This window comes from Pinus tabuliformis, chromosome J, assembly GCF_031772625.1.
Source record: "Pinus tabuliformis cultivar Carrire ecotype Pingquan chromosome J, CPIR1, whole genome shotgun sequence".
NCBI lineage: Eukaryota > Viridiplantae > Streptophyta > Pinopsida > Pinales > Pinaceae > Pinus > Pinus tabuliformis.
Window position 1 is genome coordinate 1,595,984,802 of NC_142295.1, and position 72,089 is coordinate 1,596,056,890.

The following is a 72,089-nucleotide window of genomic DNA, read 5'->3' on the forward strand; positions in this document are numbered from 1 at the left end:
ATCTTTAATGGGTTCCCGAGCCTCAGCTTTAAGATTGGACAGATCATTGATCAGTGTCGCTGTCGATCTATCATCGCCGAATTTAGTGAGAAATTGATTTTGGAAAATATCCCAGCTGGTGATAGATCCGGAGGGTAACGAGAAGTACCATGACCCGGCCGTCCCTTGCATCGTATAGGGGAAGAGTCGGACCACGGCGTCTTCGTTGGTAACTCCGTTGAGATTAACAGAAAGCATGAAATTATTGATATGTTCTTCAGCTAGCATTCCAGTTTCTGGATTGAACTTTGGTAACCACTTCTCAGGATGGGCAGGTATTGGACTCAGGGGTGGAGGCATTAGAACCGCCCCAGGGTTGTTCCATGGAGATTGTGCCATCGCTGAGTAGCTGGTTAGTAAAAGTGTAGAAGATGATCTTTGAGGTTGAGAAGATAGAGATGTTATGATCTTTGACAATTGTGGAGGAAGAGTTGCGGAAGATGGATGAGTGATTTGAGGTGGAGATGTGGGTGGTCGACTTCGCGGAGAGGGAGTTGAAATGGATGAGGTGGATGAAAGAGTCTCTCTGTCAGACTCTTGAAATGTTTTCCTTGCTCTTTTCCTAGTGGGGAGAGGGATTTCAGTTGGCTGAATGCCCAACTTTTCACTCTTCAATCGGGTCAGGGGATGAGCAGGGTTGTATTGCGAAGTCAAGCTGCTTTTAGATTTATCAGATTTCTGATTAAAAATAGAGAATCCCTGGAGTTTACCGATCAAGGTTTGAACTTCAGGGGGATCGACAATAAGTTGTTCTGATGTATCGGGATGTATAGCAGCGGTGGATGTCCGAGCGACTTCCAGTTCCGAGTTTAGTCGTATTGGGGAAGTCGGGGAAGTTGGTGAGGGTGATTTGCTCTTAGAATGGTATCTGGGTTTTGAATTATGTGCCATTCATAGTTGTGCCCTCCTTCTAGCGCCAGAAATGTTGAGGGCCCCGAGGTCGGGTCAACAACAAGGGGGATACCCACCCGGTCCGGAACCTGGTTGGCGGCTCCTTGCCCGTTTGGAGTAGCGGGTCCGACTACGGGTAATGGGACCAGTTTCCCAATGTGATGGGTGTGTGTGTGTGCGTAGAGTCTGATGGTATTAATCTAAGGAAGGGGGGGAAGGATTCTTCTAATCTAGTCTTAATTCTAACTGCTAAATTAACTCTATGCTAATGTAATCTAATGAAGAAAAATACATCTAATCTACGCTAACCCGTGGTGTTTTTCTTTTGTTATGCGATCTAGAAAGATTTCTAACAGCAGCCGGTAATAAAGATCATTCAACTGATATCAGAATATAAATCAATAAAGATAAACCATTCTGCATAAGAAGTTAGGTAGAGTAGTTGTGAACAGCATATCGCATAATCAGTTTTCTATATGTTAAACATAAATAAATGACCCCACCGTACAGAAGTGCCAAATGGTAATACAGACATTCATGCAATAACATACAAAGAACTCAGCCACATATCACTTTAGGAATACTAGCAGAATCTAGCCAAGAGATAAAAGTACCATTTATGACTAAGTTCACTAATAAACTTCAAGTAACAATGATTTATTTCTACTTGTTCTAACATCTGCTAAGAGTACAGAAGTGCAACATCAGTAACAGATATTAAAATGCAAACATAAATAAATCTCGATCCATCCATTCATCAAAAACCTCCTCTGAGGGTGCAGAAGTGCATGTTCTGAGGATAAGTTTTTTGACAGATTTCCGGACCCTTCTCCAAAAACCATGAGAAGGGTTAAATACTACTAACTAATCAATATTAATTACATGAAATTAGGGAATCGGCCTCAAATGACCGCCCTTTTACTAAAAGCAACTTTATTTCTAAACTTAAAATCTAATTTCTGACCGTTTCTATATATTCTCTTTAGTGCTGTCAACAGTGTAATGCTTTCCTGGGAAGAGTCGGCTAGCCGCCTTCTTGTTTCGCTCGGGAGATAAAAGTGGAAATAGCAGGAGCTGACACTTCCTTCCGGCAGACCAAAAGATATTTTCGAAAACCTTTCTCTAGCTGGGTGTATTCGCCGCGTGCATACTTAGCGTGTCCCAGTTTCTTCTCGAACTGATTTTGCTGTTGCCGTTTTCGGTTTCTGGTTGTGTGAATGACTGAGTGGGTTAAGAGTCGTGCTACATGGGCAACTCCCTGTGTCGAGAATTTCTTCCATTCTTTGTTCTAGGTTTCCCTGAAGCGTTCTCCTTCTCATGCGCTTCTTTCTCTGCTTCACTAAGTCTTAGCTTCAGGATCTTTTCTGAATATGCTGCTTTTGTGCGCCTTTGACTCTGAGTCCCGGATAGTCTAATTTCATCAGTGCCGGTTGGCTGATAGCCTGGAATCCGCGGTTCTGCTGCATGTGGCATGCACTTTGCGAAAGCATTCTCTCTTTGCTGATTGGCGCTTTCCTCTTTCCTTCAGATGTTTCCTGCATATAAACTTATATCAGTTGCGTGTCTTGCAGTCTACGCAAAGGAGAAGTGAAATGAAAAGACTTGACGTGAAAGCATTAATCTCTAATGAATACATAATTCTGACATCCATCATCACTTGACTCTTCGATAAATGTAACGCAATCATTCCTAGATACTTAAGCATGCGGTCATTAAATTCTTTCAAGGCGCGCGTTTAATGCATGGGTCTATCGTGTGGTAAGTCTTTTTAGATCGCAGGTCACAGATCGCAGATTGCTGCCATCGCAGATTGCAAATCGCAAATCGTAAATATCGCAAGTTCTCGTTTAATGGTTACGTCGTATAACGTAATGCTTGCGATTTGCGATATCGCAAATCGGCGATCGCATTGCTCGAAGGTTTTTCTTTTAAGGGGCGCGTGTGAGGTATGTGATGCGATGAACTTCGCATCGCAATTTCGCAGTATTTGTTTTTTGCGCTCGAGTTATGCTTCGGCCTTTCTTTGCGATGCGATTTGAGCCTTAGGGAGAGAAATACAAAAACTTTAGAAAAAGTATTTTTTTTGAGATTTTCGTTTAGGGTCCCCTCTTCGCTTGACGTTATTGCTAATGTCAAGTAAAAAAAGGGGGGGTTGTTGGTGACCACAACAGCTCACAACTTAGCCATATTTTCATTAATGGTTTGATCAAATATCATTGGTGATATGTTTCTCCCACTGTCATTGTTCATTGTAAGCAGATTTTTTGCATCTGCATTCAAATATTTGAAGGCAATGTCCTAGTTTATTGTAGAATCCATTGACAAAAAAGAGACACTTGCAGTCACTATAGGAAAAGCGTATCATCATTTGATATATTGATTGATCTAGATTCTATAAGAAGGGGAAGCTGGGTAGAATGTACCATATACGTGAGCTCCAGCTTGAATTTCAGAGCCCCAATATCTCAATGCAGCATTAACATATATACAATTACTAAGGTTTGTGGATCTACAAATCTCTTGAACCTTTCTATAACTTGTTGTTAAGCTTCTCGAAATTAAGCAAATTGAGACAAACAAATAACAAATGTGTCATCCTTTGATCCTTGCAATGTAACTAAGATGGCAGTCAAAATCATGATTGGCCTCTGGAGAATGCCCTTTCAACCAGTGAATTCAATACCAAAACTAAGGATTGTAAGAAGATCCATCCTTGAGTTCTCTCCACTAGTGAATGACTAATTAATTAGAAGTATAGAATATCTACTTCTATTTGGCAATAAAACATATTCCTAGGAGATCTTTGATATGACCAATGAGGAAGTTTAATCTAGTTTCCATTGACAATATCACAATCATAAAACGAAGTGCAAATAGAATATTTCTTGCCCATCCATTCATTGTTCCATCTCATTTCTATGAACATATATGCCTCACATTCATTACAGAACCCTGGCATTGTTATGACTACAATTCAATGACTTTTGTTGGTGCAATTAAAAACATTGTGTGATAGATGCAACAAAAGGTGATAATGCCCCTGTCATAGTACTAACACTAAGGTATGCCATTGATAATCGTTGAGTAATACAACCCTATAATATCTTGAATACAGCTCGACTATGATGCAAAGAATATAGTGAAAAAATCTTTGGGCCATATAACAATTGTTATGAGAATAAGAACAGCCAACAAAGCTGGTGGATTTCTGGAAAAGCTCAAAAATTTTAACTGTATTATTTTGCCAAGAAAATGTTATGACATCCCCAATCCAATAAATCATTCATGGGAGTTTAAACACCCTAAGTAGCTAGAAGCTTCCATCTTTGACCTGCTTCTCCAATCCATGAATGCCTTGATAAGCATTTCTTCTAGGGCTTCATCTTCCTCAACTTCTTTGGGGAAACTCTATGTTCCGCTCCTTATTACTCACATAATGAATATATGTTGCATCACCAATTCCCTACATCCAGAAGCTTCTTTCAATGGTGCATGTAGAATTGCTACCCAAGGACAAGCTAGATATGTGTTCAATAAAATAGCAACAAAGACTTCATTGGCATGTATGCAGAGGATCTTTAGTACAAATAATGAGGAAGACGAACCCTTCATTATGGCCTTCTCCTCAAGAATGTGTATGTCCAAGCTGCGTTGTCTTTTGATTTGGAAACCTTTTCAAGCGCATGACATTCTCACAATAAATACCATCCAGAGGATTACTACACATTCAAAGTCGTTATAGCCATCCACTCATCCTCCATAGCTTATATCTTTATGGGGAGAAGAAAAGATGATACCTCCCAAAAACAAAATCAAGAGTTGTTCCAGCCTTGTACATTAAGAGCAGCTACTGGATCTTCAACATTGTTGCCAAATACAATAGAATTATTACACTGACCATCATCGACAACGACTTCATGACTTCCCACAACCGCATTCAATCTGAAGAAACAGAGTTGAATATCTCGAACAGGTGCATTAAATCATCAAACTGGGTGTAAAAATGGTTCCATTATGACATAAATTAAATTGTGTAATTTGTAGGGATTCAAGACTAATTTCCAATTAGCATGAGGCCTTATTATGAATGTAACATCAACACTTTTCAAGTATAAATTTCTATGATAAAATAGTGACTGCCATTCAGGGTACAAATAGATCTGCTGGGAAACTTGACCAAAAATCACTATTAGCAAATTTCACACGAGTGTTGTGCATAAGAAAACTATTAAGTATCTTAACAACATGATTACAAATAGCATGGGAAGGTAAGGAATACGTCAGCTGAATAAGATATTTCCCTTGATATCATGCAAACAACATATCCATACTCTGCCATTGCAGAAACAAGTGTTCAATTTTTCTTTCTTTTCTAAAAATGCAAAGAATGTTACCTCATTTTTAAGAGCTGAGTCACATTTTGTAAATGCTAGACCTTGGATCGATAACACTGCAGAGAGCTCTTTTGAAAGCAATAATCACAAATGTATCAATGACATTCCTTTCTTCTGCCTACAAAGATGAGCACCCCAATCACACCTGTATGAAGGCACTGATGCGTTGGGTTAAAGGTCCCTCACCCATATACGGCTCTCTAATGCTATTGCTCAAAAGAAACCCAAGAAAACATTGTTCTGACACCACGGGGCATTTATTATTACCTCCATATTTGCTAAAATTTTCATTTTCTGTCTTACAAATGTTCTGAAGCTAAGTTGTCTTCTCTTAGCATAGATGCAGATGAACAATTTGCAGATGATGAGGAAAATTAGGGATTTAAAAATATAAATATCCATGCCTGCTAGTTCCTAAAGAATATCCCAATAACTCCAGCACATATAAAGAACAAATTCTTTATAGGAAAAGAAAAGGCAAATCTGTTAAACTTAAATGATCAAATATGTTGCATAAATCTGCCACCAATGACGTTGAAACAGTACATTTATATTGGTCTCACGAAGAAGCATGAACCTGCCAAGTTCCAACACTAATTGCTACCAAAGGACAACCTAGATATGTGTTCAACAAAATAGCAACAAATTCTTCATTGGCATATCAAATGGAAACATTGCAAACCCCCAAACCATGAAATCCTGAAAACCATTAAATTAAGTCTGTTGAATGTTGACTGAACTTTAAAATTCTAGTTTCTCCATATGAAATCCAATGAGGTCGAAACCACTCTCAAACATCCTTAGTCATTTCATAGTAATGTTAAAAATTTAAGTAAAAGGATGAAAATGAAAAATAAAGGAAATGCCACTTTTACTTTAAGAATTTAACATTACCATTTGGCATTGATTGCTAGTGTTGCTAGGGTTGATATGTGTGAGGCAAATGAGGGGAGACATGCTTTCCTTAGATGAATTGTTTTTGGAGGGAAACAACCCCAAATTTCCCTCAAAACAACATCAATACTCACAAAATTGCATTTTGTGGGGTCCGTAGTTGGTTTGGCAATAAACCTACCATTTATGGAAAAAGTTTGGACCAGTTTTTGTGGTTTTTCCGGTGAAATAGGCCCATAAACTAGGTTTTTTTGTCTGGTTTGACTCGATCGCCAATGAACAGGTTGGTTTGACCGGTTTTCAGCTCAAGCCGACCAGTTTGACCGGTTTTGAGGTCATTGCACACTGTAGTATGTGGTGGAGCTCCCGTCAGCGAGGAGTCTGCAGAAGAATTTGTTTCTCGGTTCCCCACAGTCACGCTATCGCAGGTAACTCGTTATTTTCCTAGTTGCAGCAAATTTGAGGACATGTCTGTATGTTTACTTTAAAAAGTTGTCAGAGTTTAAAGAGGCTACAATTTCGTCTGGAAAATAATGGAATTCAATAAGATTTTGTAGAAATTTTTGGAAATCGTGGTTATAGCTTTAATTTTTTAAGATTTCGGGTGCCCGATGTTCTTGATGGTGTTGAATTCATTACAATGGAAATTCAGCCAGATTTTGCAGATGTTTGGAAATACTGGTTATAGCTTTAAGCTTCTAAGATTTTGAGTGTCTGAAGTTTTTGATGGTGCTGAATCCATTTCTAACATAAAAAAACCTTTCAAACACTCTTAAAAATAGATTTTATGAAAAATATTCACCCGATTCTAGTGATTCTAGGGTCCAAGCAAAATTTTAGCGCTATAGACAGATGACAGGCGCCAAAGTGACATCCTAGGAGATTCACCGTCCTCTTCCAGAGTTCATATGTAAAACGAGGAATTGTCTAAAATAGGTCCAATTCTTAATACACAATCGCCCACCTAGCTAGACAGCATTGACACACATCATCTGCCAAACAGAAACGCTGTCTGGCAGTCACTGCCAGAAACCATGATGGGCAGGGCAGCAGGGGTGGAAACGACCATGATAGACGACCTCTGCCACATCATGGTTCCACCCCGCCTACAATAATGGGTTTCCTGTGCATCGTTGTTCCAGGTAGTCGATGCAAGTAAATGATGTTTCTGTTTGGAGATTAAGGTTTGTAGCGTCATCGGGCCTGGTCATACGACGCAGGACAGTCTAAACACATTTAACGGGCATGGTGTTTTTTCGGTTTTTTTGGGGTAGGAATCTGATTATCAATGTCAACAACTTATGACTACAATTCTTTTGTTTTTTTGGGCTGGATTTGGAATAAAACCAAGCAGAAGATCTACCTACAAAAGAACCAAAAAGTCACTTCATTAGATTACATCCATTCAATCTCTTCCTCTATCTTTGTCATCGTAAGCATTGACTCCCAACACTCAGATTAAATTGAAAAGAGGTTGGAGTTCCTTATTGCAATTAAGGCACTCCTTATGCCTCAATGTATGCAAATTTTTCACTATGCCATCTCAAGCATGCTGTTATAAGTTGTCGCTTTCTCACAACACAACACTAGTTTCTTTACACCGAGTAAAAGACCACCTAACTGGGCTCTTCACTCTTTTATGTGGCGCAATAGAGTATTGAATCTACCTTCAATGGTAAACAACCATTGTAACCACCATTGAAGTCCAGAATGAATCTTCTATATAATAAAAAAACAATAAAGTCAAGTGCAGCTTCCTTGGTTGGTGAAAGTGGGTAGTTAATGGAAGCAAGTGGGTAGTTAATATAGCTTCCATTAGAGTTTAAAATCCTGCCCTTGACATGCTAGTGTTTGTGAATGTGCTTCCATCACACAATAGTCACAATAGTTGGGGTTAGGTGCAACTTTCAACCAACTTAGATGTAATATTACTATGATTAGCTCTAAGGTTATTTAAAATTTAAATAAATTGGCTTTTAACCTTGACCATGATGGACTGGTGATCAGCTTAGTGGTTCTCCAATGTTTCATAGATCTTGTGTGTGCATGCAGCATTGTCCATTGTTGCTTCTTGAACATTGTTGACAATTCTAGTATTCTTTCTTCACCTTGGGAATCCTTTCAATATGAACCCAATCACATATGAAACATTTCATTGTTCTTTCATTTCAATATTCTTTTCCTCTTCCTTATGAATTTTTGTGTATTGTGTCCTACTTTGAGCAATTTGGTTTAGCTAGGGAGCATTGTAGGTATATAAAAAAAATAGAGCCTATAACCTTATTATTGCTTTTTTCCTACTTCCACTTCTTATAAAAATCATCCCAATTCTTTCATTGGTTCTCATAATACTTATCCGTTTGAATTGCCTCATCTACTATGTGGGGATCATTTTGATCTGATTCATGTATTAAAGTTGCAACCCATCAAGGAATCAGTTCACCTTCAACTAACATATTTCTTAAGTTCCCAGGGCAAGGGGGCTCATCCTTCGGGATTTATCTAAAGCAAGATAACCCATTGAATTTATTCATTGCCACTTCAAACCCACTCATTCATCATTCAACTCCATAGCCCTCACAAAAGGCAATAGTGAAAGGTTTGAAAGGTGTAGCCGTTGTGGTGGTAGTGGGCAGCACTGTTATGGGCCCTAGGGCTGCCTCAAATTGGTTCAAGGCTTAACACCTGAAGATGGTGGTTTTGAGAGGTAATAGGGCATTTACTTTATTTTATGGTTTATTGCTATTCAAACTCCCCAGAACCCTAATGTAACCATTCATTTGTAATAATTATTCATTTTATTATTAGATACAATATTATAGCATAACTTCTGGAAATCTTTTAACATCAAATTTGCACTCATGAGAGCTAATATCAACACAGGGTTTTACACCATAATTGTGGCTACTGGCCAGATTAAAAACTCTTGGTGTATCCTCACGCCCCTCCTGTTCATTCCCTCATGGTGGGTAGTTTGACTCTTCTTGTCTAAAATGGCGGTTCTGGTCTTTGGGACTACATTGTTGCATCTTGGATGATTGGGAATTTGAGATTCATAGACTTAATTCTTATTAAAGCAAAATTCTCTTGGATAAATCACATCAAGTTTTAGGATCGATGCGTTTTGAACTTCTACTAAGGTTCATCATCAGGAAAAAAATCTTATTGTGCATATGCCCATCGAGGTTTCCCAATCTAACATTGAATCAAACTGTAAGATAGGTCCTATCATCTTTACCCTTGCTATTCCTGGCATTAGAATCTAGACATAGTACCTAACTATTTTGGTGAGATTACACCTACGTTATGCTCTTTCTTTAGTCATGTTGCAAGAAGTTTTGTAGGGCTATGGGCTCATGGAAACCACAGTAGTAGCAGCATATTTAGATGGTGAAGAAGAAAGTAGGCACTATGGATCAGTTGGCTTGTTGACTCCAAATATTGAAGCAAAAATAATTGATCCTGATTCTGGGACTCCTCTACCTCCAAACAATAGAGGAGAATTGTGGCTTCACGGTCCCATTGTTATGAAAGGTATGTGCTTCATAAACATTATTTCCTTCATAAAATGAAAATTTGATATCATGAAATGTATTTTACTATAATATCAATGAACCAAACACATCCTTGGACCCAATATAAGTAGTAAAACTGCCATGGACCAAGAAGTAAACTATGCTATCAAAGATATTTACCCTATGGCATAAAACAAAATAGAGCTATAAAATGGGAAGCATCCAATCCTGTTCTATAGAAGTACTCAATTAAGTACTTTATTTTACTAGGAGTTCATGGCTCTGAAGAGGGCTGAGGTGTTAGAGAGGTACTACAGAATTTAAATCAGTAACCAGATCGGGACTAAATTTCACACACTAGCCAAATGCTCTACTACCTGAGACTAAATATTCAATTCGGTCTTTGTCATCATAAAATTAACGATTTTCATGATAGTCCGCATAATGAATTTTAGCATTAACCTTTTCTAGAGAAAACTCCACTCTGAAAAGATACACATTATTTAACTACCCACTATTCTAAAACAAACATGGTGATTTGAACTTATTCATCAATTTTGTATGCATAATATATGCCAAGATGGTGGTCTGTTCAGGCCTTTTTACTCAAACCCTCTATTCCCATTTCTCCCACAAAACTCTATGACCCCATTTACAGTTTCCTTCCTGTTTTCCCACTCTGGGTAACATATATACTTGAACTTAGCTTGATGTTCCTGAGAAAATTATTTCTTTTAGACCAGAAAACTTCTTGAAAATAAGGATTGTGGAAATGTGTTGTTTCCCTTTAATAACGAAATATTTAAGGGTGAGATGACACACCTTCAAAATCTGATTTTACTTTTGTTGCAGGGTTTCTGATAAATAAGTGAAACAACGGTATTTAGAATGATGAATAATTTACAATCTGATCCTTTCCTTCAGGGTTCATTATTCTACATTTTGACACTGTCATTTATTTTACTGTAGGTTATTTGAACAATCCAGAAGCTACTACTTCTGCTCTGGATGTGGATGGCTGGCTACGAACAGGTGATCTTTGTTACATTGATGATGATGGTTACATCTTTGTAGTGGACATATTGAAAGAGTTGATCAAATATAACAATTACCAGGGGTGACCTACATCTCTTTGAGAAGTCTTAACTTGTTAATATGTGTATTCTGCTAAACTTTTGCAAACAATTAGGTAAATTCTTCTTAAACTCAGCCGTAAGATAAAAATTTTTGGTACATGGTATTGTAGGTTGCTCCTGCTGAATTAGAAGCAACAAATTCTTCATTGGCATGTATGCAGAGGATCTTTAATACAGATAATGAGGAAGACGAACCCTTTATTATGGCCTTCTCCTTAAGAATGTGTACATCCAAGCTGCGGTATCTTTTGATTTGGAAACCTTTTCAAGTGCATGACATTCTCACAATAAATACCATCTAGAGGATTACTACACATTCAAAGTCATTATAGCCATCCACTCATCCTCCGTAGCTTATATCTTTATGGGGAGAAGAAAAGACGATACCTCCCAAAAACAAAATCAAGAGTTGTTCCAGCCTTTTACATTAAGAGCAGCTACTGGATCTTCAACATTGTTGCCAAATACAATAGAACTATTACACTGACCATCATCGACAACGACTTCATGACTTCCCACAATCACATTCAATCTGAAGAAATAGAGTTGAATATCTCGAACAGATGCAAAAAATCATCAAACTGGGTGTAAAAATGGTTCCATTATGACATAAATTAAATTGTGTAATTTGTAGGGATTCAAGACTAATTTCCAATTAGCATGAGGCCTTATTATGAATGTAATATCAGCACTTTTCAAGTATAAATTTCTATGATAAAAGAGTGACTGCCATTCAGGGTACAAATAGATTTGTTGGGAAACTTGACCAGAAATCACTATTAGCAAATTTCACATGAGTGTTGTGCATAAGAAAACTATTAAGTATCTTAACAACACGATTACAAATAGCACGGGAATGTAAGGAATACGTCAGCTGAATAAGATATTTCCCTTGATATCATGCAAACAACATATCCATACTCTGCCATTGCAAAAACAAGTGTTCAATTTTTCTTTCTTTTCTAAAAATGCAAAGAATATTACCTCATTTTCAAAAGCTGAGTCACATTTTGTAAATGCCAGACCTAGGATCAATAACCCTGCAGAGAGCTCTTTTGAAAGCAATAATCACAAATGTATCAATGACATTCCTTTCTTCTGCCTACAAATATGAGCACCCCCAATCACACCTGTATGAAGCCACTGATGCGTTGGGTTAAAGGTCCCTCACCAATATACAGCTCTCTAATGCTATTGCTCAAAAGAAACCCAAGAAAACATTGTTCTGACATCACAGGGCATTTATTATTACCTCCATATTTGCTAAAATTTTCATTTTTTGTCTTACAAACGTTCTGAAGCTAAGTTGTCTTCTCTGAGCATAGATGCAGACGAACAATTTGCAAATGATGAGGAGAATTAGGGATTTAAAAATATAAATTTCCATGCTTGCTAGTTCCTAAAGAATATCCCAATAACTCCAGCACATATAAAGAGCAAATTCTTTGTAGGAAAAGAAAAGGCAAATCTGTTAAACTTAAATGATCAAATATGTTGCATAAATCTGCCACCAACGACATTGAAACAATACATTTATATTGGTCTCACGAAGAAGCATGAACCTGCCAAGTTCCAACACTAATTGCTACCAAAGGACAGCCTAGATATGTGTTCAACAAAATAGCAACAAATTCTTCATTGGGTCACATTGGGGCTACAATTAATAGAACTACACCCTTGGGACATGTTGATAGTATTGCGATTGAAGTAAATGGAACTGTTTTTATGGAATAATGTTGCTTTGGGATTGGGTTGGAGTTAATGGAGCCGCACCTTTGGGACATGTTAATCGGATTGGGTTTGGAGTTAATGGAACTACATTCCTAGGGCATGTTGCTCTGGCATTGAGTTGGATTGGGCCTAGAGTTAATGGAACTGCACCTTGGGACATGTTGCTCTGTTGCAGGGGCATCAGGTCGGATAGGGGCCGGGACATGTTGCTCTATTGCAGGGGCATCAAGTGAGATTGGCATCGGGAGTTGCTCTGTTGTAGTGGCATCAGGTCGGATTGGGGTCGGAGTTGAGGAAACTGCACTGCTGGGACATGTCGCTCCAAGGACTCCTAAGTTGTTTCCTGCGCAATTGCTACTGCATGGAGTCTCTGATGGTAATGACTGTGACACAGGTGGCGGCCCAACAACCTGTCCTGGATGCATTTGTAGAGGTAGATGTCTGACATTCTGCAATGGACGAGCCACTGATTGCATTGGTAAGGGGATGTTACTCCTTATGTTTCTGGGAAGGGTTGGGGACTTATTTCTCATGAACTCACTGCTGGAATTTATTCTGAAAGGATAAACGAATTAACTTGCAAAGAGGTTAATCAATTTCTTTCGTAATCATAGCCACCTTAAGAACTGTTTACATATGGAAAGTTCAGAATCACATCAAAATTTTCTAAATCCTACCCTACGCAATATTTAATTCCAGCATGTTCAAAAACATTTCTTATGAATCACATCAAAATTTTCGAAATTCAACCCTACATAATATTTAATTCCAGCATGTTCAAAAACATTTCTTATGAATCTCCAGGGATTTCTGTTTTGCAATCCTGAAGTGTCTCAACTATCACAAAACCTTAAAGAAAATTATGAAATCTAATGTCCACAAAACCTAAAACACAGACCATTTTACGCTGAACAGGTTGAAAGCTTGGAACATTTAGTCTGCCCCTTCATCTTGAGCTTTGACAAAAGCTTCTTCCTCAACTTTGCGACCAGCAACACTTTCTGTCTCACCATAGACTGGTAAATGGGCTTCAGAACTTCCATCCTCTGTAAGCTGGAAATGGGAAACATCTCCTTTATGTAACTTGTGGCGTTTCTTGGATGGCATATCCCTTTCTTCCTTCGCTGATTCATCTTTTCTTTTTCCAAGAACATTGTCTTTTCGAGTATCTGCTGTCTCTTGCTCCTTTGTCTTTGCCATTCCTAACATAGACAGGTGTTTTTTCCCTGACATATGCAGCTCATGAAGATTTTCTAGTCTTCCAAAGTTAACCTCACAAAGAGAACACCACCCCACCAGTCCTTGTGGCTGCTTTTTCTGTGGCTTTACTACATCTTCTGAACCCTTTTCCTTCAAATTTTTTAACCTGGACTGGTGCTTCTTCCCAAACACATGTTGTTTGTGAAGAACTTCCTTTGTGCTACAGGTAACATCACAGAGTGAGCACCACCTAGGGATCTTTGGAGTCTTAGCATCCATATCTTTGATGCCTGGGATCTCCCTATGTGCCCTGTTTTTAGACTTTGGTTGCAATCCAGAATCTGAGTTCTTACCCAACCTGGACTTGAAAATCTGAAAAGCATACCCAATGTTAGTAATAAAAATAGTATGCTCTATAATTTCCAATATGAAGATCAACCTCTATGCATTTTCCCAACCTCAGAAACATAGCAGAGAGGTTGTTTTAATGCCTAGTGAATGTGGTATTGCCCTCAACAGTGATAAAGGCTCCCACAATATCAAAAATTCCTCAATTTGTAAACAAAAAGAATGGACAAATTACTAAAATAGTAAAAAACTTTTCTGGCACAATAAGAAAAGGTAGAAAAAGAATGGATACACTGCTAAATCAGAAAACAAAGTTCAAAGTTGAGAGGCTAAGAAGTGAATGAAAAAGGATGGATACATTGCACAATCCGCAATGGAAATTTGAATAAAAAACAAATACCTCTTGTTGGCGTGACTAATGTTGATAGACCTGAGGTGGAGGTGAAGTTTGATTAACAAATTCTTGTTGTTGATATTGCTGAGTTGGATTCACAGATCGGTTCAAGCTCTGCAAATGGCCAATGGAATATCCAATAGGCTCTGCCCCATAATTCATAATATTCAAAGTGGGTTCTCTGTCAGTAATGGGTTGTTTGTAGGTATCCCTAATCATCGTGTCTCTGAGGTCATGGGTACCAATCGAGGATAAAGGGTAGGCAGAATTTCCCTGCCTCCCATGTGAATGGGGATAGATTGACGGAGAGCAAACACCAAGGAAGGCAACGATGTTGATGAGAATGGTAAGGGGGAAGAGTTGTAACACCTTGCAGAGATTCCAGTGTGTAATAAATGTGGCCTGAAGATAACCTTGATAAAGGAGCCCTTGCACCACCATGATTCTCTGTATAATCCATTTGGGACACTCCACTGGGCACATGAATCTGTATAGAAGAAAATTTACCACCAGAAGTGGAAACATCTTGCTCTGTTGGTTGATCCTCGGGGTTGTTCCTCTTTCGGTCATTTGTTCCTGAGTTACATAAAAATTGCAACAAAAGAACTTAGTACACATTAATAAACTGAACCTTTCTGGAGCCAACACGTGAATCTACCCATCTAGGCACTTGCAAGAAATGTTGCATGGGAGACTGTAATGTAAACTGAACACTGAGTACCTGGAGAAGCGATATTTCCATCAAGTTTATACAGATGAATTTTCTCAGAAGACAATTTACCAACACAAATGGAAACATCTCGCTCTGTTTGTTGATCCCAGTTCAGCTCTATAGAGGCCCCTTGCTACAGAGAACCTTCTCTAAAAACCTTTCAACGTTGAAAGGATAAACGAATTAACTTGCAAAGAGGTTAATCAATTTCTTTTGTAATCACAGCCACCTTAAGAACTATTTACATAGGGAAAGTTCAGAATCACATCAAAATTTTCTAAATCCTACCCTACACAATATTTAATTCCAGCATGTTCAAAAACATTTCTTATGAATCACATCAAAATTTTTGAAACTCAACCCTACGTAATATTTAATTCCAGCATGTTCAAAAACATTTCTTATGAATCTCTAGGGATTTCTGTTCTGCAATCCTGAAGTGTCTCAACTGTCACAAAACCTTAAAGAAAATTTTGAAATCTAATGTCCACAAAACCTAAAACACAGACCATTTTACACTCAACAGGTTGAAATCTTGGAACATTTAATCTGCCCCTTCATCTTGAGCTTTGACAAAAGCTTCTTCCGCAACTTTGCGACCAGCAACACTTTCTGTCTCACCATAGACCAGTAAATGGGCTTCAGAATTTCCATCCTCTGTAAGCTAGGCATGGGCAGCATCTCCTTTATGTAACTTGTGGCGTTTCTTGGATGGCATATCTCTTTCTTCCTTCACTGAATCATCTTTTCTTTTTCCAAGAACATTGTCTTTGCCAGTCTCTATTGTCTCCTGCTCCTTTGTCTTTGCCATTCCTAACATGGACAGGTGTTTTTTCCCCTGACATATGTAGCTCATGAAGATTTTCTAGGCTTCCACAGTTAACCTCACAAAGAGAACACCACCCCACCAGTCCTTGTGGCTACTTTTTTTGTGGCTTTACTACATCTTCTGAACCCTTTTCCTTCAACTTTTTTAACCTGGACTGGTGCTTCTTCCCAAACACATGTTGTTTGTGAAGAACTTCCTTTGTGCTACAGGTAACATCACAGAGTGAGCACCACCCAGGGATCTTTGGAGTCTTAGCATCCATATCTTTGATGCCTGGGATCTCCCTATGTGCCCTGTTTTTAGACTTTGGTTGCAATCCAGAATCTGAGCTCTTAACCAACCTGGACTTGAAAATCTGAAAAGCATACCCAATGTTAGTAATAAAAATAGTATGCTCTATAATTTCCAATATGAAGATCAACCTCTCTGCATTTTCCCAGCCTCAGAAAGACAGCAGAGAGGTTGTTTTAATGCCTAGTGAATGTGGTATTGCCCTCAACAGTGATAAAGGCTCCCACAATATCAAACGTTGCTCAATTAGTAAACAAAAAGAATGGAAAAATCACTGAAACAGTAAACAACTTTTCTGGCACTTCACTCATCATCATCCCTCATCAGGGATGAAAAGAAAGCATAAATGATTTATTGAGATTGAGAAACAGTGATTGATACCATTGACAAATTTTATTTAGGGTGTAAAATCATTGCAGTCATGTTCGTCTATGAATGATCATTTTGGTGATGATAATTTTGATGTTTTGTATTCAGAAATTCATAACGCATTGAACTCCAGAAACAAAAAAAACCATCACAGAAAATCCATCACTTTTCCTGAACTTTCTTGACAATTCTCCGGAAGTGGAGACAAAAGCTACTGAAATAGACTTGTAAATTACAATAAACAAATGAAAAACCTCCCAAACTAAGTTATTCTTTAAGTGAATTACTAAACTAAACTAAGTTATTCTTTAAGTGAATTACAGTTCTGGTAGTTTTCCTTTTGGTGCCCCCTCCTCGACGCAAGGAACTATTTTCTTCCAAAACCAGTGCTTTCTCCATTCAAAAATCATTTCTTCAATGGGTACACCCTTGGTTTCTGGCAAGAAGAGGTACACAAAGGCAGTCATGATACAAATCCAGCCCACAAAGAATAGGAAAATCCCGTACCTGAATGTGCATAAAAGAGATAGGAAGACGTGCACAATTGCAAATGTGAAAAGAAGGTTCACAGAGACTGTTATCGCCTGTCCAGCAGAACGTGTTTCTAGTGGGAAAATTTCACTCGGCACGGTCCATCCAAGAGGACCCCATGACCACCCAAATGCAGCCACAAATAAGCAGAAGGTTGCCACCAACAACGTTGAGAAGCCTTTGGATAGTACTTTGTCCCCTCCAAACTTTAGGCCCAAGATTATGGCAACAGAAACCTATGAAAAAGGATAACATTATTATTGATGAATCCAACAGTAAACAATCCAACAATAAAGGGAAAAATCTCTATAATCTGCTACTAATTATTTCGGGATCAAATGAAAATATGGTCAACTTCATTTGTGCAGTGCAGTCAATTTCCCAGATTAATGAAGGGATTTAGATTTAAGAACTCTGGAAACAGATTCGTGTGTCCTTGTTGCAACTTGGACGGACTATAAAATCTCTCCTTCCAAGCTACTTAGAAGATGGGGTTACAAACTTACAATTCATCTCATTTTGCACATCCTAGTGGTTGTTGCTGATATAATGGGATGTTATCCCCTCCACCCAATTTTAAATCTCACATCAATGTTATCCCCTCCATTCCATTTTAAATCCCACATCCCAGTAGTTGTGGTTGGTACAATGCAATGCCTCCCCGCAATTTTGAATCACACTGGCTAAGTAAATTTCTAATTTAATTGGAGAATTTATATCCAAGTTTTTTTCCATAAATTAACAGGAATTTCTGTAACAATAACATTTCAGAAGTAATAGGGACTTCTGTGGTGAATAAAGGCATTCATCAAGATAATTGAAGCATGTTTGTTCAAGCTCCGTTCTCACCTCACTCAGCTGCTGCAGGCAAGAACTCTGGTTTCCTATTCAGCTCTGAAAATGTAAGCGAGACAGGTCACAAAAGGACTCGGGCATGGAGAGCTACCATGGTTGCAGAAAACTCAAATAAAGAAGAAAGCATGTTATCTGGGGCTTTGTTTAGCTGGTGTAAAAGTAAGAGACCAATGCAATTCCCATGGTTTAAAACTTTTCTGACCCTAATAATCGATAAGAGATCATCACTTCTGTTGGAGAGGTAAATCCCCTCTACGGATAGAGGCGATCCCTACTAGCCCAGCAAGGGTCTAGCAACAATCAAACAATGCTGCTATGCATGTTCCTAATTACAATTAAACAAGAGGTAAAGAGCACCTACTTGGATTCCTGCGTTGTCGTTTGACGAAGAGATGTTTCCTTCGCTCCTTCACTTTCGCTGGTCACAATCCTCCGCGATCTCCGCGAATAGATACCTGCACACACGAAGAGGAAACAAACGCAAGCGTGAAATCTAGTAAAAGCAACCATACATCAGTCAGAAAAGATGTAATTCACATTCAACCATTGCAAGTACAAACGAGAATGGAACAATAATAGCAGTCATCTATTATTAATCAGAATAGAGAAGAGTACAACCAAATGTTCTGACGTCGGTAACCTTCTCAGGAGGGGCCAGTCAGCATGTATCTCAAGCATTCACCTTTGAGGATGATTCTCCCAAGACAAACAACTCTCTCTCACATACAAGCAACACAAAACAACCTTCCCTAAGCAATCAACCACTTCCACACCTAGCACACCAAATACCTATAGTAGCAGCAATCTGAGCACTATAAGATCTATACAATCCAAGCTATGTCTAACTAGCTGCTCATGGTAATGGTAGAAGTATATGTAGGAGAAGGAGCCTCCTAAAAGGGTGGAAGGATGAGCTTATCCTTGAGGGAAATGGTTGCAAAGGGTCGAACAGACATGCCATAGAAGGGAGTCGACATTCACAAAGCTAACAACCAATCCTGGAGTTATCTGGAAGGCTGGTTGTTTGAACAAATTCGCCCAAACTGGATCAGCGCGGATTATGAGGCAACTGACGCGATGTCGCCGCGTCTACATAACTAGGACAGTCATGTCAGCGCAGAAGAACACGGGAAAGGCGCGCTGGCGACCAGCGCGGAAAAGTGATGTCCTTCCGAGCTGGCAGCGCGCGGAATACACTATGGAGCGCCAGTCATCGCGGGTATTTTGCAAACAGACGCGCTGATGAATAAAACTTTAGGAAAATGGGTTTTTGGGCCAGTTCAGAAGGCATGAAGCTTAGTGATTGGCACAGCAGGGTGACTGACAGGAAGGCAGTGAAAAATTACTGTGTAACAACTTCCATTCGGTTTCTAGATTTGAAGAACAGGAAATCTCAGAAAATGGATAGGAACTGGTATTCCCTGTCTATTGGGGACCTCCCAATCCATGGTTAGAACATGGGTCATGATTCTTGAGCTTTGGCAGCTCAATTACCAGGTCTAAGATATATATTGTCATTCTTAAAAACAGGAAACATGAAATGCTGTGAAAAAGAAGAACAGAGACTACCTCTGTGCGTTTTAGTCTTACCTTACAGACTATCATCTGAATACCCCCACTAAGTAGCAGGGCTCTGCGCCCCCACCTGTCAACAGTGGCAATAGATACAAGGGTTGAAGCTACAAGAACAGCTCCAGTCATGACAGACGAGTAGAGGGAAGCATTTGCACCAAAGCCCAAACTGCCGAAAAGGACAGGGGCATAGAACAATATTGAATTGATTCCAGTCAAAATCTGAAACATTGGCATACAGATTGCCATCACAACCTGTGGCCGATTCCTCCTCTCTAAAATATTCCTGAATGGATGCCTGATGAATTTAGCCAGTGCGGCTGCATCGACCATATCCTCATACTCTGCTTCTACATTCCTAGTGCCCCTGATCTTCTCCAGGACAGCTCTGCCTTTCTCCAGATGACCACGTTCTATCAGACTGTTGGGGGTATCAGGAAGGAACATCCCTCCAACGGTCATCAAAAGTGCAGGACCTGCAGCCAAGCCCAGAGAGAGACGCCATCCCCAAGTTTTTATGTGCTGAGTCCCATAATTAACCATATTTGCTGTGAAGATCCCGAGTGTTGTGGCCAACTGGAACATTATATTAAGCCCTCCGCGGAATTTTGGTGGTGCTAACTCTGAGAGGTACAGAGGAACACCCTTGACACAAATTCAAACAAAAAGCTCTGTAAACCCAAGGCATTCATATCTAAACAAAAAACTCTGTAACTCAAATCACTCCAATTCAAAGCCAAATGTCTAAAGCTTGAGTAATGCGTGCTTTTATCAATATATCTTGGAGAAACTCTTTCGAAATCATTGAGCCCACAACCCATACAAGCCAACCTGATTTGTGAAGCCTATTCCCACTCCAAGCATTATGCGCCCAATAATGAGCATGCCTAAGCTGATGGTGCCGGCGTTGAGAGCTGCACCCACAAGAAAACAGATGCCTCCGCTTACAACACTGGCCTTGAGCTGCACCGCCATGATTCTCTGTATAATCCATTTGAAACACTCCTTGCACTGCTCACGCGATAGCCAGGGAGGAAACAGTAACGGATTTTTTCTTCGAGCGCTCAGAAAGTTGAACGCTGATCAAGTAAATATCGTGAACCGTTCCAACTACCTTCCATTGATCGAAGGATTAACAATCATCTGATCGTCTAACACATAATCTAACGGCGCATAGGGATGACAGGTGGATTTTAGGAAAGTTCACTTCAGAGGGAAACGCCTTACGGCGTAATTATTTACTAATTAATTCTAACTTAATTATTAGTTAACTAATATATACAATTAATTTTAATTAATGCCCATTTAGTTTAAAAATTAATTAAAATTACAAAATTAAATTAATATAAAAATGATTTGAAAAAATTAATTTTTAAAATATAATTAATATTATAATTCAAATTATATTAAAATTATAATTAATATTATAATTATAATATAACTATTATAATACAAATATAATATTTATTTAAAAAATTAATTCACCAACCATTGGAATCAATCTGAAATAAAAACAAATCATTAGAATCAACTTATTATAAATAAGTGATAATGGAGGTGAGGAGAGGTGAGGGATGGAGTTATAAGGAGGCTCACGTGAGTTTATGGAGGGATAAGGTGAGTGGAGTGTGAGGTGGGGTGACATGAGGGTGAGTGAGGGGAGGGATGAGAGGCATAAGGCGATCAATAAAAACTTAGATTAAAGCCTTTTATCCCATCGGTTTATCGCATATCGCATGTTTAAATGTTCACGCTTAACGTTTAAGTTTTTTGCAATAATATTTTGCGAGAAAATATTTTTGCAAGAAATTTTGTTTGTGATATGAGATATGTTTTTTGCGAGAAATGTTTTTTTTTCTTTTTATAAGTTTTTTTTTTGTGATTTGGGTCTCGGGGGCTATTAAATTAATGAAGATGAGGGGGCTATGTGAATTATTAATCCTACAAATTGAACTATAGATATTTTGCATTTTGAGAATCCGGTCTTAGAATTTTGTCTTAAAATAATAAATTGGAGTAAATTACGAAGATCTCGAAACATGATTTCATCCATTATATTAGCTCGGTCATTTTGTAGGACCGTTGGGAAAAAAATGAAAAATTAATAAAAGTTAACTAAAAGCCAATATTTACAATGAATGACTATTGATCTTAATCAACTACGAAAATTGAAATATTATACAATTATTTACATTTTTAGTCCATGCAAGAAACTATCAAACTTCAAAGGAGTGCCATTTACAACCCGGTTGACCAAATGAGTCGAAACAATTATCGATGGAAAGTTTGTGAAAAGTTGGATTCAATGAAACAATCAAAATAGAAATCCGCTGAAAATAAAAAAATGACAAAATTGTAAGACAATCTTAAATGAAAATAAAAAAATAAAAAGATTCTTAGCCAAAAATTTATAGAAAGGGTCCCCATTATTTGATTACATAAAATAAAAAATATGGGGGGTTGTGTTTTACCACAACAATAGCGACACACGGGAGAAGAACTAGTTATCTTTGTTTTATATGAATGAGATATTCCTAAAATTAAAGTAAAAATAATTAAAGAAGAGAGAATTATTTTTGAAATGTTTGACTAGGTTCATTAGTTTGAATAAAAACAAGAATCATCTAACTATAATTTTTCTTAAAATTCCTCATAAATCAAAATATCTCATAACTTTATATCAGTCTTTAATTAGTTGTAGAAATAAGGTAGGGGTGACTTTACATCTTAGCTTTTTAAAATATACTTATTTGTCACAGGTAGAGCCACTGCTGCCAGCAAACATCTATAGTCTCGACAAGGTTACCTTTTAATCATCAATGATTCAGAATCCCATCTACTTTAGAATTATTGACCTAGAGATAAATCCATTTATATATGTTTATTTTCTTTGTATTTGATTTTATTTTTTAGTTCTTAAAAGCCATTGTCCTGGTCTGGTAGCCAGATAGTTGACAATGTCATTCGCTAGTTATAATTGGACTGAACAAGCTGGCTCGTGATGAGACCCCTTGTCTTATAATTGTTTGCAATCATAAGCCATTACCCTGGTTTGTTTAGCAGTGTTGGTAATGTCAGCTTCTTTTTCCCCTATGATCATGGTAAGCAGGCTCATGATCAGACCTCTTATCTTTTAAGTTTAAATATATTTTTGAATTACACTCTAGAAAAACAAGACTTTTTTGGACATGAAAAATTATTGACTCCTTAAGAGTTAAGAATGACAATTTTAGAGTTAAGGGTGCTTCGTTATAAACTGTCTTTACTTGGTTTAAAAATAACTTTTCTTGACTAATAATAGAATTTTGAAAGATCTTAATAAAATATTGAAATTTCAAAATAATTACAATTTTGATGAAAAGAAGAAATTTCTCAGATTTTATGATACTCTGCGAACTTCTTTTGTTTTGTAATCTCTTCCCTAAGTATGTCTACATTTATAATAAGAAAAACAAACTTTATTAAGAGATTTAAGAAAAATCCAATAGTAGACTATTAACATTCTTTTTCTGTGTATGCCAACCATTGTTAGGTAACAAAAAGGCCTTTCGTATAAATTATGGCAAAGTCACCAAAATCAAAACTGAAAAATAAAAGGAAAATAATTCCTAGTCTGAATTGATGAAAGAAATCAACAAACAAAAATAAAAATAAAAAGGTAAGAGCAGAAAGAAAAATCCAAGTTTTTAAAAGATAAACTACAACAAAAATGTTTATACCAATGTCTCAACAAAATGAAGTAAAAGAAAATAATCATGTAACCATTCCTTCTTATGTCGAGATTCAGATAAATTTTACCTTGCAAAGTTATAGCGTTTTAGGCTTTAGATAGCAATGATGATAAAATTCAGCCACAATGAAAAAATTTATGTCTGGTGTCAATCTTCTTGTTTCAAAGTATCATCTTAACCATTTTTTAATAAAATGAACGCTTAAAGAAACAAACTATAGCTTCAGAAACTTCCTAGTGTAGTTATTTCGATGAAGATTATCGTGGCTTCTTAAAAGAAAACCAGGAAAAGAGTATAGGGCTTTAAAATCTGATATGGTGGAGGATTGAAAGCTTTTATGAAGAGCTGTAAAACAGATTTTTTTATATTAGCAAAATTTAAAAAACAAAAATGAAACTAAAGTAAAGTAATGAAAATAAATGAAAGTGGATATATGAAACTTACCATTGGAGAATTTCATTTAATCTTACCTGTGAGGTATCATCTTCTCCAATCCTAGCTAACTTCTTCTTTTAATTAAAATCAATAGTATGAAGAAGTTGAACTAATCGTAATCTTATAACCCAAAATCATTATTTGTTTTATTTAAACCACAGAAAGCAGTAAACTATAAGGAGATAATGCTTTGTGTTCAGGGAATCAAAAGTAAAACAAATCCATCAAAAATGATAATGAAATTATGCTTCTTAATGAAGTGCAACGATGAATGTTCTCATAAATTTATAAGTTTCATATCAACTCCATTTCCATAAATTGTCCAGAATTAAAACCAAATCCAAGATAATGAAATTTATATGTATAGACGGGAAGGTCTTAAATTTCATATTAAATATGGAGTGGTATATCTAAAACTGAAATATAAGAGAAATCGAAATGATCTAACCTTGTTGCAAATTTCCTATCAATTGCTTTAATACCATAGTGATTACCCAAGGTTGCCTTAAAATATTTTATACGACGTAATGCCTCAGCGGATGTTTCGCATTGCAAGTTTCTTCACCATACTTGAATTTCAATCCATGATTTTTACCTTTTCCGATATGGGATATAACGATTGAATGTTAATGGTAAAGGGGCATGTATCTGAGTCTATCGCATCGGAAAATATTAAGATAAGGCTTCATTTGAGTTTTGTGATGCAATATATTTTTTGCAGTGGAAAATTTATGATATGGACATATGCTATGTGAAAATATGTGATGCGATGGGGCAATGGCAATATCGAAGAATTGTTATATTTGGGATCGGGGAATAGTCACATTGCACATCACACTTCACACATTGCACATCGCAGATTTAGAGTTGTGATATGAGCATATATAATAAAAATTACAATGAAGCGATTGTGATATTGGCATACTGGGACATTGGGAAATAGTTATGTCGGAAATACTGATATTATCTGTGACTGCGAGGATGCGATGGATGACGGGAAAACTGGTGGGATCAGCTTTGGATCTCAAAAGAAATCGGCTGTTATCACCTAGAACTACAGTCACATGTATATAATTTTTGTCCAAAGTTCACTGTCAAAAATTGGTGTCAAATGGGTTTTGTCCTATGTTTCTTACTTAGGGATCATGTTTCTAAAGGGTCTTGATGTGAATCATTATCTAATACTATTGGTCATCCTCCATCATAATTGCATAAGCCATGTCTTATCTTGTACATGTCACTGGTCCTTTCCGTATTTTCGCAGCGCAGTATTATTGGTTGATTTTGCAGCGCAATGATGTTTTAGCCTTTTCGCAGCGCGTCAGCATCCAGCCATTTTGCAGCGCATTTTGCTAATTTATAACTATCTGCGCTACGAAATCGCAGTTTCGGGCATTTTGCAGCGCAGATTCCTAAAGGGTCACATCTGGGGATGAGTCATTGTCTCCGTCCGGTTATTGTCAGTTGGCGTACCTCCCAAACACTTATGAGCCATCACTCCACCAATAGATCCATAGGCATGCACATAAAAATCATTCTAACAGTTTTATCATGCATGAATGTTTTATGATGTTTGTAAATGATGCATAAAGTGGCCAGCTTGTGTGATAAGATATTTGAATTGCAAATGAGCCCGAGTTTCTTTTTCAAGCGAGCCTGCGTTCTAAAAATTTGAATTTTCCATTTGAGCTGAGGCTGGAGGTCATTCTCTGTGCAAAAATTTCGAAAGCGGAATGGAGAGAAAGGAGCATAGGTCTGGAAGATGTCAGAGAATGGAGCCTGAAGGATTGGACCTTGCATTGAGAGACGAAGGTGTCAGGAAAGCTTTCAAGGATGTTGGCTGTTGGAATTTCTGTGAGAAGCTGCAGGGTGGCCATGCTCAGGTAACAAAGGAGTTTGCCTTGAACTTTACAGGTTTAAGTTCTAAAGTATCTATGTTAGAATTTCAAGTATCTCCAGAGGCAATTGCTAATGTAACTGAGATTCCAAGAGGGGGGCAGGAGTGGTTTAAGAACTTTAAAATTGATTTGAACCCCTGCAAAGAATTTCTTAAAGAGGCATATGTGAATGAGGATTTAACAAAGGCTGTGCCTAGAAGTTATGTTAAGGAGCACTATGCTCTGCTTCTTACATGCATTCAAAAGTATTTAACCTGTGAGGGTAGATATAACAAGGTTTACTCCTATCACTTTAAGTTGGTGTTGCACTTTACTGGTAAGGCATCCATAGATATTCCATTTTACCTGTTTCGTAGTCTCAGCAAAATGTGTGATAAAGTGCAATTAAGAAAGGATGACTGTGAGACATCATTATTTCACCATGGTTTAGTGAAACTGTTAGTGTTGGATGGTCTTCAGAAAATTGGTAGGGATTGGAACTCTTTTATCTTTATGGCTGGTTTTCAGAGTAAAACAGGCCTTACTCCACAGCCGGTTAGAGAAAGAGAAGAATTAGTTGAGGAACCCACAATAGCTGAGCTTAGAAAGGAGGTAAAGGATAAAAAGAAGACCAAGACTAAATTTAATAAATCAGTGAAGCCCTTGGTTATTAAAGAGCCACCTCAGCCATCATCAAAAGAAGAGGTCAAGCATAAGAAAGATGTACCTGGATCAAGTGGGTCTGAAAAAGTATCAAGAGTTAAAACAAGGAGTCAATTAAGCAAAGAGAAGGGCAAATCAGTAGCTGTTGAGGAAAGTCCAATATCTAAGGCCAGTTTGAGTGATTTGCTTGAGGCAATTGAGTTTGAGCAGGTTGAACCAGTGCACATTGAACCAATGCACATTGATTTAACTCAATCATCACCGGAGAACACTAAAAAGTCCAAAGCTTCAAAGAGACTAAAATTTGATGAACCTGGTGGGGAATTTATTTTCAAACCACGAAGGCCGGTTACAAGGAAACAAATCAGGGAAGCTGAGAAGCTGCATAAAGGAGAGAAAGTTTTAAAGATGCCCAGAACAGAGGTAGTTGAAGAGCTGTCTAGAACAGAGGAGGCAAAACAAATCAAGCAAAAAGGCAAGAACAGAACAGTCATTATTTCCCAAGGGGGAAATATCATAGCCATAAAGAACCAGATGGAGGCAGCAAAAGATGAAATTGCCAAAGCAAAGAATGTCACTAGGGAGCGTGCAGTCAGGTATGCCAACTATCGAAGAGCTGTGTTAAAAGGTAGTAAACACCTAGTGGGTCAAGTAGATTCAGTGGCTGATGTATATACATGGACAGTTCCAGCTCCAAGCTAAACTCATTGAAATGCAGAGCTAGAAAAATAAGAACATGCGTTTAAGAGCTGAAAACAAAGCTTTAAGAAAGAAGAATCAGAAATTTGCAAAGGGAACACCTCAGTGACATGAAAGGGATCAAAGGAAGCTGCTACAACCATTCAACATATGCCAGGTGTACCTTTAACAAAAGGTGAAATTTTTTAACCTAAGTTTAAGATTTTTGGTTATAAAGCCACTTTATCCTCGGTGATTAGGGTTTTGAGGGAGCTGCATACGAGAAGTTGTTTGGCACACCTGTCCATCAGAGAAGCTTCCAGCACATTTGGGAATATGGTGATGCTCGTTATTTTTGGGGTATTAAAGAGCTGGGAACATGCTGCTTAATTTTTGAAGAATGGTGGGAGACAAGGACCGGAAAAACAGGGGTTTTATCCTTATGATTAATGAACCATCAGCGCATTCAGCATCCAAGGCTAGCTTGTTCATTGCATCTTTCTCTCAGCTATCTCGGCCAAACCTTAAGGAGACAGGTGTCAAGGATCAAGAAAGAATCATGCTACGAGGAGAATAAAATCAGAGTTTTAGTTTAGTTAGGACTCTTTGTAATTACAGCTCAGCACTTAATGTATTTAATGAGTTAGTTAAATGGTAGATAGGGGTAATTAGTAGCAGTCATCGAGCTCCCCTCATGCTGGAGGAGGAAGCTCAAATTAGTTAAGGGTGTACCTCTATATATAGATCAAACTTTGATGTAATGAGGGTTGGATGTTTTTGAGAAACAGAGTTTATTTTGGCTTATGTAAGAACTTGTTTTCAGTAATACAAATGACTGCTTCTTCTTCTCAGGATTCATACATTGTTTCAGATGCTCAAGATATATGTGTTTTGTTTTATCCTTTATGTTTTACAGCTTTATAGATACACAATCACTCAGAATTCACTCTGCTGCTCTGATTTCCTGTGTGTATTTGTAAGTTGAGGTTTATTTGAGAGGTGTCTTGAGTATTTAAACATTACATGCCCTGACTTCCATGAATGAGTGGTTTTATAGTTTGCTGAAATAATGATTAACTCCATGAGCCCAATGGAAATCTTTGTAAGGTCTGTCCAGCCAATTCATATGTTAAATTTACTTTGCAAGAGTTAGCCATCTCATCAATATTTAAAATCAGTAACCCCTTTGAGAGAGCCCTCTCAGGCTAAGGAGGCTAAGCCTTAGTCAAAAGTCTGGTTTGAAATAGTTACACAGAGTCTGACTGATTAGCAGCCTTCAGTGCTTGATTTTGTGATAACATTTTGGTGCGTCTGCCGGGAGCCTGAAGATTACTCATTCCCGAAATTTTAAGATTGAACTTCTGAAGGTAGCAGGAGCTCAAAAAGGTTTTCGAGGCTGCATTCTACCTTGGTGACTCCATTAATTCTTAAAGTTTAAAAGGTGGCTTCGAGAGGAAGATATACAAGGAGTAATCCTGACCCAAACCCACCTAGTCCTGTGGAGAATCCTAATATCATCTCAAGGAGTAGACAAAGATTTTCTGATATACCAGGTATTTCAAATATTTCAAAGTCTTTGTTTCCTGAGTTTTCTAGAAGTCCTGAAGATAAAATTGTTGATGATAAAATTCAAGAAGTTTTGTTGAGGTCTGAAAACGAAGAAGAACTTATTGGTATCATTTTGGATTTACAAAAGAGAGGCATTGATACTTCATCTTTAGTGTCACAAAAAGATAAAGAAGAGTTTTGGGAAATTGTTACTTCTGAATTGTTATTAGAGGAGGAGGACTTGAAACAGCTCAAGGAGCTTGACCCTTTTGAAGTTTTGCTTAAATCTAAAACTGGTTTACCTCTCCCAAATTGGAGTTCTTTTGTCAGTGGTTTACAAAGTCCCAATAGTCCTTTCTGTACTCATACTTTATCTTCTGCCTCTGCTAGTCCAAATAGTCCTCAGATAACATCTCATACTAGTTCTGGTCCTTCTGGTCATACAATACCTGTTGTCACTGTTCCTCCATTCATTATGGTTGTACCTGCTAGGTATGCTCCTCTAGCTCTCCCTGCTGTTTTGCATGATCTCCCTAGTAAATATGCTGCTAGAATTCCAACATGGGGAGGAGATGAAGACATTACAGCTGAAGAACATGTGGATAGATTCAATGATTTTATTGACAGGGAAGAAGTGGATGATGAAGATGTAAAATTAAGACTGTTTGCTCAAACTTTTATTGGGGAAGTCCGAAAATGATTTAAAGCCTTGGGAGCTGGTAGCATTCATAGTTGGGCTGAGTTTGAAGATAGTTTTCTGAGGAAATGGGGAAATAGAACTAATCCTGTTCAAGCTCTCACTGAATATAATAGTCTAAGAAGAGCTCCAGATGAAACTGTTCAAAACTTTTCTAAGAGGTTTAATAAAGTATATAATTCCATTCCAGCACATTTGAAACCTCCTGGAGCTTTGGCACAGTTAAGATATGCTGAGTCCTTTGACTCAGATTTCTCTCTTTTACTCAGAGAAAGAGAGTCTGCTACTCTGGCTGAAATGCAAAATGATGCAATCAAGGTAGATGTGAATATGCTTGCTGCTAAGAAGTCGAAGATGGCAAAGACTAAGATAAAGGAAGAGGAGAAGCCTTCTACCTCTGCTCAAGAAGATAAATTTGAAACCATGATGAAAACCATGGAGAAATTGATGGACCAATTAGCACTTGGGAATACTGCTGCTCCCCAAGCACAACAAGAGCCACGGTTTAGGAACCCTCAATTTAGAAGGCCTCAAAATCAGCAAAGGCCAAGAGACAGTAGAAATCAGCAGGCAGATCCTCCAGTGAGACCTCCTTTCCAACAAAACATGGTGGATGAAGAAGAAGTACCTGAGGAATCTATTCATTGTTTTGGTGAAGAAGATTCAGAAATTTTCTTAACGAAGGAGGAACATGATGAGTCCAGCCAGTTAAAAGCAAAAGAGGAGCCTTCAGATTTCTTAAAGGGTTATCAGCATGCCATATTTGAGATTCAGAAGCAGTACAATCTCAGAAACCGAGATGTCCCTATTACAACAAATAAAGCACAACCCAAGAAGAATATTTCAAAGGCAGTTGAAGATAAAAAGGAAAAGTCAAAGCAGATTGATGGTAAAGGTGATTCCCCTCTTGATAGGAAGGATATTCAAACCCCTGCTCCTCCTAAGGAAGTTGAAAAGTCTACTTCTGTTTTTAATATAGAAAATGAGATTGCAAAAATTAAAATATCAGTCCCATTCAATGAAATCCTGAAAGTAGACAAATATAGAAGCAAGATTGTGGAAATGCTTAATTCTCCACCAGGAGGAGCTGATATTCTAAATGTGCAAGAGGATAATCCTATTATCTGTTTAGGTCCAAGACTTGAGGATGAACAAAATGATGAGTTTCCTCATTTTTATATAAGCATTAATATCCATGATATGACTCTACATAATGCTATGCTGGATTCAGGGGCATCACATAATCTCATGCCTAAGGTAATCATGGAAAGACTGGGATTAGAAGTAACTAGACCATACAAGGACTTATTTTCTTTTGATTCAAAGAGAGTTCATTGTATTGGGTTTATAAAAGATGTTGTTGTGGCACTCACACAAATCCCAGCAAAAACAACTGTCATGGACATTGTTGTTGCAGACATTCCACCTAAGTTTGGGATGCTTCTTTCAAGGTCATGGGCAGCAAAAATCAAGGGTACCATGCAAATCGATCTGACATATGCTACCATTCCAGTGTTTGGTGAACAAAGAAGGTTGTATTGTGAAACAAGGATGGCATATATGGTAAGCAGCAAGGACAAGCCTCAGAATTTTCCTATTTACTCTTGTGATACAGGCCTTGGATCAGCTATTCTTTTCAATGAATCAGTTGGAAAAGAATCACAAGATGAACATGCAGAAAATCAGTGTCAGGAGGTACAGCAAAGAAATGAAAGAGACATCACTGGTTGTTGGTCCCTATACTTTGATGGAGCAGCAGGAAAAGAAGGCGCAGGAGCTGGGATTTGGATCACTAGTCCAACTGAAGAAAGTAAGTTTCTGTCATACAAACTTAACTTTGATTGTACCAATAACATGGCTGAGTATGAATCTCTGGTATTAGGCTTAGAAACCTTGATAGAGTTGAAGGCAAAGAACATTGCTGTTTGTGGAGATTCTGAATTAATTATAAAGCAAGTTCAAGGTGCATATCAAACAAAGGATGCAAGGATGAGAGCCTACAGAAATTTAGTGTTGGAATTGTTGGAAAAATTTCAATCCTATACCTTCAGTATAAAAACCAGAGATCAAAATTCTGTTGCAGATTCTCTTGTTGTTGCAGCTAGTCTTTTTATTATTCCTAAACATTCTTCTGATAGCTATGAGGTGAAGGTTCGCCATAGACCAGTCATCCCAGACAATATCATAAACTGGCAAGTCTTTGAAGATGATCAGCAGGTAAGAAATTTTCTTGAATTGAAAGAGGAATTTGAGCATAATCAAATAGATCAGCAGAATATGTTAACAGAGACAAGGGAAAAATCTGAAGTGTTGCAGCTACAAAACAACCTAATTCCTAAAGGCCTTATTCCACTTGAAAAGTTATTTGATCAAAATGATGTGTTTAAAGCACCAAGATTGCAAACTAATGAAGAGGAAATAGAAAGCTGTAATTTAGGTGACTCAGTTGTGCCTAAATTAGTCAAGATTTCAAAGTTCTTATCAGCTGATATGAAGGTCAAATATGTTGAAATGATGAAGAAGTTTATTGATGTTTTCGCATGGAGCTATGCTGATCTGAAGCAGTATGATTCTTCAATCATACAACATACCATCCCAATTAAGCAAAATGAGAAGCCTTTTAAGCAGAAATTAAGGAGGATCAATCCCCTTCTGATGCCACTAATTGAAAAGGAAGTGAAAAAGCTTTTTGATGCAAAAATTATTGTTCCAATCAGATTCTCAAATTGGCTTGCTAACTTGGTACCAGTCAGGAAAAAGAATGGGGAGATTAGAATCTGCATAGACTTCAGGAACTTAAACAAGGCTTCACTGAAAGATAATTACCCTCTTCCTAAAATGGATCTCATTTTGAAAAATATTGTTGGTTCCCAAAGAATGTCTATGCTGGATGGCTTCTCAGGGTATAATCAGATCCTTGTTCATCCAGATGATCAGGAGAAGATAGCTTTCACTACACCATGGGGCACATTTATGTATGCAAAGATGCCTTTTGGCCTCATGAATGCAGGAGCGACTTTCCAGAGGGCTATGGACATTGCTTTTGCTGAAGAAAAAGATAAATCAGTGGTGGTATATCTTGATGATATCACAGTCTTTTCAAAAAGAGAAGAAGATCACTTAAAGCACCTTGAAAGGATCTTACTAAAGTGTAGGAGGTTTGGTATTTCTTTAAACCCAACCAAAAGTATCTTTGCTCTAACCTCTGGCAAATTGCTTGGACATATTATTTCTGAAGAGGGAATTAGGATTGATCCTAATAGAGTTAGTGCTATTCAAAGGTTAGATTTGCCAAGGAGCAAGAAAGAGGTTCAATCCTTTCTTGGTAAGGTTAATTTTGTTAGAAGATTCATTCCTAACTTTGCTGAAGTAGTCAAACATATAACAAAGATGCTAAGAAAAGGAGCAGATTTTAAGTGGACAGCTGAAGCAAAGAAGTCATTTGAAGAGATCAAAAAAGCACTTACTCAAGCACCAGTCCTCATCAGCCCGGATTTTACCAAGGAGTTCCTGATCTTCACATTTGCTTCTGAAGACACAATTGCTGGAGTTTTACTGCAGAAAGGAAGTCAAGGTACTGAACAGCCCATTTCTTTCTTTAGCAAGACATTGGCTAATGCTGAATTGAAATATAATATCTTAGAGAAGCAGGCATATGCATTGGTGAAAGCAATTAAGGATTTCAGAATTTATGTGTTGCACTCTCATATTGTTGCATACGTGCCAAGTGCTGTGATAAAAGATATTCTTACACAAGCAGACCCGGATGGAAAAAGAGGAAAATGGATAGCCAAGCTGTTGGAATATGACATTGAGATCAGGCCCACCAAGTTGGTAAAGGGTCAGGGCTTAGCAAAATTGCTGACTCAGTCAAATCTGTACTGCATTGGTATCAATTTTAGCACAGAAATATCAGAAATTTCTGAGAATGAAGAAGAATTGATCCAAATCAATGAAAAGTTTTTGACATCAGAATGGTATAAGGATGTGGCATTTGTCTTGCAGTACAATAGAGCCCCTGATAGCCTTTCCAAATCTAAAGCACGGTTCACCAAGTTGAAGTCCCTCAGATATTTTGTATATGAGCAAAATTTATTTTGGAAGGATGCAGGAGGAATTTTGCTAAATTGTCTCATTGAAGAAGAAGCTGATAAGGTCATTGATGAATTTCATAAGGGAGATTGTGGAGGCCATCACTATTGGAAAGCCACTGCAAACAAAGTTTTAAGAGCTGGATATTTTTGGCCAACTATGTTCAGAGACATTTATAAAAAGATAGCATCATGCCATGAATGTCAAGTATTTGAAGGAAAGAGAAAGCTCATGCCTATGCCATTGGTTCCTATTTATGTTGAAGCACCCTTCCAGCAGTGGGGGTTAGATTTTATAGGGGAAATCCATCCTCCTTCATCAGGGCAGCATCGCTGGATTCTCACAGCCACTGATTATTTTACAAAGTGGATAGAGGCAATACCTACCAGGCAAGCAAATGATTCAGTGATAATTTCCTTTTTAGAAAATAACATCTTATCAAGGTTTGGTTGTCCACTCAAGATTATCACAGACAATGCCCAGGCTTTTAAGTCCAAAATAATGATAAATTTTTGTCATCAGTACCATATTTCCCTTGGTCATTCCACTGCTTACTATCCACAGGGAAATGGCTTAGCTGAAAGTTCAAACAAGAGTCTTGTGAGGATTATCAAGAAGCTGCTGCAGGAAAATAAAAAGGCTTGGCACTTAAAGCTGAAGTATGCCTTGTGGGCTGATCGAATTTGCACAAAGAGGTCCATTGGAACATCACCATATGAACTTGTGTATGGAGCAGAGGCTATTTTCCCAACATCTCTTGGGGTACCAGTTATGAAGCTAATTCAGGGATTAGAAGAGGAACCAAATGCCATACAGCGAAGGATTAATCAGTTGATAGCTTTGCAGGAGAAAAGTAATGAAGTGTTTGAAGGTCATCAACAAAATCAGAATCGGGTCAAGAGAGCATTTGACAAGAAGATCAAAGAGGTTACATTTCAGATTAATGACAAAGTCCTGAAATGGGAAGCTAGAATTGAAGAGAAAGGTAAACATGGCAAATTTGAAAATTTATGGAAGGGGCCATATCAGATTTCTGCTTTCCATGGAAATAACACCTATATTCTGCAAGAAGTTGATGGCACACCATATGCTGGAGGACCTGTTAATGGCAGGTTCTTAAAGCATTACAATCAGTGAAAGTATGCCAAGTATCTCATGAGCATTGTATATAACCGTTTTATGAATTTTTCCTGTTGAAAATAAATGACAAGCTGAACAGAAAAGCTTTAGCCCGAGGAGAAGGCCCACAAAGCTAGAAAGGAATGCTTGTCAGTTGTGTGTATGTTTTATAAAATGGACAAAGCACTGGTTCTACGAGTTCTTAGTGTACTACAGGAGCACACTATCCCAAGTGGAGCCACTGTTATCACCTAGAACTACAGTCACATGTATATAATTTTTGTCCAAAGTTCACTGTCAAAAATTGGTGTCAAATGGGTTTTGTCCTATGTTTCTTACTTAGGGATCATGTTTCTAAAGGGTCTTGATGTGAATCATTATCTAATACTATTGGTCATCCTCCATCATGATTGCATAAGCCATGTCTTATCTTGTACATGTCACTGGTCCTTTCCGTATTTTCGCAGCGCAGTCTTATTGGTTGATTTTGCAGCGCAATGATGTTTTAGCCTTTTCGCAGCGCGTCAGTATCCAGCCATTTTGCAGCGCATTTTGCTAATTTATAACTATCTGCGCTACAAAATCGTCGTTTCGGGCATTTTGCACCGCAGATTCCTAAAGGGTCACATCTGGGGATGAGTCATTGTCTCCGTCCGGTTATTGTCAGTTGACGTACCTCCCAAACACTTAAAAGCCATCACTCCACCAATAGATCCATAGGCATGCACATAAAAATCATTCTAACGGTTTTATCATGCATGAATGTTTTATGATGTTTGTAAATGATGCATAAAGTGGCCAGCTTGTGTGATAAGATATCCGAATTGCAAATGAGCCCGAGTTTCTTTTTCAAGCGAGCATGCGTTCTAAAAATTTGAATTTGCCATTTGAGCTGAGGCTGGAGGTCATTCTCTGTGCAAAAATTTCGAAAGCGGAATGGAGAGAAAGGAGCATAGGTCTGGAAGATGTCAGAGAACGGAGCCTGAAGGATTGGACCTTGCATTGAGAGACGAAGGTGTCAGGAAAGCTTTCAAGGATGTTGGCTGTTGGAATTTTTGTGATAAGCTGCAGGGTGGCCATGCTCAGGTAACAAAGGAGTTTGCCTTGAACTTTACAGGTTTAAGTTCTAAAGTATCTATGTTAGAATTTCAAGTATCTCCAGAGGCAATTGCTAATGTAACTGAGATTCCAAGAGGGGGGCAGGAGTGGTTTAAGAACTTTAAATTTGATTTGAACCCCTGCAAAGAATTTCTTAAAGAGGCATATGTGAATGAGGATTTAACAAAGGTTGTGCCTAGAAGTTATGTTAAGGAGCACTATGCTCTGCTTCTTACATGCATTCAAAAGTATTTAACCTGTGAGGGTAGATATACTGGTAAGGCATCCATAGATATTCCATTTTACCTGTTTCGTAGTCTCAGCAAAATGTGTGATAAAGTGCAATTAAGAAAGGATGACTGTGAGACATCATTATTTCACCATGGTTTAGTGAAACTGTTAGTGCTGGATGGTCTTCAGAAAATTGGTAGGGATTGGAACTCTTTTATCTTTATGGCTGGTTTTCAGAGTAAAACAGGCCTTACTCCACAGCCGGTTAGAGAAAGAGAAGAATCAGTTGAGGAACCCACAATAGCTGAGCTTAGAAAGGAGGTAAAGGATAAAAAGAAGACCAAGACTAAATTTAATAAATCAGTGAAGCCCTTGGTTATTAAAGAGCCACCTCAGCCATCATCAAAAGAAGAGGTCAAGCATAAGAAAGATGTACCTGGATCAAGTGGGTCTGAAAAAGTATCAAGAGTTAAAACAAGGAGTCAATTAAGCAAAGAGAAGGGCAAATCAGTAGCTGTTGAGGAAAGTCCAATATCTAAGGCCAGTTTGAGTGATTTGCTTGAGGCAATTGAGTTTGAGCAGGTTGAACCAGTGCACATTGAACCAATGCACATTGATTTAACTCAATCATCACCGGAGAACACTAAAAAGTCCAAAGCTTCAAAGAGACTAAAATTTGATGAACCTGGTGGGGAATTTATTTTCAAACCACGAAGGCCGGTTACAAGGAAACAAATCAGGGAAGCTGAGAAGCTGCATAAAGGAGAGAAAGTTTTAAAGATGCCCAGAACAGAGGTAGTTGAAGAGCTGTCTAGAACAGAGGAGGCAAAACAAATCAAGAAAAAAGGCAAGAACAGAACAGTCATTATTTCCCAAGGGGGAAATATCATAGCCATAAAGAACCAGATGGAGGCAGCAAAAGATGAAATTGCCAAAGCAAAGAATGTCACTAGGGAGCGTGCAGTCAGGTATGCCAACTATCGAAGAGCTGTGTTAAAAGGTAGTAAACACCTAGTGGGTCAAGTAGATTCAGTGGCTGATGTATATACATGGACAGTTCCAGCTCTTAAACAAGCTAAACTCATCAGAAAAATGAACATGCGTTTAAGAGCTGAAAACAAAGCTTTAAGGAGAGAGGTTGCAGATTTAAAAGCACAGCTAGGTTAACTGGCTGCTCATTGATGGTGAGAAAGGTCATATTCTAAATTTTGTCAAATTTTGTTTAAGTTCCATTATTTTGAAGGCATGTAGACCCTGCTATACATATCCAAGGTAAAAAGGAGTTTTGCAATCAGGTGGCAGAGCAGTAAAAATCTTAAGGAAAATGGAAATTGTTTAAAACAGTTTCGCAGTTTCGTAGCGCGCTACGAAATTGCAAAACTGTTGTAGGTGTTGTTTTTAAAAAACGCAGGCAAACAGTTTGAAAGAAGAATCAGAAATTTGCAAAGGGAACACCTCAGTGACATGAAAGGGATCAAAGGAAGCTGCTACAGCCATTCAACATATGCCAGGTGTACCTTTAACAAAAGGTGAAATCTTTTAACCTAAGTTTAAGATTTTTGGTTATAAAGCCACTTTATCCTCGGTGATTAGGGTTTTGAGGGAGCTGCATACGAGAAGTTTTTTGGCACACCTGTCCATCAGAGAAGCTTCCAGCACATTTGGGAATATGGTGATGCTCGTTATTTTTGGGGTATTAAAGAGCTGGGAACATGCTGCTTAATTTTTGAAGAATGGTGGGAGACAAGGACCGGAAAAACAGGGGTTTTATCCTTATGATTAATGAACCATCAGCGCATTCAGCATCCAAGGCTAGCTTGTTCATTGCATCTTTCTCTCAGCTATCTCGGCCAAACCTTAAGGAGACAGGTGTCAAGGATCAAGAAAGAATCATGCTACGAGGAGAATAAAATCAGAGTTTTAGTTTAGTTAGGACTCTTTGTAATTATAGCTCAGCACTTAATGTATTTAATGAGTTAGTTAAATGGTAGATAGGGGTAATTAGTAGCAGTCATCGAGCTCCCCTCATGCTGGAGGAGGAAGCTCAAATTAGTTAAGGGTGTACCTCTATATATAGATAAAACTTTGATGTAATGAGGGTTGGATGTTTTTGAGAAACAGAGTTTATTTTGGCTTATGTAAGAACTTGTTTTCAGTAATACAAATGACTGCTTCTTCTTCTCAGGATTCATACATTGTTTCAGATGCTCAAGATATGTGTGTTTTGCTTTATCCTTTATGTTTTACAGCTTTATAGATACACAATCACTCAGAATTCACTCTGCTGCTCTGATTTCCTGTGTGTATTTGTAAGTTGAGGTTTATTTGAGAGGTGTCTTGAGTATTTAAACATTACATGCCCTGACTTCCATGAATGAGTGGTTTTATAGTTTGCTGAAATAATGATTAACTCCATGAGCCCAATGGAAATCTTTGTAAGGTATGTCCAGCCAATTCATATGTTAAATTTACTTTGCAAGAGTTAGCCATCTCATCAATATTTAAAATCAGTAACCCCTTTGAGAGAGCCCTCTCAGGCTAAGGAGGCTAAACCTTAGTCAAAAGTCTGGTTTGAAATAGTTACACAGAGTCTGACTGATTAGCAGCCTTCAGTGCTTGATTTTGTGATAACATCGGCGATCAGCAAATTTAAGTACATAATGTAACATTGTTGATACGCCTGTGTGCGGTGAAGAACGAACCCGATAAATTTTTTATGTGAATTTAATATCGTATTGGATCTTCAAAATCGGGACTTTAAACTTATGCCCCTACCATTATTGCAATTGAATGGACGCGATATTTTTAATAAACTTGATTTAAATTTTATATCGGGTCTGGAATTGAGTGAACATAGCAATACTAGCAAAGTCAACTATCAGATATGTGAAATGAGAAATGCGATATACGATATGATAATTGTGGAATTTTGCAAGAGAGGCATGTAAAAGAACATCAAAGGTCTTGTATCAGCAATTTTTATCAATAAACACTAAGAATCGCTTCCGATGGAATATTGCGATACAAATAGTTGTGATATGGATGATGTAATATTGAAAGGAAAGAATTGATCAAGATGAGCAGGAAGGGAATATTACAAATGTATATTCATCGTAGTATCAGTGATATGAAAGTCAAGTTGAAATATTTCGATATGAATTTTGCGATAATGTTTTAAAGGCCTATTGGGTTTTCTAATGAATGAAAGAAAAATTAAAGAAAGCTCAAATTCTAATGAATAACAAATAAAATTTCCATGAACCTTTTGTAGATTTGAAATGGGTTTTCTACTTACTTCAGGTTTCAAAAATGAATGAAAACCTGCAAATGAAACAACAAGAATAAGAAATAAACTAAGGAAAATGGAAAAAACAACAATAGATGAAAATGAACTGATGAATGCGTACCTGGAACAAAAATTTTCTGTAAATTTTATCTCATGAATCTTCAATTTCTTCCATGGATTTCTCAAAACTGGGATTTTGTTCAAAATCATCTCATTATTTATTGTAAACTAGAGTGTGCAATTAGCTAAAAAAATCAGTTATTCATGTTCAAGAAATCTGAAATTCATAGAATTTACTAGAAATGTAAATGAAAATATGCTCCCCTTTGAATTGCAACAATGATTATTACCTTTGCTCATTCTGAATTAACTTAACTGAAGTAAATTGTTAAGGTGGTTGTTCAATAATGTCTTTAGTAAATAAATATGGTGCATATTATAGCATCAAATAATAAACTAAAGATTAGAATAGAATAAAGCCACTGATTATGAAAGAATATCAACACAGATTCAAATGTGTACACACAGCAAAATGGACATCCTTAAGGTCATTTTAACAAATTCTGAGGAAGATAACATGAACTTCATGTGTTTACAGCAAAAAGTAAGACTAATTAATAATTAATCGAATTGGAATTAAGCTTGCGAGCTTAGACAGTCATATTTTATGGAACAATGATATTAGGAAACTTTTGCATCATCGAAATTTTCAACATAACAATCTGTAGGTTTTAACCTCGTATAGAAATTACCTGCATACGAATTCTAAAACACAGAAAATAAATAATGTGAGAGCAGAACACATAAAACACATATACGCAGAGATTTTCCCCTAGATCCCAAAACTAGGATTACCAGCTTGATTTTTCATTATGTTCTTTTCAATGTTACAATACATATTTATATATGCCGAAGCATCTTATACCATGGACCGAAAACCATCGTGTCCAATACCATGGACCGAAAACCATCGCGTCCAAAAAACATGTGCCAAAATCATGCACAAAACCATAGGTGGGTCCGCCCAACGTAACATAGGGTCCAAAAACCAAAATATTCCAGGGCGTTACCCTGGACCCCATAAAGTGGGGTTACGGGTGCCCCTCAAACCCCCTGTTAACTACGTGGAAATAATATAACACAACTCAACGTTCTCCCACTTGTTTTTTTCTTTCCACAGGGGGCCATAAGAGAGCTTAGTCATTTTTCTAGCCCTGAAATGCCCATTGTCTCTCTACACCAAGAGAGCTTCTTAGAGCTCATATATTTTGTCAATGCATCTGCAGTATTCTTCAAAGTGTCCACCTTTACCAGCAACACCTTTTTGTCTTCTATCATATCCCTCACAAAGTGATACTGAACATCAATGTGTTTTGTCTTTGAATGATATGCAGGGTTCTTTGCCAAGAAAATTGTACTTTGGCTATCACGGTCTATCCTTATAGCTTCCTGTACTAACCCCATACTTAAACAAAATCTCTGCAACCAAACTGCTTCCTTGCTTGCACGAGTGGCTGCCATGTATTCTTCCTCTGTAGTTGACAGTTCCACTACAAATTGTTTCTTACTCATCCAACTGACTGCATCTTGTAGATCTTCTCTGATCCAGATCTCCAGCCCAGTCTGCATCAACAAAGCCATGAATATCCAACACTCTATCCAATCCTGGTCTTCCTTGGTAGCACAAACCATAATCACTAGTGCCACGCAAATACCTAAAAACCCGCTTCACTGTTGTCCAGTGCTCCTAACCCTGGTTTTGACATAAACCTGCCCAATACTCCCACTGCATGTGCAATGTCTGGTCTAGTACAGACCATTGCATACATCATACTACCAACTGTACTTGCATATGGAACACAAGGCATGTCCTCTTCCTCTTCTTGTGTCTTGGGACGTTGTTAAGCAGATAACCTCACACCTACAGGAATAGGAACCTTCACCGGTTTATTATCATGCACATTAAACCTTTGCAATATTGTCTCGACATACTTCCTCTGGTTTAACCAGAGCTTCCTCTTTGTTGATCTCTTTTAATTTCCATGCCCAAAATATAGTTTGTAGCACCAAGATCTTTCATGTCAAATTTGGAGGACAATTGGATCTTCAAATCCCAGATAACTTCTTTGTCATTTCCAACCAGCGACATATCATCCACATACAAGACCAGATAAATAAAACGGTCACCAATTAATTTAAAATACACACAGTGATCTGCTTTGCTTCTGGTGAAGCCAAGTCCCTGTATAAAAGTATCAAATTTGTAATACCACATCCTTTGTGACTGTTTTAACCTATATAGAGACTTCTTTAACTTACATACCAGTTATTTCTTACCCTTCACCACAAAGCCTTTAGGTTGCTTCATGTAGATCTCCTCTTCCAAATCCCCATGAAGAAATGTTGTCTTCACATTCATCTGTTCTACCTTAAAATCAAAAGCAGCTGCAGTAGATAAAAGTAATCTAATAGAAGTTACCTTGGCAACAGGAGAAAAAATATCACCAAAATCAATTCCCGACACTTGGGAATAACCTTTTGCTACCAACCGTGCTTTGTATTTCTCCACTTTTCCTTCTGTATTTGTCTTCTTTTTGAACACCCATTTGCTACCAATGGGTTTCCTTCCAGCCAGCAACTCCACCAGATCCCAGGCCTCATTTTTGTGCAAAGATGCCATTTCATCAACCATGGCCTCTTTCCAGAGTTTTCCATCCTCTGAATCCACTGCTTCCTTCACAATTCTGGGATCATCATTAGTAACAGACAAAGAAAATTTTGAACAGAAAGCAGATGGACTATACCTTTCTGGTTGCCTTCTTTCTCGAACTGATCTTCTCACAACCGGAGTTTGTGGCTCTTCATCTTCTAATTCCTCCTCTGCTGTAGAATCTGATTCTTCCTCCTTTAGCTCAAACTCTATCTTCTCAGGTTCATTTGGTTGGACTTCATGTTAATAACATTTTTCACCTCTTTGAACACCACATCTCGGTTGTACACAACCTTCCTTGTTACTAGGTTCCAAAGCTTATAACCCTTTAAACCATCCTTATACCCAATAAAGATGCACTTTTCAGATTTACTATCCAACTTGGTTCATTTCTCCTTTGGAACATGTACATATGCATCACATCCAAATACCCTTAGATGTGAAAGAGAGGGTTTCTTACTAGTCCATACCTCTTGTGGGGTATTGTCCTCCAACGCTAATGAAGGTGACCTGTTGACCAGGTAACATGCAGTATCCACCGCATCTACCCATAATTCCTGTCCTAACCCGGCACCACTAAGAATGCTTCTTTCCCTTTCCATCAACGTCTTGTTCATTCTTTCTGCAACTCCATTTTGCTGAGGTGTATATGGAGTAGTCTTCTACCGTGCTATACCACACTTCTTACATAATTCTTCAAATTCCTTGCTACAAAACTCTCCACCATTATCTGTCCTCAGCACCTTTATCTTCTTCTCTGTCTGATTTTCCACGAGAGCCTTAAATTCTTTAAACTTGTCAAAGACTTCATATTTCTTCTTAAGGAAATATATCCATGTATTCCTTGAGACGTCATCTATAAATGATACATAGTACATAGACTTACCCAGTGATGGAATCTTCACAGGTCCAAACACATCACTGTGCACAAGCTCTAATATATGTTTCGCCTTCTTACCACCAGAGGGGAAACTCGCCCGATTCTACTTCTCGTATACACAATTTTCACAGAAATCAAAATCCAGAGAGCTATTACTCATACCTTCTACCATACCTTTACCATGAAGTATTCGAAGGCCCTTCTCTCCAATATTTCCAAGCCTTTGATGCCACAGCATGGTATTTTCTCCAGAGACGACTAGATTTTATGCGCCACTTTCAAGAACCACAGAACTGTTGCACCCATCAATAACAGTGCTACCTTGCAGCTTGTATAGAGTTCCAATCCGAACTCCCTGCATCAATACCAGTGCTCCCCAAACCATTTTGCAGGTATCCTTCTCAAACATTGTTTTTACACATGCATCATCCAGCTTGCTTATAGAAATCAAATTTTTAGTTAATGCAGGAATATGTAAAACACCTAGAAGCGTTCTAACCCTTCCACCTTGCAACTTCAACTTTACTTTTCCACGACCAATGATTCTATCCTTCCTGTCATCCCCCAAGAAGACATCACCACCATCATATTTCTCATACTCGGAGAACCACTCTCTATGGGGAGTGAAGTGAAAGGATGCACCTGAGTCAATCAACCATGCCTCATGATCTACATGTGTACTTGAAGAAGCCAAGTACACATCCCCACCTTCGTCTGACGTGGTTTTTGCCTCTGAAAAAGGAGCCTCATCAGATCCCTTTCCTTCGTCAGGAGCTTTAGATTTATAGTCCCTTTTGAAGTGGCCTTCCTTTCCGCATTTCCAGCACACCACCTTTACAGGATTTCCTGGAAATTTAGATCTCCCTCTAGATTTAGATCTCTCACTCGATAACTTATTTTTGTTTCTGTTCTGGGACCGTCCTCGTATAGACAAGGCATCACCATTCTAGCTCTCCATATTTTTCCATCTCATCTCCTCCGTCAGCAAGGCTGAGACTATTTCATCAAACTGTAAGGCAGTTGCATTGCTACATATTGCAATAACCAGACTATCCCACGAATCTGGTAGAGAACACAACAAACTGATGCACTTATTTTCATCTGAAATTTCAATATCAACAGATGCTAACTGACTTACCATAGTATTAAATGCATTCAGATGCTCTGTCACTGAGTCTCCATCTTTCATCCTCAGGTTATACAGCTTTTTCCGCAGGAACAGTTTATTCACCAGAGACTTAGATTGGTACAAGTTCCTAACTTGACCCACAAAGCCTTTGTTGTAGCTTCCCCTGATACATTCAACACTGAATCTGAGACACATAATCGTATTGTTCTCTTTGCCTTCCGATCCAACTTCTTATGTTCTTCATCAGACACTTCCATTGCTTTAGTACCCGGATCTACCGCAATCCACTGATCTTTATCCACCAACAGATCCTCCATCTTTAGTTTGCACAACTCAAAACTCTGACCATTAAATTTCTCGATCTCTATCTTTCCACTGCTCGTCATCTTCTTTCACCACCAGAATCGATCTCGCAGATCTCCCACTAAACAGGGTCTACCACAGGCCTGAGCAAAACCCCTCAGCAACAAAGGCGTCCCCTTGAATCCAAATCTGCTCTGATACCAAATGTAGGTTTTAAACCCATACAAAAATTACCTGCATACAAATTCTAAAACACAAAAAATAAATAATGCTAGAGCAGAACACATAAAACACATATACACAGAGATTTTCCCCTAGATCCCAAAACCGGGACTACCAACTTGATTTTTCATTATGTTCTTTTCAATGTTACAATACATATTTATACATGCCGAAGCATCTAATACCATGGACCAAAAACCATCGCATCTAATACCATGGACCGAAAACCACCGCATCCAAAAAACATGTGCAAAAATCATGCACAAAACCATAGGTGGGTCCGCCCAACCTAACATAGGGTTCAAAAACCAAAATTTTCCAGGGCGCTACCCCGGACCCCATAAAGTGGGGTTACGGGTGCCCCTCAAACCCCCTATTAACTATGTGGAAAGAATATAACACAAGCCAACACAATCTAAGAAGAAACTCTTAGAAGGAAATGTTGAAACAGAGACAAGTGGCTTTGAGGTGATGTGTGCTAAGTGCATACTCAATTAAATTTAGTCAAAACATTATTCAAAATAGGCAGAGATGTAGTCATGGGTAGAGATATTGCTATAATAAATTTTTTATTTAAAGATGGGAAGCAAAAATCAAAAAGTTTCCGATGAGAGGAAAATATTTCTCTGAACATTTATATAATATGAAAAGGGTTGATTGCTTACTTTATTTTTATTTGCAGAATCGTTAAAAATAAATTAACTATATAAGCAAACTAACTACATTAATTCTACTCCTATCCTAACTATATACATGAAAATGGCTGGGTATAGTCATATTTCCAATGTAACCACTCTATCATTTTAATTCCAGCATATATGCATAGTTCAAACATTAGTAATAGAAATATAAATCTAATTAAAGTAAGAAAACTAAATATGAAAGCAGAATGTACAGTTATTGTTAGAAATTTATTTAAAATTTCCTTCTTTTGAAATTCCCTTTCCAACTAGATTTCAATTGGATCACAGAAATCTGAATGGATTTCCATTAATGATTGGAAGAGATTGAAAAGAGAAGATAACAAGCCAGATTATGAATATGAGCTTTTAGATTCACAGGCCTGAAAAAAATTGTTAGTGTTATGTGTAAGTGTTAAATTATCAACAATCTTCCATGAAGGAAAACTTTCCAAATATTTTTCAAATGAGTTAATGAAAAATGGATGGAACTCTGTTAGATACAATGGAATATTATTAATTGAATTAGATTGCTGGTTAGATTGTAAAAATACACTCTCTTGTTGATACTGCCTTTGATAAGGTAGAAGCTTTTGATATAAAAAATTCGCATCGATTGAAATTGAAATATTGATATCTTTTGATGTTCATGATTATAATATGGAACTTCAATTTCCCAACAGGACAATGCATCAATTGAGTGTTTGATAGTGCAATGTTCAATATGCTAGTGCAAAGTATCAAAAATTTGAAAAATAAAATCAGAAGTTAAATCTAATTTTAGACAAAATAAGTGAGGAAACAAAAATAAAATAAAATCACTATTGGTACAACTAATGTTACAACACAATTGGGATTGTTTTTAAATAATTTCTTTTTCACAAGATTTGCCCAGAATAATGGAATTTGAATGATTGCCAATTCCAACAAGTGAATTAGAAAGAGAATTATGACCATGAATAGGAATGAGAGCTTGATCATGATATGAATCATAAATTGGAATGATTTCTTAGATGTCGAAATCAGGAAGATAATTTGCTGCTTGAGAACGAGGATTAGTTGGAATAATTTCTGAATTAAAGCGTTTTTCATCCTCATATGTGTTTTGAATTTTCTCATGAGGATTGACTTGAGAAGAATACAAATCAACATCTTCATTGTCAGAGTAATTATCACAAATGACTTCACGATATTTATTAGAATTCCCTTCGATCTCATCTAATGTATCAAAACAACAAGGAATATAAATATGTTTATTAATGCCAAAAGAATGATCAATTACTATTTCTCTATCTTGATAGAAACTAATTGGCATTTCATTTAGATCAGTCTCTGTATTTTCTAAAATATCATTAATACCAAGAGGCGAAAAATTACCATCAGTAAAAATATCAGGATAAAGGGAAAAATGAGAATCAGAAATAGTGAACTTAAAAGTTTCTCTGTTTGAGAATTCTTATGCATTCTGTTCATTATAAATTTCAAATTCTAAATCATTCCTTTGTGTACTCATGCTTTCTTGAAGAAGGTTTCTTTGCTGCTCTGGCTTTGGCATTTTCTCATCATGAAAGAATTCAAAATTTTGTACAGTAGTTTGTCAGTTATTGGTTACCTTGATTGCTACTTGTACTTGTTGATTTGCGATCTAATTTTCTGAATTCAATGCAGAGTAATTTTTAGATTTCAAGGCAACTCTTTTGCCAAAATTATTGTTGTTGTCTTCTTACATTTGGATAGAAATATTTTCCAATCTTTGTGAGACCTTTTCATCATAATTTATTTGCACATTCATATTGGAATTCTCATTTATGTTGGAAGGGGATGGAACAAAGCTTGAACTAATTTCATATAGATTGGGAATGGAAGGAAGAAAACAAATATGTTTAAACCAATCTTACGATTCTTCTTCCTGAGGTTTATCTTCAACTTTAAATTTAAACCATTCAAATGAAATCGAATATTAAAATATCTAACAGACTCATTTTCAAACCTTCGTAGATATTCAATTTCATCACATACTTGTTCATAATCATACAAATTTACAAATGAAAAGTGTAACAAATTGATCCCAGTTGTGAATTGAGGCAACTGGAAGAGTTCGACACCAATTTCTGGCTTTTGCAGCGAATGTGAGAGTAAAAATTTTGCATAAAATGTCTTCATCAATTCCTTGAAAATCATAATTTGAAACTTTTTGGATAAATTGAAAGACGTGATTAAAAGCAGAAGAATTTCTCTTACCATTAAACTTTACCTGAGACAAGAGTCTTACCACTTTGGGTGGAGTATTGGAAGATGCACGTCCATGGATACAACTCCAAATTGGAATTTTAAGAGGAGCCATTATAATTAAGTAAAATGTTAAAATTCAAAAGACTCCAATAGACAACAAATTTCAGGCCCTCCTTCTAGCGCCAAAATCTTGAAGCCTCAAATATTATTGCCACAACATGGGGGATGACCACCCGATCCGAACCTTAAAGCAGCACCTTTTCCATTTGGAATGGTGGTTTCGACTGGTTCAACTAGGTTCAGTTACCTTTTCTCAATATCCAATGGCTTTAAAATATGACTTTCATCAACCAATGGAGAAGAGAAATCAGATCAACCCTCTTGTTGATTGGGTAAAAAATTGATCTTTAAGCTGATTTGGGGCTCAGCCAATCCACTACTAATGTTTGCCTCTTTGAGAAGAAGATTTAAAAGAATGTAGAAATTAATCTATATGCAAACTTATTCTAGGATGCAAGCATAATGAACTATCTTAATCCTATCTCAATTAGGCAGATATAAATCTAACCTAATTAAGAGCAAGATAATTTTGAATAATTGGGACTTAAATATGTCTAGTTTATAATGAATATCAAGTTAATGAAGTAGTTCAATTAACTGACATTATGAATACTGAAACACATCCTATTGAGACCTCTTAACTGAAATAATAAATCAACAACACTCAGGAAGAAGTTCACAAAATGATATTGATCATTTAAATAGTAACTTGAATAATTAAATAATAATATGCAGTAAAAGTTCACAACATATAACTATTTATTAAACCAGTATTAAAAGGTAGATTTCTGAGTAAATAGTTACTCAAAAATCAGAATTTAGCCCATAAGAGCAGAGATACATAATAACATAAAATAGAGACAAATCACACATACCAACAAAAGTGCAAAAAAATGAAAGTAAATTGACACATTCCTCTCATCATAAAATGAAACCATCATTTAAAATAATAGTATTTGAAATACCAATTTTATTGAATCCATTCTCTAGCTCAGGTCTCCAACAGTGCTTCACAGTGCCTGAGCTTCTGCTTTCAAAACCAGAGCTACAATAGTGCAAACTCTGTTCATTATACATAACTCATAATGTAAAATAAAAACCTCAATAATCTCCAGATCTGAGATTCCTCTCCTCCCACCTACAACTCTAAATCCCTATTACAGAAGTGCTTTTAGAATTCCAGAACTGCAAAGGAAAGAAGCCCTTATTACATTTTTCAATCCGCTATTTATAATATTTGTAAAAGAATTCTTAACAAGAAAGTTTGTTGAAGAATAGATCTGCTCAATCAATTTTCATCTGCTCAAAATTTCATTTTTCAATTGCTGGAGCATTCTCATAAATTGAGATCTTGTTCTCCTCATCTTTTCAACTATTTTCCTGTAAAAAAAAATCAAAACAAAATTAAAATGTAAAAATAAAATCAAAATGCCAAATCTAGAATTAAAACAAATCTAATCAAATTCAATTAAATAAATAATTGAAAATAAAATCCAAGCTTTCTATTGATTCCCGTGATGATTTAATTGGCCAAGAATATCATTGACGAATGGATTTTCATTTAGAAGAGGCTTGGGCAAATGAAAATGCGGAAAATAAAACTCAGGAAAGTTAGTTTTATTCAAAATTCGGAGCTTGATCTTCTGCTAGATCTTATACCCAATAAATTATCAAATCTGTTAACAAAACATTCTCAAAAATATTCTGCATGATTTTATCTTTCCAATGAGCCATCGTGGGCCTCATTTGGCCAAGTAAAACTCAATCTATGAGCCTCCAAAGTTGATGATTCAACACTGCCAGAATTCTGGAAACTCTATTGCCTAAGCCCAAAAATCAGAATTTATTAATTAAATTCTAATCCTAAATTAGATTTTAATTATTTACTAATCTAACTTAATTATTAGTTAACTAATATATACAATTAATTTTTTTAATGCCCATTTAATTTAAAAATTAATTAAATTACGAAATTAAATTAATATAAAAATGATTTGAAAGAATCAATTTAAAATATAATTAATATTATATTAATATTATAATTCAAATTATATTAAAATTATAATTAATGTTATAATTATAATATAAATATTATAATACAAATATAATATTTATTTAAAAAATTAATTCACCAACCATATGAATCAATCTAAAATAAAAACAAACCATTACAATCAACCTATTATAAATAAGTGATAATGGAGGTGAGGAAAGGTGAGGGATGGAGTTATAAGGAGGCTCACGTGAGTTTATGGAGGGATAAGGTGAGTGGAGTGTGAGGTGAGGTGAGGTGAGGGTGAGTGAGGTGGAGGGACAAGAGGCATAAGGCGATCAATAAAAACTTAGATTAAAACCCTTTATCTCATCGGCCTATTGCATATCGCATGTTTAAATGTTCATGCTTAACATTTAATTTTTTGTGATAATATTTTGTGAAAACGTTTTTTGCGAGAACATATTTTTGCGAGAAATTTTGTTTGTGATATGAGATATGTTTTTTGCGAGAAATGTTTTTTTTTTTTTTTTTTATAAGTTTTTTTTTGTGATCTAGGTCTCGAGGACTATTAAATTAATGAAGCTAAATTGTGCCCGCATGAATTATTAATCCTACAAATTGAACTATAGCTATTTTGCATTTTTGAGAATCCGGTCTTCGCATTTTGTCTAAAAATAATAAATTGGAGTAAATTACGAAGATCCTGAAACATGATTTCATCCATTGTATGATTTTGCTGGGTCATTTTGTAGGACCATTGGAGAAAAAATGAAAAATTAATAAAAGTTAACTAAAAGCCATTATTTCAATGAATGACTATTAATCTTAATTAGCTACAAAAATTGAAATATTATGCAGTTATTTACATTTTTAGTCCATGCAAGAAAATGATCAAACTTCAAAGGAGTGTCATTTACAACCTAGTTGACCAAATGAGTCGAAACAAGTACCAATGGAAAGCTTGTGAAAATTCGGATTCAATGAAACAATCAAAACATAAATCTAATGAAAATTAAAAAAAAATGACAAAATTGTAAGACAATCTTAAATGAAAATCAAAAAATATTCTCAGACAAAAATTTATAGAAGGGTCCCCATTATTTGAGTACATAAAATAAAAAATATGGGGGGGGGTTGTGTTTTACCACAACATAGTTGTAGTTAGAAAGAAACTTGCAATAAATGTTGACGGCAGTCTCTTTTTCTGTCCATGTCCAACTCATGCGGGAAACTATTTCTAGGCATAGATTGCATCCAATAAATATGGGTGTTGGAGAGGTAAATCCCCTCTACGGATAGAAGCGATCCCTACTAGCCCAGAATGGGTCTAGCAACAATCAATTAATGCTACTGTGCAAGTTCCTAATTGCAAGTAAAAGATAGGCAATGAACACCTACTTGGATTCCAACGCTATTGTTTGATGAAGAGATGTCGTTCTCGCTCCTTCGCTTTGGCCGGTCACAATCTTCCACGATCCCTGTAGATAGATACTTGCACACACGAAGAGAAACACAAACACAAACGTGAAATCTAATAAATGCAATTATACATCAGTCAGAAAGGTTGTAATTCACATTAACCGTTACAAAGACAAATGAGAATGGAACCATAACAGTAGTCATCTATTATTAATCAATAACAGAGAAAGGTACAACCAAAGTTCTGACGTTGAGTCCTTTTCTAGAGGGTCCAGCCAGCAAGTCTCTTAAGCATTCACCCTTGGAGGTAGATCTCCCAAAACAAAAGCTCTCTCTCACACAAGCAATACTCACAACCTTCCTTAAGCTTCCTCTAGCAAATCCACACTTGTCACACCAACTACCTACTAGCAGCAGCACTCTAAGCACTATGAATTCCACACTATCCAAAACTAGCTGCTCATGGCAATGGTGGAGGTTTAAATAGGAGAAGGAGTCTCCATCAATGGTGGGAGGATGAGCTTATCTCCAAGGAAGGTGGCTCAAATGACGAACAGACATGCCATAGAAGGTAGGGCGACATTCACAAGGCCAACAACCAGGTCTGGAGTCATCTGGAAGGCTGGTTGTTAGAACAAACTCACCCAAACAGGATCAGCGCGGGTGCATAACCGGACTTGAGCACTGACGTCGCATCTTAATAACGGAGTAGGCTGTGTCAGCGCGACTTAATACAATCATAGGATGCGCTGGCTTATGAAATTCAGCCAGCGCGGAAAACCCGTGTGCTTCCGCGCTGGCAGCGCATAAGTTGCACTATCAGCCGCCAGTCAGCGCGGTTATTTTAATAACAGTCGCACTGATGAAATAAACTTTGGCAAAGTGGGTCATTTGGCCAGTTTAGAGAGCATGAGCATGGTTATTTTGAATTCATGATACAGTAGGGAGACTGACAGGGAGACAATGACAAATTACTGCGTAACAATGGGGACATGTAGAATTTTGCTTGCTCATCCTTTGGCAAATTTCGGGCATTGGTCACATGGACTTTCAACTGATAAGCCAACAAGTTTGACCAGTTGAATGGCCTTCCATCACTCACCAATTGGTGCAATACAACTACCTAACCCTTAGGAAGGGTCTTTGTGTTTTATTGACTGTATATTCAACATGCAAAGATGATTAAGAACTGGTAGGCCTTACTCGATGAATTGGTCTTTTAAACATGATTTGGTTTCTCTCTAAAATTTGACGTCTAATTCACCTAGTGCTTGACTATATCTCTTATGTTCACTTGGTTGTGGATGGCATAGAAAAGTGTGTCCATGCACCTTGTCAGCTGAGGTAAATGATACATTTGATGATAGTTCACCGCCCTGAAAGTGAAAAGCTCTATTCTACTAGAACTGATCAATGTCATAGTACATGGATCTTTGTGTGAGACAACCCAACTGATAATGTGCACACATGGGAAGGCAGGGTACCTACATGCAACCTTGTACAGGACTGACCGCTGGATACTGATATAAACTTGTTAATCCTCTAATCTTTCCTTGAAGTCCTCTACAAAATTATCCTTGATTTTCTTCCATTTCAACTTGGTGCCCTTCTTAATGAACAACTGAGTGTCTACATAAACTAGAAAGTTAGCTAACACTTGCTCAACTGCTTCCCCAGTACTACTCTCAACAGTTTCCTTTGATGCAACTCTCTTGGTGGCCATGTTAATTGTACTTACTATAGAGATGCTCAAAAACTATTGTACCTCAAGACAAAGAGGACACTCATGGCATGAAAATGTTAGCTTAAAACCAAAAGAAACTTCAAGACAAGATCAAACAACAAACCAGGCTAATGCTAGGAGAGATTTCTCAATCCAGGTTCACAGAGGTGACTGCCTACGTACTAGAACTACGCACTACACAGTCCTAGCAGTCAGTGGGGGAGGCTTGCTAACTGAAACTTCACAATGTGTAGTTCAATTTGGGCACAGGCTAGATGAGACTACACATTACACAGTCTCAGTGGCCAGGACTAGGATATTGGTTCCTGGAGCTGTGCAGTGCGTAGTTGGAGTCGGGCCAGGGTAGCCTCTGCGCAGTTTCAGAAGCCAAGGAAGAGTCCTTGAGCTCCCAGAATGTGTAGTGCTTGCAAGGGAAAGCGAGATACAAGCAAGGGAAGCCCATATCTACCCAAGGGGAGTGTGAAATCGAGCAAATCTTAAGGATGGTGAGATTCTTAGTGAAGATCTAACTAAGTGATGATGCATGCAAGTGAAACAAGTGTAGGATTCAATAAAACTAAAGGAAAATGAAGCAAGTGGAGAGTGTCATCACAACGACGACCGTTAGTGCAAAAATGGGGTAATGCATGTGATGCTTGGAAAAGGCAATGAAAAAATTAAAAAAACACTTCTGCAAGGTGAAAACAAGTTAAAACTCCTACAGTCGTTCAACAAAGCAAGTGAAACAACACTCTCACAAGCTAAACAAGCAAAAGCGACAGAAAAAGTGGAAAAATACTTGAAAAGAAAGACTTACCCGAAAAAGTGACGACAATTGCACTGAAGGTTCCTTGATCTCCTCGGGAATACCAGAGCTTCAAGATAGAATGTGAAAATGAGCTTTTGCAGTGTCAATTAAACAGATTTGGTCAATTTAGGGTTTATGACGTGAAGGCCAAAAATCAAGGAAAAAGAAACACTTGGCGACAGTTTCCAAAATAAGTCAAGTGCCTCCTTCGGACTACTAAAAATAGATCCCTATTTTCTAGGGATGCTTTTTCACTTTTTTTATTTTTTGGGAAAAATATGCCATGCATTGCCTAGAGAAATTGCACAGTTCTGGGAAGGACTGGGCAAGTCACTGGCTCATGCACTGAGTAGCTTCTGAGCAAGAGGCTTCTACGCAATTTCTGGGCTGAGTGGCTCTGGGCTGCCTCTCATGCTCTACAGAATTTCCCAACTGAAGGATGGTTTTCAACTACCTCTACAAAATTTTGGAGCCGAAGGCTCACTCTCAGCTTGGACTATGCAATTCCTGAGAGAAAGGTTGGTTTCCCTCAAGGATTGCACAGTTCTCTAAGGAAAGCTCGTAACTGGGTGGAAACTAATTCAAGAGATCGACTTGTGGGTTAGACAGTAAATTAAGTGAGAAAACACAATCCATAATGTAAAGGATGAAGCTTAATCAAAGAACAAGTACCTGGGTCAGTGCAAGATGAGCGGCTATAATTTAGAAGGGAGGCTCCAAAACGAAGCATGGGAAAAATTTTGGAGGTTGGTTGTAGCCACTACAACACATACTTACTAGGGTAAACATGAGCTAAGAGTTACTATGCATAGCCAAAATTCCAAGATGCAGTTAAGGAAATGGGGCCCACTTGTCAAAATTTACTCCAACACTCAGGGGCACATGATCACACAGCTTGTTAATGTATTTTCACTAGTGACCATTTTCCCTGAGTTGTGACAACCCCTTGATCTAGATTACAACCGAGCTACATGCACGTAGGCCTATCAGAGTGTCCAAAGTCCTCCAACTACAAGGATATCCCATCCTCAATGTAGCTAGAGCCAAAGTTTCCCAGCTCTGAGGGTCCGACCATGGACCCCGTTATGGAATTTTAGAGCTAGCCTACGAGCCAACTACCCAAAATTCTCCAGAACTCTGTTAATGATAAGTACAAGTCTTCATGTTATGTTCTTAGGATACGTTCTTTCTTAAGCTTTCCCAACACATGTGAATCATTTATATAAACACTTTGTGACTATGGTACCTGTGAGGCATGAATACATAGTTATTCATTATTTCATAAGTTTTATCATATGTTCACCAAGAAGGCTTGCTACCCTCTCATACTAGCTAAAATAAACACAAATTATCTCATGCAACCATATAAATCATACAAGAGCCTATCAACCATGAGCAAGATCAATAATAAGAGTACATCATATAATAAGAAATATACCATGCATGGAACAAGAATTTAACGAGAATGAATCCATGACAAACCAGTCACATAATCAACACATTAAACTAAAAAATTGTCTCATTGATCTCATTAAATAATAACACATATTATCATATTCATAATGCCAAACATGTTAGGGACTTTCACATACCACCTGACCATATATTGGGACTGAACCAATTCTCTCTTCCAACCTTATCTGTAGAAATTCTAACTATAGATTAACCTAATAAAGTAATATAACTAAAGAAAAATACTTTAATCTACTTCTACAATCAATTTTTTGGAAACTTAAAAGATTTGAGAAAGATCAAGCTGAACACATATAACCAGAAGAAGAATCAGTGCACATGAAACAGAGAAGAATACTCTGGGGAAAGCCTCAGCTAAAAACCTTGCTATTTGTATTATCATACAAGTGGAAATATATCAGGATTACACCAAGCCTTAGCTCTCACAACTAGCTAGCTCTTAGTACAATCCCTCACAGATGCTCACAGACAAAATAGACTGCTCATATTCCTTCTCCTCTACCCTCCAAGCTCCTATTTCCTTGCGTTGTTTCTCTTGGGTGATCCTATTGTTACCAAGTGTAACATTGATCATTCACACTGATCTCACACCCTGTAAAACTGCGCAATACTCAAGGAATGAATTCCTTCTGCATGCATGAGTTTTATTTATAGGAAACTCATGCAACTGATAGTACATTGTTCATGTCTTTAATCTCAACTGGGTCTTTCTCAGAATAGACATGCATGAGTTACTCATGAGAGAATCTTCAGTTATCTTGAGTACACTAGTTGGATCCATGCATGCATTAACTGACTAAACTCACAATTAGTTCCTTAAACAATTTGGAACTAATTTAACTGGACTTAACTCAGTAACCTGAGCTAACTAATTACAAATAAAATGTAATTCAATATATCCTTAATTAAGGGATAATCTCCTTAATTTAAGGGATAATTGTTGCATGACTTCATAAAGACTTCTAGCTTGAATTTCTCCAACTAATTAACTCAAGATGAATTAATTAATTATTTTTCAAGCAGCTGGTGAGACTAAATTTGAATTTTAATTCTCAATTTTAATTCAAGGAAAAATTAAAATTGGAATATTCTTGTTGCCACATTTCAACACTCCCTCTTAACAAGAAAGGGATTATCTACCACCCTGATCCTGTCTCTATGGAACTCGAATTTACACTTTGACAATGCCTTTGTCAAAATGTCAGCATCTTTCTCCTCGGTTGAAATATACTGCAACAACATGATACTCTTCACTACACAATCTCTGAGATGATGATACCAGATGTCGATGTGCTTGGACCTATCATGACATACTGGATTCTCAGAGAGTTTGATACAACTCTAATTATCACAATAGATCACAATTGGATCCATCCTCTGATCAAGCAAACCAACTAGAATTTTCCTCATCCAAATGGCCTCACATGCTGCCTGACTTGCAGCTATGTATTCAGCCTCTGCCGAGCTGAGTGCAACCGAACCCTATTTCCTATTCTACTAAGAAACTGCAGCTGACCCAAGGTTGAAAATCCCTCCTGATGTGCTCTTCCAATCTGATGGACTCCCTGCCCAATCTTCATCAGTGAAGCCCTGTAGCTTCACTCCCTTTGTTTGTCTATACCATAATCCATACTGATATGTGCCTCTGAGGTATCTCAATACATGCTTTGCCACCTTCCAAAACATCTTGTTAGGCTGAACCATCGCTTGACTCAGCTAGGTCACCGTATAACACAAATCTAGTCGTGTGTTCACTAAGTGCTTTAGTGAACCCACAAGTTGCTTGTACACAGTAGCCTCTACTACTTCTCCTGAAGTAGCATCCTCCTTCCTCCAGTTACCTACTAGAGGAGTCTGCATGGGCTTGCACTTCTCCATGTGGAATCTCCTGAGTATCTAGTTGGCATACTTGCCTTGAGACACAAACAACTCCCCATCCTTCTGCCATACTTCCATGCCAAGGAGACCCATGTCTTTCATCTCGAATTCTCTTGCAAGGTCCTCCTTGCAATACATGATCAACTGACCATCACCTGTCAATAAGAGATCATCAACATAAACTACAATGATCAACTGCTTACCTTTCACCATGATGTGGTATAGGTTTTCATCCGCTTCACTCTTTGTGAAGCCCAACCCGGTGAAGTAGTTATTGATCCTAGTGTACCAAGCACGAGGTGCTTTCTTCAGCCTATACAAAGCTCTCTTTGAGTCGGCACACATGCGACTCACAATCAAAGGTCTCAAAACCTTCCAGCTACTCTATGTACACCTCTTCCTCAATCTTTCCATTGAGAAATGTAGTCTTCACATCCATCTGATGGATCTTTCAACCCATCTATGTTGATAGTGCCAACATTGATCTGATAGATGAGTACCTTACTACAGAAGCAAAATTCTCATCATAGTCAATCCCCTCAACCTGTGAGAAACCATCGGCAACAAATATTGCCTTATATTCCTCCACACTACCATCAGCAACTTGCTTTACCTTGTAAATCCAATGGGAACTCACAACTGGCTTGTTCTTCGATCTTCAAGCCACATTCCAATCGCTGTTACAAACTATGGAGTCATACTCCTCCACCATAGCATCAACCCAAATCAGCTGCTACACTACTTCCTCAAAGGAATATGGCTTGGTCTCAACACATTCCCCAACAAGGACCATATATCTAGTGTACCACTGGTGACCTCCTATATCTGCACTGAGAAGATGGTTCTCCCACATTCTCTCTCGCATCTGACAACAATCTATCAGATTCACTTGTGCACTTTTGTCCATCTCTAGAAGACTCTGCCTGAGTGGATGTCTCCACTCTTGGATCCTTTGTATGTGGCTGCCCCACATCAGTCTAAGGCTCCTCCTCCTTAGGAACCAACAGTTCCTCCACAGCCTGTAGTTGGAGCTCCCTCTCAAGGGAAACTCGCATGCCCTTTTGCTCATCAAACTTCAGATCTCTGCGAACCACTATCCTCCGACTGGTAGGAAAATACACCCGATAGTTGTTGGGTGTATTAGTGTACCCCACAAGTATCCCCAATTTGGCTATTGGCTCAAGCTTCTTCCATGCATCCTTTGTCACATGGAAATATACCGATGAGCCAAAGATCCTGAAGTGAACCACATCTGGTCTCTTACCGGAGAAAGCTTCCTCTGGTGTCTTCATCCCAAGTATGCAATGTGGGCTTCTATTCTGCAAATAGACCGATGTGTTGCATGCCTCAGCACACAAATGAAGTGGTAGGCCTGGGTCATGCAACATCACTCGTGTTGCCCCTACAATAGTTCTGTTCTTCCTCTCGGCCACCCCATTTTGTTGTGGGTTATGAGGTGCCGTCAACTCTTGTTTAATTCCTTCCACTGCACAGAAATCCATAAACTCTAGAGAGACATATTCTCCACCGTTTTCACTTCTCAAGGCCTTGATCTTCTTCCCTGATTATTTCTCAACCAAAGCTTTGAACTCACAAAAAATTGAGAATGTTTGGTCCTTCTTCTGCATGAAATAAATCCAGCATTTATGAGAATAATCATCAATGAAAATCACATAATACCTTTGATTTGCTATGGATGTCGTTGAGAATGGTCCACACAAATCAGTATGAACTCGCTCTAAGATTGCTTATGCTCGACTGTCTCGACCATGAAAGGAAGACTTGGCATACTTTCCCAAGGTACAACCTTTGTGTTATAGACATTTTTGTGCCTTACAGCTATAAGCATGAAATGTCCATAATTCAAGGGATCCAAAGTCCCTAAAGATGTTGTTACAGCTCCTAAAGGAACAAGGTAAACCAATGACAACTTCTCCCAGAAGTTCTCCACCAAAAACTACTCAGAAACAGTCAATTCAGGATCAATTCAGAGGCTCCACTAGCTGCCTGCGTTGAAATGCAGAGACTACACTGGCTAGGTGCACTGCAACGCAGGTGGAAGCACTACCAGGGTGCGCTAAGCGGGAAATGACAAATGGCAAGCTCATTCAACGAGGTGGAAAGACCATGGAAGCTTCCAGAATCTTCTCCAATGACACTTGCCACAATGAATTCGACTAATGATGAGTAAGAGGTTCTCAACCTCCAAGTGGAAGCAAGAACTGACAGAGAGAAGCCACAAGTCAAAACATAAGCTGACTCATCCTCTCTGCTTACATCTATATATGGATCTCTCACCCAGAGGTTCAAGAAGCTGGAATTTTGTACTTTGCAGAGAATTGTTGTTGGTTTGAGATTGAGATTAGTACATTGGGTGATTTATGCTTTGTTGGAGGAGAGGAAGGGATTCCTTTGCTGGGAGGTAGATGCTGGATCGGAACTCACTTGGTTGTATCTCCTCTTGGACTTTCTTATTCTATCAATAAACTATTTGAGTTTCTCCTACATGATGTGTACCAATGATGTTTTGTTATGCTTACATGTTTAGCTTAATCTGATCTTGAGCTTTTTATGAATGTATATCTGTATCTTTGTGTAGTTTCTCTCTTTTGTGATCTTGCAGGAATTCGGTGAAGCTGGGCCGGTGAAGGAGCAAGAAGCTGGGAGCTACTGAAGAGAGGAGTGATTTGGATCGACAAACTAGCGGAAGACACAGGTTAGTTACATCCTTGCTCCTCATTTACATTTCATAAAGAAGTATACTCAATTAGTTTACCTTGTTTGTTGCTAAGGCACTATCACACCTTAGAGTGGGATAGGGGCATTCCGAATTGGATACTTTTCCCAACAACAAATTGGCGACTCCACTGGGGATCGTATCTTGTTAGCTTATTTGTGTTTCTATTGTTTTTCTTCTCATAAACTCAGGAGTGCCGAATCAAAGTAGAGATCTGCCACTCTAGTCCACTCACTGGGCCTGTTTTTATGATCTGAACAAACTGATCCACAAGTGCTCTAACAGCCCTTTGTGATAGATCTTAGTCCTCCTTTAAATCATCCTCCTAATTGTACCTAATTGATAGCTTTTATCCGGCCAAAAACTGTAGATTGAACTGCAAACCGTGACCCAGAACCCAGAGACAACTCTTGTTTCTGCTTCAGCGTAGACTCTGTGAAGAGGTTCTGCATTTCAACGCAGGTCCCGTGAAGGATACCTGCGCTGAAGTTCAGTTTCTCTGTGCTGAGGGTGCGCTGAACAGCCTTTGCCTTGTGCAGCTGTAGTTCCCTGCTTCCTTTTGCTCAGTTTTATCTCTGTTTTTTGCAGCCTGTTATCAGTCAGTGTACCTATCTGAAACCCCTTTTCTTTGCCTCAATTCTGCCTCAGTTGTATAAAGAAACTGTATTTGTTCTTTGTGTATTTGTTACATCATTTGCAGTTTCCCATTACAAAAGTAAACTAGTCATACTGTCGCCCTTAGATCTAGACCTGTCGTAAGTGTCGTTTTGATCTTTGGAGTGAGTTTGTTTGTTGTTCACAGTTGATTGAGCTTTTACTTTTGTTGTTTGGTTTGAATTTATGCATTTCTAGTGTCGAAACAAGTAAATCATAAAGTGTCGTAATCGTCTTTTTGATTTCGAAAAAGGAACTTGTTTATGTTTTCACTTGAAATCGAATTCAAATTTGTACAACAGCTTTCTTTTTAGGCATCAATATTAAGAAAGCGAAAACAAATACATGCATATGTGCATTTGCATTTTGATAGTTTGCATGCTTTGATTTAGGAAAAGTGCATTACAGTGTGCTCTATGCTCTTTGAGAAAAGTTTGTGTCTTCCTTTTCCCCTTGTAGCTAGGATTTTCATTGTTGAAAAGATATAAAAGCTTGCTTATCATCTTTAGACTGCATTTAGGAATTGTATCATACATCTCGTGGTGATCCAAAAAGGTAAACTTCTAAGAAAGATCAACCTAAAATAAATTGAATGAACTTAACAATGCTTTGTAACTTAACGCACAACATAGAGGTCTAGGCTAGAGACGTGTTCCGGCGTCGTAAAACCTGGTGACTGTCGATCTCGCTGATGGTTGGGTGATTCCTCCTGAGAGACGATAGCGCCAGTACGGATTGTGCTCCCACGTACCGTCGAGTATATATTTGGAGACCCCTATAGGAATAAAACCTTTATCCATAGGAAGCCGTGTCGGCCGCCCTACTGATCGCAATGCACTGAACACAGCATTCGGGAAGATTAACCGCCCGTACCTTAAAAAGTATTCTGCGGTTTTGCGAAAATTTTGGCACACCCTCTACCTAGAACTCCAGAGCAGTTCCTTTTGGCCTTTTTCAGACTCTATAACGGAAAAAGTCCATCCGAGCATTTGTCACTTCGAGCTCGTTAAAACAATGAAGGCGACTAGAGTCATCTTTAGCTTTTTCTCGACTCTTTAAAATTGAAAAAGCAAGTTGTGTCTAAAGCATCTAAAATTCATTTAATTCGGAAACATTTTTCCCCTTTTTGTATTTTGGTTGATTGAGTAATCCGCAATCGTGGAAGAAAGTCAATTGAAACCCCGTCGTTCGCGGAGGCTTACGAGTCAACCGTCTTTGTCTCCGGAATCGAAAACAGTACGGACAAAGCGAACTCGTTTAACCGGTTCGAAATCTCCTATCAAAGTTAGAACAAGTGTTCCAACAACATCTGAGATTCCAGTTACTCCAAAAAAATTTGGAAACCCTGCCTCTACAGAAGAAGTTCAACGGCCACAGAGGGACAGTGATACTGATCCTAGTCTGAGAGCAAACACTTGTGTTACTGAACCAGTTCCATCTGTAACCGGTTCAGAGAGTCTTGTTCCTCAAACATTTGTCGTTGTTGATTCAACCCCTTCTTCGGCACCAGAAATATTTTACGGACCTGACGGTCTTCCCCTTCCACCTGGTTTGATTGCGATAGAGGAAATTGTAGAAGATCCGCAAGCAAGTACTCCAACACATTTTGGAGTCGGGGTCACTCTATTTCCTTCGACATCAGAAGTTAGTCTACCACCAGTGGAAGTTCCTGTAGAATCGCTAGGTAATCTTTTGGATAGGCTCAAAATGTCTGAACAACCGTCAACATCTAGGACTGTGTCGACTGACACAGCGATAGCAGAACTCTCTGCCGTCACTCCGACAATGTTTGCCGGCATACCATCTGTCCCGACTAGATCACAACCGCTAGAAGGAGTCCATCCAGGGACTATTTCGACAGTGTGGTCCATTCCTGTTTGTTCCTCCGAAATAATATCCGGCAACTCTTATGTTGAGACTCGCCAAATTGATCCATTTGGAGGTCAATTTGGGCAATCCAGTCCCCAAGGGCAGACAATCCCCTTGCGTTCCGGATTGCCACTGTATGGGGGACAGTATGCCCTTTCATTACCCCCTCCGGGAGGATATCCATACGGGAGTTCACAATAGTATTCAGGTTATACTGGACTTACATCAAGTGGTTGGGTACCTATACTACCCCAACAACCAAGGGTTGTGTATTCTATGCAACAATGTGTACCTATGTCGAACATCCCGACAACACCAGCTATTGTAACAGTGTCACAAGTTCAAACGTTGTCTATTGTATGTCAACCTCAGATTTCTCAGGTTGTAATGCAACAGCCCCTTGACCCTGTGACTCAACCACAATCGCCAACTGGTGGGGCAACACAGGCCCAAACGGGTACAATTACCCCACACCTTGGTCCAACGGTTAGTATAGCGCAACAGAACATGGCTTCACAACCGTGGCTGGTGCAATATCAACAACCACAATTCCAACAAGTATACCAAGATTCTGAACAGCAGATCTTTGCGAACAGTGGACAACCGTACATTCAAAACGGTCAAAATCAACCACTTTACGGTGGTCATGTCCACCAACCGTATTAGTCATACCAGCATCAATTACATTATGCTGGTATGCAAAGGCCAACTGCTCAGGCAATTCCATCATATCCTGGGTATGCTTCACCTAACCTGAATCAACAGTTACCATTCGTGGCAACTTTAGAGTTACCCGATTTACACTGATTAACAAACGATCCAATTGCTTACGCCCCTTGGTGGCCAACGATTCCTCACAAACTTCCTTCAGATAGTCCTAAATTTAATGGAAATCGAGGTGAGGACCCATCGAATCACGTGATGACATTCTATGGTGTTCATCAAACACCCTAAACGATGATTCGATAAGGCTTCACCTTTTTCAGAGGACGTTAACGGGTCCAGCGGCAAAATGGTATATTGAATTGCCTAGAGCTTCGTTCGACAATTTCAGCACCTTAGCCACGACTTTCTTAACCCATTTTCAATTACCGATAAGGTATGAAACGGGAACGGAAATCTTAACCAACTTCAAACAGACAACGGCCACTCACATATCCGATCATATACATGAGTGGCGACGTCGTCATAGGATGGTAAAAACGTACATTCCCGATCAGCTATTAGCTGAACGGTTTATCAAGTCGTTACTTCCTGCCATAACGGAAGATGTGGCAAAAGGGGGAGTCGTAACGGAAGAGCAAGTTATCGCTCGTGCACAATATCTAGACTTAGTCTATACTCAGTCTGGCACGCTCTACGACAAAATACCTGACGCCCCTAGACCGGAATTCTCAATTCCTCCTCCTCCTAAATCAAACAATGACTCTCATGCCGGTGATGGCGTGATTGGCACGACAAACACGAAGTCGACAAAGGCCAACTCCAAGAAGGCCCGTAAGATTTCATATCAAAATGCAAAAGATGAAATTCTTGCTTCGGAAGTAAATGTCGTATCAGCAGATAAGGGCAAAGAAACCAAACAACCAGGAAGCAAGAAGAAGCAAAGCAAAGGGAAGAAGAAGAAACAGGGTGAGTCATCTCCTGAAAAAACTTCTTCAAACCCTCCTGGAAATAGGAAACCACCCTCAACGGGATGTCACATATGTGATGAGGATCATTGGACCTCACAATGTCCATACAAAGCTGAGCTTAAAAGATTCTTTAAGAGTTCGCAAACCTCAGCCGTGTTAACTGATCCATTTCCAAATCCAGGCACAAATCTGGTTGATAGTGGAAATGCTTCCCCGTCGCAAGTGCTAATGTTGTCGATTTCGAAGCAGCAAAATGATGCTTTGATTTCAACAAGGAACAAAGATTACGGGAATCCGCAGCTGTCGAACGGCAAGGATAAAGATCAACCAAGCAGTTCGACAACAACTTCGACAGAAGTTGTACCACCCATCATTCCTGAATTAACAATAAAACCGCCAAAGGGAGTAGTACACAAGTCAACATTTAATCCTCGCGCCAGAGCAGCGCAGCATTATAACATAGTGGAAGATTTGGCCCAATCGCCATCCGCTATGTCGACTCTTGAAGTACTACAAAATTGCCCATCCCAAAGGCAGGCTTTGTTATCAGCCATTGGTGGGGTTGATCCTAAGGATTCCAATCTTGTATCCTTTGACCACAAAGGATACGATCCTCAGTTACCAGCTCAACTAGCTTTCCTTATCCAAGTGAAAGCCCTCAACAAAACTGTTCATCGAACAATTATTGATGAGGGGGCATCTACATGTATTATGTCGATGAGTTGCTGGAAAACTTTAGGATCTCCAACCTTGTCGCGATCCTCGACAACATTAAAAGCATTCGACGGAAGGACATATACCCCATATGGTATCCTAAATAACTTGAGGGTTGAACTAGGGGGAAAAACAGTAGAAATAGATGTTGAAGTCATCGATGGGAATCTTGATTACAACATCCTACTAGGAAGACCGTGGATTTATGCCATGGCAGCCATTGTGTCAACCTATTTTAGAAAGATTGCATTCCCCTTTCAAGGGGGGATTACGATCGTCGACCAACAAAACTTCCTCCCTAATGGTTCACAAGTTACAAGAAGCATTCCCATGATCCATGGAAGCCCCCATTCGCTTCAGAATATCGGAGTAGGCCTACTAAAAGATCCTATACTAATGGTAACTTTCGCTCTTCCACCTCCAATCGACTTGGCGGAAGTAGCGTCGATAGGTACCTGCAATATGATATCTTCCACGAAGATCTCATAAGACGATATCAACATGGATCATGCAATGGTTTTGCCCCCAAGCCCAATAGAAATATTGTAGCAATCAATGTTTCTGGCATGGGAGGCGAACCCAAATCAACGCTCATCAAGCGTTTGGGTAGATAGGTCTAGAGAATATGGTACCCCTTTAGATCCTTTGTCGAGAGTGCATGGAACCGACGAAGGAATTCTACAATCAATGTTGATTGAAGGGACACCATGGAATGATTGCTACCATCGTTCCCTTCTTCCAGAATATGAAGAAGATAGTCAAGATGACCTTTATCACCGTACAGTTTTTGAATTCCTATCAAATACTGTGAATACGGTGGATTCTGAGCGAAACTTATCCAATATTGAAGAGACTATAGCCATAAATATCTCGACTAGAACAAATGTTGTAGAGAATATTTATGTCGGCAAAGGTTGTTCTCCTTCAGAACTGGAAATATATAACGCTCGTTTTCATGAGTTCAGAGATGTCTTTGCTTGGTCATATGATGAAATGCCAGGAATTGACTCGAGTATCGTTGAACACGAAATTAAGATGTATCCAGATGTCAAACCAGTACGACAATGGCTCAGGCAGGTGCACCCCAAGAAAGCCGTTGCCATTAAGGTAGAAGTTGAAAAACTTCTCCATGCCATTTTCATCTACCCGGTTCCTCTAACCGATTGGGTATCGAATATTGTCCCTATTATGAAGAAACAAGGGACAATTAGAGTGTGTGTCGATTATAGGGATGTAAATCAAGCTTGTCCGAAAGACAACTACCCTACACCCTTCATCGACCAGATAATTGATGAATGCACCGGATGCGAAATCTTTTCATTCATGGATGGATTTTCCGGGTATAATCAAATAAATATCCGCCCGCAGGACCAGTCAAAGATTGCATTCATTTGTCCGTGGGGCACATTCGCATATTGAAAATTACCCTTTGGTTTAAAGAACGCAGGGGTGACATTTCAGAGGGCAATGAATTATGCCTTCCATGACATCAAGAACATCGTTCAACCATACCTCGACGACCTCCCGGCTCATTCGCGAAAGCGGACTGATCATCCGCAGCATTTAAGAGCGATATTTCTACGTTGCCGACACTACAAGATACGACTCAATCTGCACAAATGTGTATTTTGCATCAGTTCTGGTCGTTTACTTGGCTTTGTAGTCTCAAAGGATGGGATTCGTCTCGACCCTTGCAAGGTCCAGGCAATCATCAATTTGCCTCCATCTTCGAATTTGCTTCGGATTCAGAAACTCCAAGGGAAAGCAACTTTCTGAAAAGGTTCATTCCAAACTACGCTGAACTTGCTAAAGGTTATACATGTCTTTTGAAAAAGGAGGTGCCCTTCGTCTGGGATCAGGTTGCGCAAGCTTCCTTTGATGCTTTAAAGGATTCCTTAATAAAAGCATCATTAATGTACGCACCCGATTATCAAAGAGACTTTAACCTGTATCTGGCTGTAGCAGATACAACCATCGCAATGGTTTTAGTTCAAGAAGTTGATGGAATTGAACACCCTATATATTATTTAAGTAGAAACTTAAATGATACAGAAAGTAAATATTCTTATGTTGAAAAACTAGCGCTTGCAGCTGTTCAAGCGATACAAAGGTTTCGACACTATGTCCTCTTTCGGAAAACTACCATTTTGTCTGATTGCAACCCCATGACTTATATATTGTCGCGACAGTTGCTAGGGGGCAAATATTCAAAATGGATAGCAATCCTTCAAGAGTTTGATCTAGAATTTGTAAAATCCAAATCAAAGAAAGCTCTAGTTTTCGCAGAATTATTGTGCGATCTCCCATCGTCGTCCAATGATGAAACATCCGAAGAATCAATCGTGGACGAGAATTTGTTTCTGATATCCACAAGCAATGAGTGGTACGGAGATATAGTAATTTATCTCCAAACCCAAAAGTTTAGGCCTAACACCTCTCAGTCAGAACAGAAACGTATATGATACCAAACAAAAGACTACATGATCGTCGGTGATACGCTTTACCGTCGTGGTATCGATACAGTTCTGAGAAGGTGCCTCACCCATGAGGAGGCCGAAAAAGCCCTGAATGAGTGTCATTCAGGCGCGTGTGGGGGGCATCAATCGGGATATGCTACAGCAAAAAAAATCTTACGAGCAGGATACTTCTGGCCAACCATGTTCAAAGATTGCATAACCGCAGTCAGAAGTTGCCATGCTTGTCAAATTTTTGATAGCAAAACCAGAAGACCACCCGCACCTTTACAGCCAATAGTTGTTGTTGGGCCTTTCGCCAAATGGGGCATCGATTTCATGACATGTAACCCCACCTCGACCGGGGGGCATGGGTATATTATAGTCGCCGTTGACTATTTTACCAAATGGGCCGAGGCGATGCCTACATTAGATAACACTGGTGAAACAGCTGCCCTTTTCTTTTTCAATCATGTAGTCGCCAGATTCGGCGTACCACAGGCTATAGTTACGGATCATGGATCACATTTTCGCAATCACATGATGGTTGAATTAGCTGCCAAGCTAGGGCTATCTCACGACAGCTCTACCCCGTATTATCCGCAAGACAACGGACAAGTTGAAGAGATCAACAAGGTCCTGAAGCGTATGTTGCAAAGGATGATCGGAGTTCACAAAAGAAGGTGGCACCTAATCCTGTACTCAGCCTTGTGGGCTTACCGAACATCGGTAAGGAATGCGACTGGGTTCACGCCTTTCCAACTGGTATATGGCCTGGAAGCAGTCTTGCCAGTCCAGTGTGAAATCTCGTCTCTTAAACTCGCAATCGATCTCCTCCCCGAAACTTCAGGAGAAGAGGCCCATTTCTTGGAATTAATCCAATTGGATGAAACCCGTCGTGATGCCGCTTTGGCTAACGAAGCCCATAAGAAACGAGTCAAGGCGCAGTTCGACAAAAATGTCAAACCTCGTGTCTTCTGAGAAGGTGACTTGGTCTTACTTTACGACCAAGAATCCGATAAATTGGGAGCAGGTAAATTTAATTCTTTATGGATGGGCCCCTACATTGTTAAACGAGTGTTAGTGAAAGGAGCCTACGAGTTAATGGATTATGACGGAATTCCACTGGCGCAACCCCGTAATGGGTTGTACCTCAAGCGTTACTATGCTTAAATAGTAACCAATATGCTTTTGTTGTATTTTGTTTTCGCTAAAGTGGTCGTTTGGTCGAGTAATCCACCTTTTTACATTTATTGCAGATGTCAAACCTTTTGGAGACATGTGTTGGATATGCCGACGGAGCGAGTCGTAGTTCGCGGAACCTATCCTCCGCAGCCTGGGCCATTTTTGATCCAAGCGGAGAGTTAGTAAGTTTCAAAGGTGTATGTATTGGGCAATCAACGAATAACATCGCTGAGTATAGCGCGTTGATAGAACTACTCTCTGATGCCATCACCCATGGTATACACCGACTAATCGTCAGGCTAGACTCACAACTCGTAATACTACAACTCAATGGTATATATTCCGTCTGAAATCCAGCTATTTATCGCATGTTCCTAAGGGTTAAAATTTTGGAAAGACAATTTGATTTAATTCAATACCAGCATATTTCCAGAAACTTAAACGCATTAACCGAATCATTAGCAAACTATGTGTTAGATAGACATTTGCGACATTTATAAAAAGAAACACATCATCAATGTTGTACATGTGGATCACATAACTCAACCAGAATAAAACCCCGAAAATCAAAATATATATATATATATATAAGTTGTTTATGGTTTACATATAATGTTCTGTAACCAAGACAAAATCGGTCACATGACCCAAAAACTCAAAATGCTAGGGGGCACCCTAGTCTAGTGATGCTCGTGATAGCACGTCACAGCCTGTGCGATCATGCGTAAGAGACGAGTCCATCGTCTAGGCACACCAGTAGTATGCCGCTGCAACTGTAAAGGTAACTCGTCGATCCTCACATCTGGAATACCAAGAGTAAGGCTCTCAACCTGCTCCTACACAGCTGTAAGAGTCTCAGCCACATCAAGGTCACGAAGGATAATCCTCCCGGCGGCCTCTCCTGCTGGGGCAGCGGCTGGCACTCTCGGGCGAACTACTGGATGAACAGGACCAACATCTGCATGCACACATGAGTTTGATTAAAGTCTTGATAGAATAAAGCACAAGGACATTATAAATAAAAACAGTAAACAGTGATATGGTCGAAGATTTTACCAATAGCGCCCCACTGCTCGCCGTCCAGCAGTACTAAATCCGGATCACCCCGGAAGTCCATGCCAACATATGGATACTCGGAATAGACCATCTCCTGACGCTCAAACCACCTGAAGAAGGTATCGGAAAAAGAAATCTGAGATTGACCAGCATGCCTAGACATGTGGTCAACCCATCTCTGCATGCGTGGCTCGGTAGGAGAAGGCAAGTCGAGTGCGATGTACTGTGGCTGCATCAGTTGTATCTTCTCCAAAGCAAAGGCAGTCAAAATAGAACCGAACCCAAAGTTCTTCAGGCTCCCGTCCTTTACCTTGGTCAACTGACTTTTCATCTGAAGAAGTACTGCATCACACCAGTTGAATATTTTCGGTTGGAGGCACTCCAAGGCATGCTGCATATAAGATCTGTTGGCTACATGAAGAGCCGCACTACTGGCCATCCTACCAATAGTGTACAAGATAGACCTAAGGGACCTGTCAGCAACCTCGCGGATAACGATCTTGCCATCTTTACTCGGCTGAGATCCTTCCCTGCAATACTGGCGGACATAATCTCTCACAGAGTCACTCCCTCGGGCCAAACCTGACAAAGAGATGGGGGCACCCTGCCTCAACAAGCCATTCAAGAAGTAAATGTCTGCTGCGGTCAAGGGGATAGATTTGCCCCTAATCTGGAAAACTTGGTTGATAGGATCCCAAGCATCGAGCAAATACTGCAGTAGGTTGATCTGTTGTCTCATGCTAGAGATGCGAAAGAACTTCAACAGACCACAGTTCCGCAACGCGTTCACCATAACCGGATCATGTAAGGCAATCATGTCCTCTTCTTCATGCTCTCGTTCTCGCCATGTAAGGGTCATTTTGCTCCAATATCTCTGAAAAACAAACATGAGATGAGTTAGATCCTGGTTTTGATGAGAAACAGGCAAAAATTTTCATCAAAAACTGTGCCACAAAATCCTTTTCTGCGCCCAACGCACCTGTACAGTGTTCCACCTGCGTTGAAGGTCAAACTGCCTTCATACTGCTTGACATTCAGCGCAGGTTTCGAGTGCCCAAGGTGCGCTGATGGCAAAGCGACCCCATCAAACCCCAGGGGCTCAGAAAAATAGGAAATCAAGCACAGAATGCAGAAAGGAAACCATGAAATGAAAGAGCTCAGGTTTAGCTCCTACCTGGTCCAGACGGCGCCGAGAATCGTCCACAGAATCTCCCGAAATCAGCTGATGAAAATCAAAGGGGAAGAGGCACCTCCAAAGCTCCAACAAACCAAGTTCAAATGAAATGGTAAAATGAGAGGTAAAAACACTTCTTAATAGCTTTTTACGTAGTTCAAAGTGAAATATTAGTTTTTTAATCTCATTTTCAAGCAAATGTTATTCATTTCTAACTAGTTTGATGCAGCAATTGAGGGTACAGTACTATCTTTGAAAAGGCAAAGCTATTTATGGTAAAAAATCAAAACTAGACCATGTTATCGAGCAGTTTTAGCGCCTAGTTCATGCTCGTTAAAAAATAAACATAAGATCGAGCAGTTTTAGCACATAGTTCATGCTCGTTAAAAAATAAACATAAGGCCGAGCAGTGTTTTTCCGCATTTAAGCTCGTTAAAAAATGAACTACCCTCCGGTAAATAACCACCGTGAATGTAACATTATCAGCCATTAAAGCCTTGGTCGTGTTTGCACCGTCACCTCCACTTTTCCATTGGCCGATCGTTCACCTCCATATGATTGTTTACCCATTTTGAGGAACAGCTGCAAAGAGTGATTTCACTAGCCATCCTTGTGACACTGCCGTGATTGGAAAATTCCAACCCTTACCTGGAATCAGCTGCTAACCCGTTTTATCACTCGTTCCTCAAAAGACAAGTCTTCTTTAAGCTCTTTTCATCTGACTCGTAAAATATGAAAAGATTGTCGAGTTTTGGCCTTCCAGCTCGATAAAGCGACCGGAAGTGCTATCCCTCCTTTAGATTTTAATCTTTTTGGACATAAGGGATTATTGCACAAAACGATCCAGCGCTTGTTTTGTTCGGCTCGTTAAAACTATCGAAAATTCATCCCTTCTGTATTGTTTTATACTTTTTCGGACTTAAGGGATTAGATGACGAAAAAGGACTTTCAGAGTTGACTTTACGTACCTTTTCAGACTCTCTAAAAATGAAAAGGACCGAGTTATCTTTGTAGTTAGACTCGTTAAAAACATTAAATAGCGACAAACTTGTCTTTAGACGAGAACGAGTTTCACTATCGCTAGGCTCGTTAAAACATAGCGATGGGTTTGCCCAAAGGGAAAATTATAGAACAAGCATATGTTATCCTCCTCAAGCTTGACAAAAATAAAGAGGTACTGGTCAACAATGACTGGGGAAAAATTGGGAAGAAACTCAAAGAACTTTATTGGTAGAAAGTCGCTCTTGAACATGACACTTCCACTCCGTGCCAGAGTCGGGTTGGGTTGTTTCATTCACCGGTCACATCGCCATGGTCTCACCATACCATCCACCTTTGGGGTAAATGCTACCAATCCATCACATAAGTGTCGCCGATATGTTCAAGAGAAGTCATCCAGAGAAGTCAACCGTGTCCCATCCACTACCATACATTATACTTCATCCTTTCATGACCGCCACCCTGAACCATATATCATCAAATCGTTTTCACCTCCATCAAAATCATTTGCTCCGTTCCGTGTCACTGATGTGGGATACATTAAGGCCCTCCTTTGATGGATCGCTTCTTGTCGACATCAGCTCATTATCCAAGAAGTTGATCTAGGGACACCCCCTTCAGTACTTTGAAGCTTGCATGCCTCAATGGCAAGTTTCTCACTTCCGGCGACAGGTATACATCAATGACCTTCGACCGACAGATTTTGCGTGGTGTTCGACGCCAAGTCCTTTATTCACACCACGTGAATTGTACTGCAGTACCTTGAGGGTCATTATCATTATCAGTTATTCCTCTCGCGCTTGTTAACGGTTTACATCATTGACTGGTAATCAAGCGATGTCTTTCCATGTTCGACTTCAGAACATTTCTCACATGGATCGACTTGTACTTAGAGTGAAGATCGAACGAGTTTGAAGACCCCGGATCTAGTTTCATCCATCCGGG

At 38.6% G+C, this 72,089-nt stretch overlaps 1 protein-coding gene and 2 pseudogenes across 2 annotated transcripts; 1 reads left to right on the top strand and 2 right to left on the bottom strand.

Annotated features, from left to right (window-relative positions):
* The first annotated feature begins 8,683 nt into the window (after positions 1–8,683).
* LOC149233580 (beta-phenylalanine coenzyme A ligase pseudogene) lies at positions 8,684–10,854 on the top strand (annotated as a pseudogene). The gene is made up of 2 exons (XR_016248487.1): positions 8,684–9,752; positions 10,703–10,854. The product of XR_016248487.1 is annotated as a beta-phenylalanine coenzyme A ligase pseudogene (transcript).
* Positions 10,855–13,533: 2,679 nt separating this feature from the next.
* On the bottom strand, positions 13,534–15,002 carry LOC149233581 (uncharacterized; annotated as a pseudogene).
* Positions 15,003–16,871: 1,869 nt separating this feature from the next.
* On the bottom strand, positions 16,872–20,679 carry LOC149233582 (sugar carrier protein A-like). Its single transcript, XM_089376773.1, has 2 exons — positions 19,720–20,679; positions 16,872–17,510 (listed from the first exon to the last, which is right to left on the bottom strand). Exons 1-2 carry the CDS (start codon positions 20,284–20,286, stop codon positions 17,061–17,063), a joined length of 1,017 nt encoding a protein of 338 aa, XP_089232899.1. The 5' UTR covers positions 20,287–20,679; the 3' UTR covers positions 16,872–17,060.
* Positions 20,680–72,089: the final 51,410 nt, after the last annotated feature.

Bases quoted from the DNA above. Each gene is read 5' to 3' on its own strand.
- LOC149233582 (XM_089376773.1), bottom strand. From the start codon at position 20,286: ATGTTCCAGTTGGCCACAACACTCGGGATCTTCACAGCAAATATGGTT. The intron at 17,511-19,719 runs GTAAGACTAAAA...CCTTTTTCATAG, and splicing joins TTCAGATGATAGTCTGTAAG to GTTTCTGTTGCCATAATCTT.